Genomic DNA, 70,058 nt, shown 5'->3' with positions numbered 1-70,058 from the left:
TTCTAACGGAAAGCCTAAGCTCGTATCCCCTGAGGATTTTCCTAATATCTCTGTGCCAGGGAATGCTAGGGGTGATTGCAGGATATCCCAGTGTCAGAGGCTGCCTCCCCAAGTTCAGGGAAGGTATTTCTCGGACTTCCCCGAACAGGCAACCCCTGTGAATGAAGAGAGCAGCGTGGAGTTGTCTCTCGAGTTCCCCCACTCACTGACAATGTTTCCGGAATCCTGAGCGTGGGGAGGTTCCACCATCGGTCGGGAGCGCGTGGGTTCTAACGGAATGCCTAAGCTCGTCTCCCCTGAGGGTTTTCCTAATGTCTCTGTGCCAGGAAATGCTAGGAGTGATTGCAGGATAACCCAGTGTCAGAGGCTGCCTCCCCAAAGTCAGGGAAGATATTTCTCGGACTTCCCAGAACACGGAACATCTTTGACTGAAGAGAGCTGCGTGGAGTTGTCTCTCGATCTCGCCCACGCACTGACAATGGTTCCAGAATCCTGAGCGTGGGGAGGTTCCACCAACGGTCGGCAGCGCGTGGGTTCTAACGGAATGCCTAAGCTCGTCTCCCCTGAGTGTTTTCCTAATGTCTCTGTGCCAGGGAATGCTAGGGGTGATTGCAGGATACCCCAGTGTCAGAGGCTGCCTCCCCAAGGTCAGGGAAGGTATTTCTCGGACTTCCCCGAACAGGGAACACCTGTGACTGAAGAGAGCTGCGTGGAGTTTTCTATCGAGCTCCCCCACGCACTGACAATTTTTCCGGAATCCTGAGCGTGGGGAGGTTCCACTAACGGTCGGCAGAGCGTGGGTTCTAACGGAATGCCTAAGCTCGTCTCCCCTGAGTGTTTTCCTAATGTCTCTGTGCCAGTTAATGCTAGGGGGGTTTGCAGGATATCCCAGTGACAGAGACTTCCTCCTAAAGTTCAGAGAATGTATTTCTCGGACTTCCCCGAACAGGGAACCCCTGTGACTGAAGAGAGCTTCGTGGAGTTTTCTATCGAGGTCCCCCACGCACTGACAATGGTTCCGGATTCCTGAACGTGGGGATGTTCCACCAACGGTCGGCAGCGCGTGGGTTATAACGGAATGCCTAAGCTCTTCTCCCCTGAGTGTTTTCCTAATGTCTCTGTGCCAGGGAATGCTAGGGGGGTTTGCAGGATATCCCAGTGACAGAGGCTGCCTCCCCAAGTTCTGGGAAGGTATTTCTCGGGCTTCCCCGAACAGGGAACACCTGTGACTGAAGAGAGCTGCGTGGAGTTGTCTCTCGAGCTCCCCCACGCACTGACAATGGTTCCGGAATCCTGAGCGTGGGGAGGTTCCACCAAAGGTCGGCAGGGCGTGGGTTCTAACAGAATGCCTAAGCTCGTCTCCCCTGAGGGTTTTCCTAATGTCTCTCTGCCAGGGAATGCTAGAGGGGTTTGCAGGATATCCCAGTGACAGAGGCTGCCTCCCCAAGGTCAGGGAAGGTATTTCTCGGACTTCCCCGAACTGGGAACACCTGTGACTGAAGAGAGCTGCGTGGAGTTGTCTCTCGAGCTCCCCCACGCACGGACAATATTTCCGGAATCCTGAACGTGGGGAGGTTCCACCAACGGTCGGCAGCGCGTGGGTTCAAATGGAATGCCTAAGCTCGTCTCCCCTGAGGGTTTTCCTAATGTCTCTCTGCCAGGGAATGCTAGGGGTGTTTGCAGGATATCCCAGTGACAGAGGCTGCGTCCCCAAGGTCAGGGAAAGTTTTTCTCGGACTTCCCTGAACAGGGAACACCTGTGACTGAAGAGGGCTTCGTGGAGTTGTCTCTCGAGCTCCCCCACACACTGACAATGGTTCCGGAATCCTGAGCGTGGGGAGGTTCCACCAACGGTCGGCAGCTCGTGCGTTCTAACGGAATGCCTAAACTCGTCTCCCCTGAGCTTTTTCCTAATGTCAATGTGCCAGGGAATGCTAGGGGGTTTGCATGATATCCCAGTGACAGAGGCTGCCTCCCCAAGTTCAAGGAAGTTATTTCTCGGACTTCCACGAACAGGAAACACCTGTGAATGAAGAGAGCTGAGTGGAGTTGTCTCTAGAGCTCCCCCACACCCTGAGAATGGTTTCGGAATCCTGAGCGTGGGGAGGTTCCTCCAACGGTCGGCAGCGCGTGGGTTCTAACGGAAAGCTTAAGCTGGTCTCCCCTGAGTATTTTCCTAATTTCTCTGTGCCAGGGAATGCTAGGGGGTTTTGCAGGATATCCCATTGACAGAGGCTGCCTCCCCAAGATCAGGGAAGTTAATTCTCGGACTTCCACGAACAGGGAACACCTGTGACTGAAGAGAGCTTCGTGGAGTTGTCTCACGAGCTCCCCCACGCACTGACAATGGTTCCGGAATCCTGAGCGTGGGGAGGTTCCACCAACGGTCGGCAGAGCGTGGGTTCTAACAGAATGCTTAAGCTCGCCTCCCCTAAGGGTTTTCCTAATGTCTCTGTGCCAGGGAATGCTAGGGGCATTTGTAGGATATCCCAGTGACAGAGGCTGCCTCCCCATGGTCAGGGAAGCTATTTCTCGGACTTCCCCGAACAGGGAACACCTGTGACTGAAGAGAGCTGCGTGGAGTTGTCTCTCGAGCTCCCCCACGTAATGACAATGCTTCCGGAATCCTGAGCGTGGGGAGGTTCCACCAACGGTCGGCAGCGCGTGGGTTCTAACGGAATGCCTTAGCTCTTCTCCCCTGAGTGTTTTCCTAATGTCTCTGTGCCAGGGAATGCTAGGGGGGTTTGCAGGATATCCCAGTGACAGAGGCTGCCTCCCCAAGTTCTGGGAAGGTATTTCTCGGACTTCCCCGAACAGGGAACACCTGTGACTGAAGAGAGCTGCGTGGAGTTGTCTCTCGAGCTCCCCCACGCACTGACAAAGGTTTCGGAATCCTGAAAGTGGGGAGGTTCCTCCAACGGTCGGCAGCGCGTGGGTAATAATGGAATGCCTAAGCTCGTCTCCCCTGAGGGTTTTCCTAATGTCTCTGTGTCAGGGAATGCTAGGGGGGTTTGCAGGATATCCCAGTGACAGAGGCTGCCTCCCCAAGGTCAGGGAAGGGATTTCTCGGACTTCCCCAAACAGGGAACACCTGTGACTGAAGAGAGCTGAGTGGAGTTGTCTCTCGTGTTCCCCCACGCACTGACAATATTTCCGGAATCCTGAGAGTGGGGAGGTTCCTCCAACGGTCGGCAGCGCGTGGGTTCTAATGGACTGCCTAAGCTCGTTTCCCCTGAGGGTTTTCCTAATATCTCTGTGGCAGGGAATGCTAGGGTGGTTTGCAAGATATCACAGTGATAGAGGCTGACTCCCCAAGGTCAGGGAAGGTATTGCTCGGAATTTCCCGAACACGGAACACCTGTGACTGAAGAGAGATGCCTGGAGTTGTCTCTCGATCTCCCCCACGCACTGACAATGGATCCGGATTCCTGAGCGTGGGGAGGTTCCCAAACGGTCGGCAGCGCATGGGTTCTAACGGAAAGCCTAAGCTCATCTCCCCTGAGGGTGTTCCTAATGTCTCTGTGCCAGGGAATGCTAGGGGGGTTTTCAGGATATCCCAGTGACAGAGGCGGCCTCCCCAAGGTCAGGGAAGGTATTTCTCGGACTTCCCCGAACAGGGAACACCTGTGACTGAAGAGAGCTATGTGGAATTGTCTCTCGAGCTCCCCCACGCACTGACAATGTTTCCGGATTCCTGAGCGTGGGGAGGTTCCACCAACGGTCGGCAGCGCGTGGGTTCTATCGGAATGCCTAAGCTCGTCTCCCCTGAGGGTTTTCCTAATGTCTCTGTGCCAGGGAATGCTAGGGGAATTTGCATGATATCCCAGTGACAGAGGCTGCCTCCACAAGGTCAGGGAAGGTATTTCTCGGACTTCCCTTAACAGGGAACACCTGGGAATGAAGAGAGCTGCGTGGAGTTGTCTCTCGTGCTCCCCCACGCACTGACAATTGTTCCGGATTCCTGAGTGTGGGGAGGTTCCACCAACGGTCGGCAGCGCGTGGGTTCTAACGGAATGCCTAAGCTCGTCTCCCCTGAGAGTTTTCCTAATGTCTCTGTGCCAGGGAATGCTAGGGGGGTTTGCATGATATCCCAGTGACAGAGGCTGCCTCCCCAGTGTCAGGGAAGTTATTTCTCGGACTTCCCCGAAGAGGGAACACCTGTGACTGAAGAGAGCTTCGTGGAATAGTCTCTCGAGCTCCCCCACGCACGGACAATGGTTCCGGAATCCTGACCGTGGGGAGGTTCCACCAACGGTCGGCAGCGCGTGGGTTCTAACGGAATGCCTAAGCTCGTCTCCCCTGAGGGTTTTCCTAATGTCTCTGTGCCAGGGAATGCTAGGGGGGTTTGCAGGATATCCCAGTGACAGAGGCTGCCTCCCCAAGGTCACGGAAGGTATTTCTCGGTCTTCCCCGAACTGAGAACTCCTGTGACTGAAGAGAGCTGCGTGGAGTTCTCTCTCGAGCTCCCCCACGCACGGACAGTGGTTCCGGAATCCTGAGCGTGGGGAGGTTCCACCAACGGTCGGCAGCGCGTGGGTTCTAACGGAAAGCCTAAGCTGGTCTCCCCTGAGTATTTTCCTAATGTCTCTGTGCCAGGGAATGCTAGGGGGGTTTGCAGGATATCCCATTGACAGAGGCTGCCTCCCCAAAATCAGCGAAGGTAATTCTCGGACTTCCCCGAACAGGGAACACCTGTGACTGAAGAGAGCTGCGTGGAGTTGTCTCTCGAGCTCCCCCACGCACTGACAATGGTTCCGGAATCCTGAGCGTGGGGAGGTTCCACCAACGGTCGGCAGAGCGTGGGTTCTAACAGAATGCCTAAGCTCATCTCCCCTAAGGGTTTTCCTAATGTCTCTGTGCCAGGGAATGCTAGGGGGATTTGCAGGATATCCCAGTGTCAGAGGATGCCTCCCCAGGTTCAGGGAAGCTATTTCTCGGACTTCCCCGAACAGGGAACACCTGTGACTGAAGAGAGCTTCGTGGAGTTGTCTATCGTGGTCCCCCACGCACTGACAATGGTTCCGGATTCCTGAGCGTGGGGAGGTTCCACCAACGGTCGGCAGCGCGTGGGTTCTAACGGAATGCCTAAGCTCTTCTCCCCTGAGGGTTTTCCTAATGTCTCTGTGCCAGGGAATGATAGGGGGGTTTGCAGGATATCCCAGGGACAGAGGCTGCCTCCCCAAGGCCTGGGAAGTTATTTCTCGGGCTTCCCCGAACAGGGAACACCTGTGACTGAAGAGAGCTGCGTGGAGTTGTCTCTCGAGCTCCCCCACGCACTGAAAATGGTTCCGGACTCCTGAGCGTGGGGAGGTTCCACCAACGGTCGGCAGCGCGTGGGTTCTAACGGAATGCCTAAGCTCGTCTCCCCTGAGGGTTTTCCTAATGTCTCTCTGCCAGGGAATGCTAGGGGGGTTTGCAGGATATCCCAGTGACAGAGGCTGCCTCCCCAAGTTCAGGGAAGGTATTTCTCGGACTTCCCCGAATAGGGAACACCTGTGACTGAAGAGAGCTGCGTGGAATTGTCTCTAGAGCTCCCCCACGCCCTGACAATGGTTTCGGAATCCTGAGAGAGGGGAGGTTCCTCCAAAGGTCGGCAGCGCGTGGGTACAAATGGAATGCCTAAGCTCGTCTCCCCTGAGTGTTTTCCTAATGTCTCTGTGCCAGGGAATGCTAGGGGGGTTTGCAGGATATCCCAGTGACAGAGTCTGCCTCCCCAAGGTCAGGGAATGTATTCTCGGACTTCCCCAGACAGGGAACACCTGTGACTGAAGAGAGCTGCGTGGAGATTTCTCTCGAGCTCCCCCACGCACTGAAAATGGTTCCGGAATCATGAGCGTGGGGAGGTTCCACCAAAGGTCGGCAGCGCGTGGGTTCTAACGGAATGCCTAAGCTCGTCTCCCCTGAGGGTTTTCCTAATATCTCTCTGCCAGGGCATGCTAGGTGTGTTTGGAGGATATCCCAGTGAAAGAGGCTGCCTCCACAAGGTCAGGGAAGGTATTTCTCGGACTTCCCAGAATAGGGAACACCTGTGACTGAAGAGAGCTGCGTGGAGTTGTCTCTCGAGCTCCCCCACGCACTGACAAAGGTTTCGGAATCCTGAGAGTGGGGAGGTTCCTCCAACGGTCGGCAGCGCGTGGGTAATAATGGAATGCCTAAGCTCGTCTCCCCTGAGGGTTTTCCTAATGTCTCTGTGTCAGGGAATGCTAGGGGGGTTTGCAGGATATCCCAGTGACAGAGGCTGCCTCCCCAAGGTCAGGGAAGGTATTTCTCGGACTTCCCCAAACAGGGAACACCTGTGACTGAAGAGAGCTGAGTGGAGTTGTCTCTCGTGTTCCCCCACGCACTGACAATATTTCCGGAATCCTGAGAGTGGGGAGGTTCCTCCAACGGTCGGCAGCGCGTGGGTTCTAATGGACTGCCTAAGCTCGTTTCCCCTGAGGGTTTTCCTAATATCTCTGTGGCAGGGAATGCTAGGGTGGTTTGCAAGATATCACAGTGATAGAGGCTGACTCCCCAAGGTCAGGGAAGGTATTGCTCGGAATTTCCCGAACACGGAACACCTGTGACTGAAGAGAGATGCCTGGAGTTGTCTCTCGATCTCCCCCACGCACTGACAATGGATCCGGATTCCTGAGCGTGGGGAGGTTCCCAAACGGTCGGCAGCGCATGGGTTCTAACGGAAAGCCTAAGCTCATCTCCCCTGAGGGTGTTCCTAATGTCTCTGTGCCAGGGAATGCTGGGGGGGTTTTCAGGATATCCCAGTGACAGAGGCGGCCTCCCCAAGGTCAGGGAAGGTATTTCTCGGACTTCCCCGAACAGGGAACACCTGTGACTGAAGAGAGCTATGTGGAATTGTCTCTCGAGCTCCCCCACGCACTGACAATGTTTCCGGATTCCTGAGCGTGGGGAGGTTCCACCAACGGTCGGCAGCGCGTGGGTTCTATCGGAATGCCTAAGCTCGTCTCCCCTGAGGGTTTTCCTAATGTCTCTGTGCCAGGGAATGCTAGGGGAATTTGCATGATATCCCAGTGACAGAGGCTGCCTCCACAAGGTCAGGGAAGGTATTTCTCGGACTTCCCTTAACAGGGAACACCTGGGAATGAAGAGAGCTGCGTGGAGTTGTCTCTCGTGCTCCCCCACGCACTGACAATTGTTCCGGATTCCTGAGTGTGGGGAGGTTCCACCAACGGTCGGCAGCGCGTGGGTTCTAACGGAATGCCTAAGCTCGTCTCCCCTGAGAGTTTTCCTAATGTCTCTGTGCCAGGGAATGCTAGGGGGGTTTGCAGGATATCCCAGTGAGAGAGGCTGCCTCCCCAAGGTCAGGGAAGGTATTTCACGGACTTCCCTGTACAGGGAACACCTGTGACTGAAGAGAGCTGCGTGGAGTTGTCTCTCGAGCTCCCCCACGCACTGACAATGGTTCCGGAATCCTGAGCGTGGGGAGGTTCCACCAACGTTCTGCAGCGTGTGGGTTCTAACGGAAAGCCTAAGCTCGTCTCCCCTGAGGGTTTTCCTAATATCTCTGTGCCAGGGAATGCTAGGGGGGTTTGCAGGATATCCCTGTGTCAGAGGCAGCATCCCCAAAGTCAGGGAAGGTATTTCTCGGAATTCCCCGAGCAGGGAACACCTGTGACTGAAGAGAGCTGAGTGGAGTTGTCTCTCGTGTTCCCCCACTCACTGACAATGGTTCCGTAATCCTGAGCGTGGGGAGGTTCCACCAACAGTCGGCAGTGCGTGGGTTCTAACGGAATGCCTAAGCTCGTCTCCCCTGGGGGTTTTCCTAATATCTCTTTGCCAGGGAATGCTAGGGGGGTTTGCAGGATATCCCAGTGAGAGCGGCTGCCTCCCCTTGGTCACGGAATGCATTTCTCGGACTTCCCCGAACAGGGAACACCTGTGACTGAAGAGAGCTGCGTGGAGTTGTCTCTCGAGCTCCCCCACGACCTGACAATGGTTCCGGAATCCTGAGCGTGGGGAGGTTCCACCAACGGTCGGCAGCGCGTGGGTTCTAACGGAAAGCCTAAGCTCGTCTCCAATGAGTATTTTCCTAATGTCTCTGTGCAAGGGAATGCTAGGGGGGTTTGCATGATATCCCAGTGACAGAGGCTGCCTCCCCAGTGTCAGGGAAGTTATTTCTCGGACTTCCCCGAAGAGGGAACACCTGTGACTGAAGAGAGCTTCGTGGAATAGTCTCTCGAGCTCCCCCACGCACGGACAATGGTTCCGGAATCCTGACCGTGGGGAGGTTCCACCAACGGTCGGCAGCGCGTGGGTTCTAACGGAATGCCTAAGCTCGTCTCCCCTGAGGGTTTTCCTAATGTCTCTGTGCCAGGGAATGCTAGGGGGGTTTGCAGGATATCCCAGTGACAGAGGCTGCCTCCCCAAGGTCACGGAAGGTATTTCTCGGTCTTCCCCGAACTGAGAACTCCTGTGACTGAAGAGAGCTGCGTGGAGTTCTCTCTCGAGCTCCCCCACGCACGGACAATGGTTCCGGAATCCTGAGCGTGGGGAGGTTCCACCAACGGTCGGCAGCGCGTGGGTTCTAACGGAAAGCCTAAGCTGGTCTCCCCTGAGTATTTTCCTAATGTCTCTGTGCCAGGGAATGCTAGGGGGGTTTGCAGGATATCCCATTGACAGAGGCTGCCTCCCCAAAATCAGCGAAGGTAATTCTCGGACTTCCCCGAACAGGGAACACCTGTGACTGAAGAGAGCTTCGTGGAGTTGTCTATCGTGGTCCCCCACGCACTGACAATGGTTCCGGATTCCTGAGCGTGGGGAGGTTCCACCAACGGTCGGCAGCGCGTGGGTTCTAACGGAATGCCTAAGCTCTTCTCCCCTGAGTGTTTTCCTAATGTCTCTGTGCCAGGGAATGCTAGGGGGGTTTGCAGGATATCCCAGTGACAGAGGCTGCCTCCCCAAGGCCTGGGAAGTTATTTCTCGGGCTTCCCCGAACAGGGAACACCTGTGACTGAAGAGAGCTGCGTGGAGTTGTCTCTCGAGCTCCCCCACGCACTGAAAATGGTTCCGGACTCCTGAGCGTGGGGAGGTTCCACCAACGGTCGGCAGCGCGTGGGTTCTAACGGAATGCCTAAGCTCGTCTCCCCTGAGGGTTTTCCTAATGTCTCTCTGCCAGGGAATGCTAGGGGGGTTTGCAGGATATCCCAGTGACAGAGGCTGCCTCCCCAAGTTCAGGGAAGGTATTTCTCGGACTTCCCCGTATAGGGAACACCTGTGACTGAAAAGAGCTGCGTGGAATTGTCTCTAGAGCTCCCCCACGCCCTGACAATGGTTTCGGAATCCTGAGAGAGGGGAGGTTCCTCCAAAGGTCGGCAGCGCGTGGGTACAAATGGAATGCCTAAGCTCGTCTCCCCTGAGTGTTTTCCTAATGTCTCTGTGCCAGGGAATGCTAGGGGGGTTTGCAGGATATCCCAGTGACAGAGGCTGCCTCCACAAGGTCAGGGAAGGTATTTCTCGGACTTCCCTTAACAGGGAACACCTGGGAATGAAGAGAGCTGCGTGGAGTTGTCTCTCGTGCTCCCCCACGCACTGACAATTGTTCCGGATTCCTGAGTGTGGGGAGGTTCCACCAACGGTCGGCAGCGCGTGGGTTCTAACGGAATGCCTAAGCTCGTCTCCCCTGAGGGTTTTCCTAATGTCTCTGTGCCAGGGAATGCTAGGGGGGTTTGCAGGATATCCCAGTGACAGAGGCTGCCTCCCCAGTGTCAGGGAAGTTATTTCTCGGACTTCCCCGAAGAGGGAACACCTGTGACTGAAGAGAGCTGCGTGGAATAGTCTCTCGAGCTCCCCCACGCACGGACAATGGTTCCGGAATCCTGACCGTGGGGAGGTTCCACCAACGGTCGGCAGCGCGTGGGTTCTAACGGAATGCCTAAGCTCGTCTCCCCTGAGGGTTTTCCTAATGTCTCTGTGCCAGGGAATGCTAGGGGGGTTTGCAGGATATCCCAGTGACAGAGGCTGCCTCCCCAAGGTCACGGAAGGTATTTCTCGGTCTTCCCCGAACTGAGAACTCCTGTGACTGAAGAGAGCTGCGTGGAGTTCTCTCTCGAGCTCCCCCACGCACGGACAATGGTTCCGGAATCCTGAGCGTGGGGAGGTTCCACCAACGGTCGGCAGCGCGTGGGTTCTAACGGAAAGCCTAAGCTGGTCTCCCCTGAGTATTTTCCTAATGTCTCTGTGCCAGGGAATGCTAGGGGGGTTTGCAGGATATCCCATTGACAGAGGCTGCCTCCCCAAAATCAGCGAAGGTAATTCTCGGACTTCCCCGAACAGGGAACACCTGTGACTGAAGAGAGCTTCGTGGAGTTGTCTATCGTGGTCCACCACGCACTGACAATGGTTCCGGATTCCTGAGCGTGGGGAGGTTCCACCAACGGTTGGCAGCGCGTGGGTTCTAACGGAATGCCTAAGCTCTTCTCCCCTGAGTGTTTTCCTAATATCTCTGTGCCAGGGAATGCTAGGGGGGTTTGCAGGATATCCCAGTGACAGAGGCTGCCTCCCCAAGGCCTGGGAAGTTATTTCTCGGGCTTCCCCGAACAGGGAACACCTGTGACTGAAGAGAGCTGCGTGGAGTTGTCTCTCGAGCTCCCCCACGCACTGAAAATGGTTCCGGAATCCTAAGCGTGGGGAGGTTCCACCAACGGTCGGCAGCGCGTGGGTTCTAACGGAATGCCTAAGCTCGTCTCCCCTGAGGGTTTTCCTAATGTCTCTCTGCCAGGGAATGCTAGGGGGGTTTGCAGGATATCCCAGTGACAGAGGCTGCCTCCCCAAGGTCAGGGAAGTTATTTCTCGGTCTTCCCCGAACTGGGAACACCTGTGACTGAAGAGAGCTGCGTGGAGTTGTCTCTCGAGCTCCCCCACGCACGGACAATGTTTCCGGAATCCTGAGCGTGGGGAGGTTCCACCAACGGTCGGCAGCGCGTTGGTTCAAACGGAATGCCTAAGCTCGTCTCCCCTGAGGGTTTTCCTAATGTCTCTGTGCCAGGGAATGGTAGGGGTGTTTACAGGATATCCCAGTGACAGAGGCTGCGTCCCCAAGGTCAGGGAAAGTATTTCTCGGACTTCCCTGAAAAGGGAACACTTGTGACTGAAGAGAGCTGCATGGAGTTGTCTCTCGAGATCCCCCACGCAATGACAATGGTTCCGGAATCCTGAGCGTGGGGAGGTTCCACCAACGGTCGGCAGCGCGTGCGTTCTAACGGAATGCCTAAACTCGTCTCCCCTGAAGTTTTTCCTAATGTCAATGTGCCAGGGAATGCTAGGGGGTTTGCAGGATATCCCAGTGACAGAGGCTGCCTCCCCAAGGTCAAGGAAGTTATTTCTCGGACTTCCCCGAACAGGGAACACCTGTGAATGAAGAGAGCGGAGTGGAGTTGTCTCTCGAGCTCCCCCACGCACTGACAATATTTCCGGAATCCTGAGCGTGGGGAGGTTCCACCAACGGTCGGCGGCGCATGGGTTCTAACGGTAAGCCTAAGCTCGACTCCCCTGAGTTTTTTCCTAATGTCTTTGTGCCAGAGAATGCTAGGGGGGTTTGCAGGATATCCCAGTGACAGAGGCTGCCTCCCCAAGATCAGGGAAGGTATTTCTCGGACTTCCCCGTACAGGGAACACCTGTGACTGAAGAGAGCTGCGTGGAGTTGTCTCTCGAGCTCCCCCACGCACTGACAATGGTTCCGGAATCCTGAGCGTGGGGAGGTTCCACCAACGGTCGGCAGCGCGTGGGTTCTAACGGAAAGCCTAAGCTCGTCTCCAATGAGTATTTTCCTAATGTCTCTGTACAAGGGAATGCTAGGGGGGTTTGCAGGATATCCCAGTGACAGAGGCTGCCTCCCCAGTGTCAGGGAAGTTATTTCTCGGACTTCCCCGAAGAGGGAACACCTGTGACTGAAGAGAGCTTTGTGGAATTGTCTCTCGAGCTCCCCCACGCACGGACAATGGTTCCGGAATCCTGACCGTGGGGAGGTTCCACCAACGGTCGGCAGCGCGTGGGTTCTAACGGAATGCCTAAGCTCGTCTCCCCTGAGGGTTTTCCTAATGTCTCTGTGCCAGGGAATGCTAGGGGTTTTGCAGGATATCCCAGTGACAGAGGCTGCCTCCCCAAGGTCACGGAAGGTATTTCTCGGTCTTCCCCGAACTGAGAACTCCTGTGACTGAAGAGAGCTGCGTGGAGTTCTCTCTCGAGCTCCCCCACGCACGGACAATGGTTCCGGAATCCTGAGCGTGGGGAGGTTCCACCAACGGTCGGCAGCGCGTGGGTTCTAACGGAAAGCCTAAGCTGGTCTCCCCTGAGTATTTTCCTAATGTCTCTGTGCCAGGGAATGCTAGGGGGGTTTGCAGGATATCCCATTGACAGAGGCTGCCTCCCCAAAATCAGGGAAGGTAATTCTCGGTCTTCCCCGAACAGGGAACACCTGTGACTGAAGAGAGCTGCGTGGAGTTGTCTCTCGAGCTCCCCCACGCACTGACAATGGTTCCGGAATCCTGAGCGTGGGAAGGTTCCACCAACGGTCGGCAGAGCGTGGGTTCTAACAGAATGCCTAAGCTCATCTCCCCAAAGTGTTTTCCTAATGTCTCTGTGCCAGGGAATGCTAGGGGGATTTGCAGGATATCCCAGTGACAGAGGATGCCTCCCCAGGTTCAGGGAAGCTATTTCTCGGACATCCCCGATCAGGGCACACCTGTGACTGAAGAGAGCTGCGTGGAGTTGTCTCTCGAGCTCCCCCACGCACTGACAATGTTTCCGGAATCCTGAGCGTGGGGAGGTTCCACCAACGGTCGGCAGCGCGTGGGTTCAAACGGAATGCCTAAGCTCGTCTCCCCTGAGGGTTTTCCTAATGTCTCTGTGCCAGGGAATGCTAGGTCGGTTTGCAGGATATCCCAGTGACAGAGGATGCCTCCCCAAGGACAGGGAAGATATTTCTCGGACTTCCCCAAACAGGGAACACCTGTGACTGAAGAGAGCTGCGTGGAGTTGTCTATCGAGGTCCCCCACGCACTGACAATGGTTCCGGATTCCTGAGCGTGGGGAGGTTCCACCAACGGTCGGCAGCGCGTGGGTTCTAACGGAATGCCTAAGCTCTTCTCCCCTGAGTGTTTTCCTAATATCTCTGTGCCAGGGAATGCTAGGGGGGTTTGCAGGATATCCCAGTGACAGAGGCTGCCTCCCCAAGGCCTGGGAAGTTATTTCTCGGGCTTCCCCGAACAGGGAACACCTGTGACTGAAGAGAGCTGCGTGGAGTTGTCTCTCGAGCTCCCCCACGCACTGAAAATGGTTCCGGAATCCTGAGCGTGGGGAGGTTCCACCAACGGTCGGCAGCGCGTGGGTTCTAACGGAATGCCTAAGCTCGTCTCCCCTGAGGGTTTTCCTAATGTCTCTCTGCCAGGGAATGCTAGGGGGGTTTGCAGGATATCCCAGTGACAGAGGCTGCCTCCCCAAGGTCAGGGAAGTTATTTCTCGGTCTTCCCCGAACTGGGAACACCTGTGACTGAAGAGAGCTGCGTGGAGTTGTCTCTCGAGCTCCCCCACGCACGGACAATGTTTCCGGAATCCTGAGCGTGGGGAGGTTCCACCAACGGTCGGCAGCGCGTTGGTTCAAACGGAATGCCTAAGCTCGTCTCCCCTGAGGGTTTTCCTAATGTATCTGTGCCAGGGAATGGTAGGGGTGTTTGCAGGATATCCCAGTGACAGAGGCCGCGTCCCCAAGGTCAGGGAAAGTATTTCTCGGACTTCCCTGAAAAGGGAACACTTGTGACTGAAGAGAGCTGCATGGAGTTGTCTCTCGAGCTCCCCCACGCAATGAAAATGGTTCCGGAATCCTGAGCGTGGGGAGGTTCCACCAACGGTCGGCAGCGCGTGCGTTCTAACGGAATGCCTAAACTCGTCTCCCCTGAAGTTTTTCCTAATGTCAATGTGCCAGGGGATGCTAGGGGGTTTGCAGGATATCCCAGTGACAGAGGCTGCCTCCCCAAGGTCAAGGAAGTTATTTCTCGGACTTCCCCGAACAGGGAACACCTGTGAATGAAGAGAGCGGAGTGGAGTTGTCTCTCGAGTTCCCCACGCACTGACAATATTTCCGGAATCCTGAGCGTGGGGAGGTTCCACCAACGGTCGGCGGCGCATGGGTTCTAACGGTAAGCCTAAGCTCGACTCCCCTGAGTGTTTTCCTAATGTCTTTGTGCCAGAGAATGCTAGGGGGGTTTGCAGGATATCCCAGTGACAGAGGCTGCCTCCCCAAGGTCAGGGAAGGTATTTCTCGGACTTCCCCGAACAGGGAACACCTGTGACTGAAGAGAGCTGCGTGGGGTTGTCTCTCGGGCTCATCCACGCACGGACAATGTTTCCGGAATCCTGAGCGTGGGGAGGTTCCACCAACGGTCGGCAGCGCGTGGGTTCTAACGGAAAGCTTAAGCTCGTCTCCCCTGAGGGTTTTCCTAATGTCTCTGTGCCAGGGATTGCTAGGGGGGATTGCAGGATATCCCAGTGACAGAGGCTGCCTCCCCAAGTTCAGGGAAGGTATTTCTCGGACTTCCCCGAACAGGGAACACCTGTGATTGAAGAGAGCTGCGTGGAGTTGTCTCTAGAGCTCCCCCACGCCCTGACAATGGTTTCGGAATCCTGAGAGAGGGGAGGTTCCTCCAAAGGTCGGCAGCGCGTGGGTACAAATGGAATGCCTAAGCTCGTCTCCCCTGAGGGTTTTCCTAATGTCTCTTTGTCAGGGAATGCTAGGGGGGTTTGCAGGATATCCCAGTGACAGAGGCTGCCTCCCCAAGGTCAGGGAAGGTATTTCTCGGACTTCCCCAAACAGGGAACACCTGTGACTAAAGACAGCTGCGTGGAGTTGTCTCTCGAGCTCCCCCACGCACTGAAAATGGTTCGGGAATCCTGAGCGTGGGGAGGTTCCACCAACGGTCGGCAGCGCGTGGGTTCTAACGGAATGCCTAATTTCGTCTCCCCTGAGGATTTTCCTTATTTGTCTGTGCCAGGGAATGCTAGGTCGGTTTGCAGGATATCCCAGTGACAGAGGCTGACTCCCCAAGTTCAGGGAAGGTATTTCTCGGACTTCCCTGTATAGGGAACACCTGTGACTGAAGAGAGCTGCGTGGAGTTGTCTCTCGAGCTCCCCCACGCACTGACAATGGTTCCGGAATCCTGAGCGTGGGGAGGTTCCACCAACGCTCTTCAGCGCGTGGGTTCTAACGGAAAGCCTAAGCTCGTCTCCCCTGAGGGTTTTCCTAATATCTCTGTGCCAGGGAATGGTAGGGGGGTTTGCAGGATATCCCAGTGTCAGAGGCTGCCTCCCCAAGGTCAGGGAAGGTATTTCTCGGACTTCCCCGAACAGGGAACACCTGTGACTGAAGAGAGCTGAGTGGAGTTGTCTCTCGTGTTCCCACACGCACTGACCATGGTTCTGTAATCCTGAACGTGGGGAGGTTCCACCAACGGTCGGCAGCGCGTGGGTTCTAACGGAATGCCTAAGCTCGTCTCCCCTGGGGATTTTCCTAATATCTCTGTGCCAGGGAATGCTAGGGGGGTTTGCAGGATATCCCAGTGAGAGCGGCTGCCTCCCCTAGGTCACGGAATGCATTTCTCGGACATCCCCGAACAGGGAACACCTGTGACTGAAGAGAGCTTCGTGGAGTTGTCTCTCGAGCTCCCCCACGCACTGACAATGTTTCCGGAATCCTGAGAGTGGGGAGGTTCCTCCAACGGTCGGCAGCGCGTGGGTTCTAACGGAATGCCTAAGCTCGTCTCCCCTGAGGGTTTTCCTAATATCACTGTGGCAGGGAATGCTAGGGGGGTTTGCAAGATATCACAGTGAAAGAGGCTGCCTCCCCAAGGTCAGGGAAGGTATTGCTCGGAATTTCCCGAACACGGAACACCTGTGACTGAAGAGAGATGCCTGGAGTTGTCTCTCGAGCTCCCCCACGCACTGACAATTGTTCCGGATTCCTGAGCGTGGGGAGGTTCCCAAACGGTCGGCAGCGCATGGGTTCTAACGGAAAGCCTAAGCTCATCTCCCCTGAGGGTGTTCCTAATGTCTCTGTGCCAGGGAATGCTAGGGGGGTTTTCAGGATATCCCAGTGACAGAGGCTGCCTCCCCAAGGTCAGGGAAGGTATTTCTCGGACTTCCCTAAACAGGGAACACCTGTGACTGAAGAGAGCTGCGTGGAGTTGTCTCTCGAGCTTTCCCACGCACTGACAATTGTTCCGGATTCCTGTGTGTGGGGAGGTTCCACCAACGGTCGGCAGCGCGTTGGTTCTAACGGAATGCCTAAGCTCGTCTCCCCTGAGAGTTTTAATAATGTCTCTGTGCCAGGGAATGCTAGGGGGGTTTGCAGGATATCCCAGTGACAGAGGCTGCCTCCCCAAGGTCAGGGAAGGTATTTCTCGGACTTCCCTGTACAGGGAACACCTGTGACTGAAGAGAGCTGCGTGGAGTTATCTCTCGAGCTCCCCCACGCACTGACAATGGTTCCGGAATCCTGAGCGTGGGGAGGTTCCACCAACGGTCGGCAGCTCATGGGTTCTAACGGAATGCCTAAGCTCGTCTCCCCTGAGGATTTTCCTAATATCTCAGAGGCAGGGAATGCTAGGGGGGTTTGCAAGATATCACAGTGGTAGAGGCTGCCTCCCCAATGTCAGGGAAAGTATTGCTCGGAATTTCCCGAACACGGAACACCTGTGACTGAAGAGAGCTGCCTGTAGTTGTCTCTCGAGCTCCCCCACGCACTGACAATGGTTCTGGATTCCTGAGCGTGCGGAGGTTCCCAAACGGTCGGCAGAGCGTGGGTTCTAACGGAAAGCCTAAGCTCGTCTCACCTGAGGGTTTTCCTAATGTCTCTGTGCCAGGGAATGCTAGGGGGGTTTGCAGGATATCCCAGTGACAGAGGCTGCCTCCCCAAGTCAGGGAAGGTATTTCTCGGACTTCCCCGAACAGGGAACACCTGTGACTGAAGAGAGCTGCGTGGAGTTGTCTCTAGAGCTCCCCCACGCACTGACAATGTTTCCGGAATCCTGAGCGTGGGGAGGTTCCACCAACGGTCGGCAGCGCGTGGGTTCTAACGGAATGCCTAAGCTCGTCTCCCCTGAGGGTTTTCCTAATGTCTCTGTGCCAGGGAATGCTAGGGGGGTTTGCAGGTTATCCCAGTGTCAGAGGCTTCTTCCCCAATGTCAGGGAAGATATTTCTCGAACTTCCCCGAACACGAACACCTGTGACTGAAGAGAGCTGCGTGGAGTTGTCTCTCGATCTCCCCCACGCACTGACAATGTTTCCGGAATCCTGCGCATGGGGAGGTTCCACCAACGGTCGGCAACGCGTGGGTTCTAACGGTAAACCTATGCTCGTCCCCCCTGAGATTTTTCCTAGTTTCTCTGTGCCAGGGAATGCTAGGGGAGTTTACAGGATATCCCAGTGCCAGAGGATGCCTCCCCAAGTTCAGGGAAGGTATTTCACGGACTTCCCCGAACAGGGAACACCTGTGACTGAAGAGAGCTGAGTGGAGTTGTCTCTCGTGTTCCCACACGCACTGACCATGGTTCTGTAATCCTGAACGTGGGGAGGTTCCACCAACGGTCGGCAGCGCGTGGGTTCTAACGGAATGCCTAAGCTCGTCTCCCCTGAGGATTTTCCTAATATCTCTGTTCCAGGGAATGCTAGGGGGGTTTGCAGGATATCCCAGTGAGAGCGGCTGCCTCCCCTAGGTCACGGAATGCATTTCTCGGACATCCCCGAACAGGGAACACCTGTGACTGAAGAGAGCTTCGTGGAGTTGTCTCTCGAGCTCCCCCACGAACTGACAATGTTTCCGGAATCCTGAGAGTGGGGAGGTTCCTCCAACGGTCGGCAGCGCGTGGGTTCTAACGGAATGCCTAAGCTCGTCTCCCCTGAGGGTTTTCCTAATATCACTGTGGCAGGGAATGCTAGGGGGGTTTGCAAGATATCACAGTGAAAGAGGCTGCCTCCCCAAGGTCAGGGAAGGTATTGCTCGGAATTTCCCGAACACGGAACACCTGTGACTGAAGAGAGATGCCTGGAGTTGTCTCTCGAGCTCCCCCACGCACTGACAATTGTTCCGGATTCCTGAGCGTGGGGAGGTTCCCAAACGGTCGGCAGCGCATGGGTTCTAACGGAAAGCCTAAGCTCATCTCCCCTGAGGGTGTTCCTAATGTCTCTGTGCCAGGGAATGCTAGGGGGGTTTTCAGGATATCCCAGTGACAGAGGCTGCCTCCCCAAGGTCAGGGAAGGTATTTCTCGGACTTCCCTAAACAGGGAACACCTGTGACTGAAGAGAGCTGCGTGGAGTTGTCTCTCGAGCATTCCCACGCACTGACAATTGTTCCGGATTCCTGTGTGTGGGGAGGTTCCACCAACGGTCGGCAGCGCGTTGGTTCTAACGGAATGCCTAAGCTCGTCTCCCCTGAGAGTTTTAATAATGTCTCTGTGCCAGGGAATGCTAGGGGGGTTTGCAGGATATCCCAGTGACAGAGGCTGCCTCCCCAAGGTCAGGGAAGGTATTTCTCGGACTTCCCTGTACAGGGAACACCTGTGACTGAAGAGAGCTGCGTGGAGTTGTCTCTCGAGCTCCCCCACGCACTGACAATGGTTCCGGAATCCTGAGCGTGGGGAGGTTCCACCAACGGTCGGCAGCTCATGGGTTCTAACGGAATGCCTAAGCTCGTCTCCCCTGAGGATTTTCCTAATATCTCAGAGGCAGGGAATGCTAGGGGGGTTTGCAAGATATCACAGTGGTAGAGGCTGCCTCCCCAATGTCAGGGAAAGTATTGCTCGGAATTTCCCGAACACGGAACACCTGTGACTGAAGAGAGCTGCCTGTAGTTGTCTCTCGAGCTCCCCCAAGCACTGACAATGGTTCCGGATTCCTGAGCGTGCGGAGGTTCCCAAACGGTCGGCAGAGCGTGGGTTCTAACGGAAAGCCTAAGCTCGTCTCACCTGAGGGTTTTCCTAATGTCTCTGTGCCAGGGAATGCTAGGGGGGTTTGCAGGATATCCCAGTGACAGAGGCTGCCTCCCCAAGTCAGGGAAGGTATTTCTCGGACTTCCCCGAACAGGGAACACCTGTGACTGAAAAGAGCTGCGTGGAGTTGTCTCTAGAGCTCCCTCACGCACTGACAATGGTTCCGGAATCCTGAGCGTGGGGAGGTTCCACCAACGGTCGGCAGCGCGTGGGTTCTAACGGAATGCCTAAGCTCGTCTCCCCTGAGGGTTTTCCTAATGTCTCTGTGCCAGGGAATGATAGGGGGGTTTGCAGGATATCCCAGTGACAGAGGCTGCCCCCCCAAGGTCAGGGAAGGTATTTCTCGGACTTCGCCGAACAGGGAACCCCTGTGACTGAAGAGAGCTGCGTGGATTTGTTTCTCGAGATCCCCCACGCAATGACAATGGTTCCGGAATCCTGAGCGTGGGCACGTTCCACCAACGGTCAGCAGCGCGTGGGTACTAACGGAATGCCTAAGCTCGTCTCCCCTGAGGGTTTTCCTAATATCTCTGTGGCAGGGAATGCTAGGGGGGTTTGTAAGGTATCACAGTGAAAGAGGCTGCCTCCCCAAGGTCAGGGAAGGTATTGCTCGGAATTTCCCGAACACGGAACACCTGTGACTGAAGAGAGATGCCTGGAGTTGTCTCTCGAGCTCCCCCACGCACTGACAATGGTTCCGGATTCCTGAGCATGGGGAGGTTCCCAAACGGTTGGCAACGCATGGGTTCTAACGGAAAGCCTAAGCTCATCTCCCCTGAGGGTTTTCCTAAATTCTCTGTGCCAGGGAATGCTAGGGGGGTTTGCAGGATATCCCAGTGACAGAGGCTGCCTCCCCAAGTTCAGGGAAGGTATTTCTCGGATTTCCCCGAACAGGGAACACCTGTGACTGAAGAGAGCTACGTGGAATTGTCTCTCGAGCTCCTCCACGCACTGACAATGGTTCCGGATTCCTGAGCGTGGGGAGGTTCCACCAACGGTCGGCAGCGCGTGGGTTCTATCGGAATGCCTAAGCTCGTCTACCCTGAGTGTTTTCCTAATGTCTCTGTGCCAGGGAATTCTAGGGGAGTTTGCATGATATCCCAGTGACAGAGGCTTCCTCCCCAAAGTCAGGGAAGGTATTTCACGGACTTCCCTAAACAGGGAACACCTGTGACTGAAGAGAGCTGCGTGGAGTTGTCTCTCGTGCTCCCCCACGCACTGACAATTGTTCCGGATTCCTGAGCGTGGGGAGGTTCCACCAACGGTCGGCAGCGCGTGGGTTCTAACGGAATGCCTAAGCTCGTCTCCCCTGAGAGTTTTCCTAAAGTCTCTGTGCCAGGGAATGCTAGGGGGGTTTGCAGGATATCCCAGTGACAGAGGCTGCCTCCCCAAGGTCAGGGAAGTTATTTCTCGGACTTCCCTGTACAGGGAACACCTGTGACTGAAGAGAGCTGCGTGGAGTTGTCTCTCGAGCTCCCCCACGCACTGACAATGGTTCCGGAATCCTGAGCGTGGGGAGGTTCCACCAACGCTCTGCAGAGCGTGGGTTCTAACGGAAAGCCTAAGCTCGTCTCCCCTGAGGGTTTTCCTAATTTCTCTGTGCCAGGGAATGCTAGGGGGGTTTTCAGGATATCCCAGTGTCAGAGGCTGCCTCCCCAAGGTCAGGGAAGGTATTTCTCGGACTTCCCCGAACAGGGAACACCTGTTACTGAAGAGAGCTGAGTGGAGTTGTCTCTCGTTTTCCCCCACGCACTGACAATGGTTCCGTAATCCTGAGCGTGTGGAGGTTCCACCAACGGTCGGCAGCGCGTGGGTTCTAACGGAATGCCTAAGCTCGTCTCCCCTGAGGGTTTTCCTAATATCTCTGTGGCAGGGAATGCTAGGGGGGTTTGCAAGATATCACAGTGATAGAGGCTGCCTCCCCAAGGTCAGGGAAGGTATTGCTCGGAATTTCCCGAACACGGAACACCTGTGACTGAATAGAGCTGCCTGGAGTTGTCTCTCGAGCTCCCCCACGCACTGACAATGGTTCCGGATTCCAGAGCGTGCGGAGGTTCCCAAACGGTCGGCAGCGCGTGGGTTCTAACGGAAAGCCTAAGCTCGTCTCCCCTGAGGGTTTTCCTAATGTCTCTGTGCCAGGGAATGCTAGGGGGGTTTTCAGGATATCCCAGTGACAGAGGCTGCCTCCCCAAGGTCAGGGAAGGTATTTCTCGGACTTCCCCGAACAGGGAACACCTGTGACTGAAGAGAGCTGCGTGGAGTTGTCTCTCGATCTCCCCCACGCACTGACAATGGTTCCGGAATCCTGCGCATGGGGAGGTTCCACCAACGGTCGGCAACGCGTGGGTTCTAACGGTAAAACTATGCTCGTCTCCCCTGAGATTTTTCCTAGTTTCTCTGTGCCAGGGAATGCTAGGGGAGTTTACAGGATATCCCAGTGCAAGAGGATGCCTCTCCAAGGTCAGGGAAGATATTTTTCGGACTTCCCCGAACAGGGAACACCTGTGACTGAAGTGAGCTGCGTGGAGTTGTCTCTCCAGCTCCCCCACGCACTGAAAATATTTCCGGAATCCTGAGCGTGGGGAGGTTCCACCAACGGTCGGCAGCGCGTGGGTTCTAACGGAATGCCTAAGCTCGTCTCCCGGGAGGATTTTATTAATTTCTCTGTGCCAGGGAATGCTAGGGGGGCTTGCAGGATATCCCAGTGACAGAGGCTGCCTGCCCAAGTTCAGGGAAGGTTTTTCTCGGACTTCCCCGTACAGGGAACACCTGTGAATGAAGAGAGCTGCGTGGAGTTATCTCTCGAGGTCCCCCACGCACTGACAATGGTTCTGGAATCCTGAGCGTGGGGAGGTTCCACCAACGGTCGGCAGCGCGTGGGTTCTAACGGAATGCCTAAGCTCGTCTCCCCTGATGGTTTTCCTAGTATTTCTGTGCCAGGGAATGCTTGGGGGGTTTGCAGGATATCCCAGTGACAGAGGCTGCCTCCCCAAGTTCAGGGAAGGTATTTCTCGGATTTCCCCGAACAGGGAACACCAGTGATTGAAGAGAGCTGCGTGAAGTTGTCTCTCGAGCTCCCCCACGCACTGACAATTCTTCCGGAATCCTGAGCGTGGGGAGGTTCCACCAACGGTCGGCAGCGCGTGGGTTCTAACGGAATGCCTAAGCCGTCTCCCCTGAGGGTTTCCCTACTGTCTCTGTGCCAGGGAATGCTAGGGGGGTTTGCAGGATATCCCAGTGACAGAGGCTGCCTACCCAAGGTCAGGGAAGTTATTTCTCGGACTTCCCCGAACACGGAACACCTGTGACTGAAGAGAGCTGCGTGGAGTTTTCTCACGTGCTCCCTCACGCACTGACAATGGTTCCGGAATCCTGAGCGTGGGGAGGTTCCACCAACGGTCGGCAGCGCGTGGGTTCTAACGGAATGCCTAAGCTCGTCTCCCCTGAGGCTTTTCCTAATGTCTCTGTGCCAGGGAATGCTAGGGGGGTTTTCAGGATATCCCATTGAAAGAGCCTGCCTCCCCAAGTTCAGGGAAGTTATTTCTCGGACTTCCCCGAACAGGGAACACCTGTGAATGAAAAGAGCTGCGTGGAGTTGTCTCTCGAGCTCCCTCACGCACTGACAATGGTTCCGGAATCCTGAGCGTGGGGAGGTTCCACCAACGGTCGACAGCGCGTGGGTTCTAACGGAAAGCCTAAGATCAACTCCCCTGAGGGTTTTCCTAATGTTTCTGTGCCAGGGAATGCTAGGGGGGTTTTCAGGATATCCCAGTGACAGAGGCTGCCTCCCCAAGGTCAGGGAAGGTATTTCTCGGACTTCCCCGAACAGGGAACACCTGCGACTGAAGAGAGATGCGTGGAGTTGTCTCTCGAGCTCCCCCACGCACTGACAATGGTTCCGGAATACTGAGCGTGGGGAGGTTCCTCCAACGGTCGGCAGCGCGTGGGTTCTAACAGAATGCCTAAGCTCGTCTCCCCTGAGGGTTTTCATAATATCCCTGTGGCAGGGAATGCTAGGGGGGTTTGCAAGATATCACAGTGATAGAGGCTGCCTCCCCAAGGTCAGGGAAGGTATTGCTCGGAATTTCCCGAACACGGAACACCTGTGACTGAAGAGAGCTGCCTGGAGTTGTCTCTGGAGCTCCCCCACGCACTGACAATGGTTCCGAATTCCTGAGCGTGCGGAGGTTCCCAAACGGTCGGCAGCGCGTGGGTTCTAACGGAAAGTCTAAGCTCGTCTCCCCTGAGGGTTTTCCTAATGTCTCTGTGCCAGGGAATGCTTGGGGGGTTTTCAGGATATCCCAGTGCTAGAGGATGCCTCTCCAAGTTCAGGGAATTTATTTCTCGGACTTCACCGAACAGGGAACACCTGTGACTGAAGTGAGCTGTGTGGAGTTGTCTCCCCAGCTCCCCCACGCACTGACAATAGTTCCGGAATCCTGAGCGTGTGGAGGTTCCACCAACGGTGAGCAGCGCGTGGGTTCTAACGGAATGCCTAAGCTCGTCTCCCCTGAGGATTTTCCTAATTTCTCTCTGCCAGGGAATGCTAGGGGGGCTTGCAGGATATCCCAGTGACAGAGGCTGCCTCACCAAGTTCAGGGAAGGTATTTCTCAGACTTCCCCGTACAGGGAACATCTGTGACTGAAGAGAGCTGCGTGGAGATGTCGCTCGAGCTCCCCCAAGCATAGACTATGGTTGCGGAATCCTGAGCGTGGGGAGGTTCCACCAACGGTCGGCAGCGCGTGGGTTCTAACGAAATGCCTAAGCTCGTCTCCCCTCAGGCTTTTCATAATTTCTCTGTGCCAGGGAATGCTAGGGGGGTTTGCAGGATATCCCAGTGACAGAGGCTGCCTCCCCAAGTTCAGGGAAGCTTTTTCTCGGACTTCCCCGAACAGGGAACACCTGTGACTGAAGAGAGCTGCGTGGAGTTGTCACTCGAGCTCCCCCACGCACTGACAATGTTTCCGGAATCCTGAGCGAGGGGAGGTTCCACCAACGATCGGCAGCGCGTGGGTTCTAACGGAAAGCCTAAGCTCGTCTCCCCTGAGGGTTTTCCTAATGTCTCTGTGCCAGTGAATGCTAGGGGGGTTTGCAGGATATCCCAGTGTCAGAGGCTGCCTCCCCAAGGTCAGGGAAGGTATTTCTCGGACTTCCCCAAACAGGGAACACCTGTGACTGAAGAGAGCTTCGTGGAGATGTCTCTCGAGCTGCCCCACGCACTGACAATGTTTCCGGAATCCTGAGCGTGGGGAGGTTCCACCAACGGTCGACAGCGCGTGGGTTCTAACCGAATGCCTAAACTCGTCTCCCCTGAGGATTTTCCTAATGTCTCTGTGCCAGGGAATGCTAGGGGGGTTTGCAGGATCTCCCAGTGAAAAGGCTGCCTCCCCAAGGTCAGGGAATGTATTTCTTGGACTTCCCCGTACAGGGAACACCTGTGACTGAAGAGAGCTGCGTGGATTTGTCTCTCGAGCCCCGCCACGCACTGACAATGGTTCTGGAATACTGAGCGTGGGGAGGTTACACCAACGGTCGGCAGCACGTGGGTTCTAACGGAATGCCTAAGCTCATCTCCCCTGAGGGTTTTCCTAATATCTCTGTGCCAGGGAATGCTTGGGGGGTTTGCAGGATATCCCAGTGAAAGAGGCTGCCTCTAGAAGGTCAGGGAAGTTATTTCTCGGACTTCCCCGAACAGGGAACACCTGTGACTGAAGAGAGCTGCGTGGAGTCGTCTCTCGAGCTCCCCCACGCAAGGACAATGGTTCCGGAATCCTGAGCGTGGGGAGGTTCCACCAACGGTCGGCAGCGCGTTGGTTCTAACGGAAAGCATATGCTCGTCTCCCCTGAGGGTTTCCCTACTGTCTCTGTGCCAAGGAATGCTAGGGGGGTTTGCAGGATATCCCAGTGACAGAGGCTGCCTCCCCAAGGTCAGGGAAGGTTTTTCTCGGACTTCCCCGAACAGGAAACACCTGTGACTGAAGAGAGCTGCGTGGAGTTTTCTCACGTGCTCCCTCACGCACTGACAATGGTTCCGGAATCCTGAGCGTGGGGAGGTTCCACCAACGGTCGGCAGCGCGTGGGTTCTAACGAAATGCCTAAGCTCGTCTCCCCTGAGGGTTTTCCTAATGTCTCTGTGCCAGGGAATGCTAGGGGGGTTTGCAGGATATCCCATTGAACGAGGCTGCCTCCCCAAGGTCAGGGAAGATATTTCTCGGACTTCCCCGATCAGGGAACACCTGTGACTGAAAAGAGCTGCGTGGAGTTGTCTCTCGAGCTCCCTCGCGCACTGACAATGGTTCCGGAATCCTGAGCGTGGGGAGGTTCCACTAACGGTCGACAGCGCGTGGGTTCTAACGGAATGCCTAAGCTCGACTCCCCTGAGGATTTCCCTACTGTTTCTGTGCCAGGGAATGCTAGGGGGGTTTGCAGGATATCCCAGTGACAGAGGCTGCCTCCCCAAGGTCAGGGAAGGTAATTCTCGGACTTGCCCGAACAGGGAACATCTGTGCCTGAAGAGAGCTGCGTGGAGTTTTTCTCGAGCTCCCCCACGCACTGACAATGGGTCCGGAATCCTGAGCGTGGGGAGGTTCCACCAACGGTAGGCAGCGCGTGGCGTCTAACGGAATGCATATGCTCGTCTCCCCTGAGGGTTTTCCTTATGTCTCTTTGCCAGGGAATGCTAGGGGGGTTTGCAGGATATCCCAGTGACAGAGGCTGCCTCCCCAAAGTCAGGGAAGTTATTTCTCGGACTTCCCCGAACAGGGAACACCTGTGACTGAAGAGAGCTGCGTGGAGTTGTCTCTCGAGCTCCCCCACGCACTGAAAATGTTTCCGGAATCCTGGTGGTGGGGAGGTTCCACCAACGGTCGGCAGCGCGTGAGTTCTAACGGAATGCATAAGCTCGTCTCCCCTGAGGGTTTTCCTAATGTCTCTGTGCCAGGGAATGCTAGGGGTGTTTGCAGGCTATCCCAGTGACAGAGGATGCCTCCCCAAGGTCAGGGAAGGTATTTCTCTGACTTCCCCGAACAGGAAACACCAGTGACTGAAGAGAGCTGCGTGGAGTATTCTCTCGAGCTCCCCCACGCACTGACAATGGTTCCGGAATCCGGAGCGTGGGGAGGGTCCAACAACGATCGGCAGCGCGTGGGTTCTAACGGAAAGCCTAAGCTCGTCTCCCCTGAGTGTTTTCCTAATCTCTCTGTGCCAGGGAATGCTAGGGGGGTTTGCAGGATAACACAGTGACAGAGGCTGCCTCCCCAAGGTAAAGGAAGTTATTTCTCGGACTTCCCCGAACAGGGAACACCTGTGACTGAAGAGAGCTGCGTGGAGTTGTCTCTCGAGCTCCCCCACGCACTGACAATGGTTCCGGAATCCTGAGCGTGGGGAGGTTCCACCAACGGTCGGCAGAGCGTGGATTATAACAGAATGCCTAAGCTCGTCTCCCATGAGTATTTTCCTATTGTCTCTATGCCAGGGAATGCTAGGGCGGTTTGCAGGATATCCCAGTGTCAGAGACTGCATCCCCAAGGTCAGGGAAGGTATTTCTCGGACTTCCCCGAACAGGGAACACCTGTGACTGAAGAGAGCTGCGTGGAGTTGTCTCTCGAGCTCCCCCACGCACTGACAATGGTTCCGGAATCCTGAGCTTGGGGAGGTTCCACCAACGGTCGTCCGCGCGTGGGTTCTAACGGAATGACTAAGCTCGTCTCCCCTGAGGGTTTTCCTAATTTCTCTGTGCCAGGGAATGCTAGGGGGGTTTGCAGGATATTCCAGTGACAGAGGATGCCTCCCCAAGGTCAGGGAAGTTATTTCTCGGACTTCGCCGAACAGGGAACACCTGTGACTGAAGAGAACTGCGTGGAGTTGTCTCTCGAGGTCCCCCACGCACTGACAATGTTTCCGGAATCCTGAGCGTGGGGAGGTTCCACCAACGGTCGGCAGCACGAGGGTTCTAACCGAATGCCTCAGCTCGTCTCCCCTGAGGGTTTTCCTAATGTCTCTGTGCCAGTGAATGCTAGGGGGGTTTGCAGGATATCCCAGTGTCAGAGGCTGCCTCCCCAAGGTCAGGGAAGGTATTTCTCGGACTTCCCCAAACAGGGAACACCTGTGACTGAAGAGAGCTTCGTGGAAATGTCTCTCGAGCTGCCCCACGCACTGACAATGGTTCCGGAATCCTGAGCGTGGGGAGGTTCCACCAACGGTCGACAGCGCGTGGGTTCTAACCGAATGCCTAAACTCGTCTCCCCTGAGGATTTTCCTAATGTCTCTGTGCCAGGGAATGCTAGGGGGGTTTGCAGGATCTCCCAGTGAAAAGGCTGCCTCCCCAATGTCAGGGAATATATTTCTTGGACTTCCCCGTACAGGGAACACCTGTGACTGAAGTGAGCTGCGTGGATTTGTCTCTCGAGCTCCGCCACGCACTGACAATGGTTCTGGAATACTGAGCGTGGGGAGTTTACACCAACGGTCGGCAGCACGTGGGTTCTAACGGAATGCCTAAGCTCATCTCCCCTGAGGGTTTTCCTAATGTCTCTGTGCCAGGGAATGCTAGGGATTTTTGCAGGATATCTCAGTGACAGAGGCTGACCCCCAAATTCAGGGAAAGTATTTCTCGGACTTGCCCGATCAGGGAAAACCTGTGACTGAAAAGAGCTGCGTGGAGTTGTCTCTCGGACTCACCCATGCACTGACAGTGATTCCGGAATCCTGAGCGTGGGGAGGTTCCACAAAAAGTTGGCAGTGCGTGGGTTCTATCGGAAGCCTAAGATCGTCTCCCCTGAGGTTTTTCCTAATGTCTCTGTGCCAGGGAATGCTAGGGGGGTTTGCAGGATATCCCAGTGACAGAGGCTGCCTCCCCAAGGTCAGGGAAGTTATTTCTCGGACTTCCCCGAACAGGGAACACCTGTGACTGAAGAGAGCTGCGTGGAGTTGTCTATCGAGCTCCCCCACGCACTGAGAATGCTTCCGGAATCCTGAGCGTGGGGAGGTTCCACCAACGGTCGGCAGCGCCTGGGTTCTAACGGAATGCCTAAGCTCGTCTCCCCTGAGGGTTTTCCTAATGTCTCTGTGCCAGGGAATGCTAGGGTGGTTTGCAGTATATCCCAGGGACAGATGCTGCCTCCCCAAAATCCGGGAAGGTTTTTCTCGGATTTCCCCGAATATGGAACACCTGTGAATGAAGAGAGCTGCGTGGAGTTGTCTCTCGAGCTCCCCCATGCACTGACAATGGTTCCGGAATACTGAGAGTGGGGAGGTTCCACCAACGGTCGGCAGCGCGTGAGTTCTAACGGAATGCTTAAGCTCGTCTCCCCTGAGGGTTTTCCTAATGTCTCTGTGCCAGAGAATGCTAGGGGGGTTTGCAGGATATCCCAGTGACAGAGGCTGCCTCCCCAAGGTCAGGGAAGATATTTCTCGGACTTCCCCGAACTGGGAACACTTGTGACTGAAGAGAGCTGCTTGGAGTTGTCTCTCGAGCTCCCCCACGCACTGACAATGGTTCCGGAATCCTGAGCGTGGGGAGGTTCCACCAACGGTCGGCAGCACGTGGGTTCAAACGGAATGCCTAAGCTCGTCTCCCCTAAGGGTTTTCCTAATATCTCTGTGCCAGGGAATGCTAGGGGGATTTGCAGGATATCCCAGTGACAGAGGCTGCCTCCCCAAGGTCTGGGAAGGTATTTCTCGGACTTCCCCGAACAGGGAACACCTGTGACTGAAGAGAGCTGCGTGGAGTTGTCTCTCGAGCTCCCCCACGGACTGACAATGGTTCCGGAATCCTGAGTTTGGGAGGTTCCACCAATGGTCGGTAGAGTGTGGGTTATTAAAGTATGCCTAAGCTCGTCTCCCCTGAGTGTTTTCCTAATGTCTCTGTGCCAGGGAATGCTAGGGGGGATTGCAGGATATCCCAGTGACAGAGGCTGCCTCCCCAAGGTCAGGGAAGTTATTTCTCAGACTTCCCCGAACAGGGAACACGTGTGACTGAAGAGAGCTGCGTGGAGTTGTCTCTCGAGCTCCCCCACGCACTGACAATGTTTCCGGAATCCTGAGCGTGGGGAGGTTCCACCAACGGTCGGCAGCGCGTGAGTTATAACGGAATGCCTAAGCTCGTCTCCCCTGAGGGTTTTCCTAATGTCTCTGTGCCAGGGAATGCAAGGGGGTTTTGCAGGATATCCCAGTGACAGAGGCTGCCTCCCCAAGGTCAGGGAAGGTATTTCTCTGACTTCCCCGAACAGGGAACAACTGTGACTGTAGAGAGCTGCGTGGAGATGTCTATCGAGATCCCCCACGCACTGACATTGTTTCCGGAATCCTGAGCGTGGGGAGGTTCCACCAATGGTCGTCAGCGCGTGGGTTCTAAAGGAATACCTAAGCTCGACTCCCCTGAGGGTTTTCCTAATGTCTCTGGGCCATGGAATGCTAAGGTTTTTTGCTTAATATCCCAGTGACAGAGGCTGACCCACAAATTCAGGGGAGGTTTTTCTCGGACTTCCCCGAACTGGGAAAACCTGTGACTGAAGAGAGCTGCGTAGAGTTGTCTCTCGAGCTCCCCCACGCACTGACAGTGATTCCGGAATCCGGAGCGTGGGGAGGTTCCACCAACGGTCGGCAGCGCGTGTTTTCTAACGGAAAGCATAATCTCATCTCCCCTGAGGGTTTTCCTAATGTCTCTGTGCCAGGGAATGCTAGGGGGGTTTGCAGGATATCCCAGTGACAGAGTCTGCCTCCCCAAAGTCAGTTAATGTATTTCTCGGTCTTCCCCGATCAGGGAACACCTGTGACTGAAGAGAGCTGCGTGGAGTTGTCTCTCGAGCTCCCCCACGCACTGACAATTGTTCCAGAATCCTGAGCGTGGGGAGGTTCCACCAACGGTCGGCAGCGCGTGGGGTCTAATGGAATGCCTAAGCTCGTCTCCCCTGAGGGTTTTCCTAATATCTCTGTGCCAGGGAAAGCTAGGGGTGTTTGCAGGATATCCCAGTGACAGAGGCTGCCTCCCCAAGGTCAGGGAAGGTTTTTCTCGAACTTCCCCGAACAGGGAACACATGTGACTGAAGAGAGCTGCGTGGAGTTGTCTCTCGAGGTCCCCCACGCACTGACAATGGTTCCGGAATCCTGAGCGTGGGGAGGTTCCACCAACGGTCGGCAGCGCGTGGGGTCTAACGGAATGCCTAAGCTCGTCTCCCCTGAGGGTTTTCCTAATATTTCTGTGCCAGGGAATGCTAGGGGTGTTTGCAGGATATCCCAGTGACAGAGGCTGCCTCCCCAAGGTCAGGGAAGTTATTTCTCGAACTTCCCCGAACAGGGAACACCTGTGACTGAAGAGAGCTGCGTGGAGTTGTCTCTCGAGCTCCCCCACGCACTGACAATGGTTCCGGAATCCTGAGCGTGGGGAGGTTCCACCAACGGTCGGCAGCGCGTGCGTTCTAACAGAAAGCCTCAGCTCGTCTCCCATGAGGGTTTTCCTAATGTCTCTGTGCCATGGAATGCTAGGGGGATTTGCAGGATATCCCAGTGACAGAGGCTGCCTCCCCAAGGTCAGGGAAGTTATTTCTCGGACTTCTCCGAACAGGGAACACCTGTGACTGAAGAGAGCTGCGTGGAGTTGTCTCTCGAGGTCCCCCACGCACTGACAGTTTTTCCGGAATCCTGAGAGTGGGGAGGTTCCACCAACGGTCGTCAGCGCGTGGGTTCTAACGGAAAGCCTAAGCTCGTCTCCCCTGAGTGTTTTCCTAATGTCTCTGTGCCAGGGAATGCTAGGGTTGTTTGCAGGATATCCCAGTGACAGAGGCTGACCCCCAAATTCAGGGAAGGTATTTCTCGGACTTCCCCGATCAGGGAAAACCTGTGACTGAAGAGAGCTGCGTGGAGTTGTCTCTCGAACTCCCCCATGCACTGACAGTGATTCTGGAATCCTGAGCGTGGGGAGGTTCCACCAAAAGTAGGCAGCGCGTGGGTTCTAACGGAAGCCTAAGCTCGTCTCCCCTGAGGGTTTTCCTAATGTCTCTGTGCCAGGGAATGCTATGGGTGTTTGCAGGATATCCCAGTGACAGAGCCTGCCTCCCCAAGGTCAGGGAAGTTATTCCTCGGACTTCCCCGAACAGGGAACACCTGGGAGTGAAGAGAGATGCGTGGAGTTGTCTCTCGATCTCCCCCACGCACTGAGAATGCTTCCGGAATCCTGAGCGTGGGGAGGTTCCACCAACGGTCGGCAGCGCCTGGGTTCTAACGGAATGCATAAGCTCGTCTCCCCTGAGGGTTTTCCTAATGTCTCTGTGCCAGGGAATGCAAGGGGGGTTTGCAGGGTATCCCAGGGACAGATGCTGCCTCCCCAAAATCCGGGAAGGTTTTTCTCGGATTTCCCCGAATATGGAACACCTGTGAATGAAGAGAGCTGCGTGGAGTTGTCTCTCGTGCTCCCCCATGCACTGACAATGGTTCCGGAATACTGAGAGTGGGGAGGTTCCACCAACGGTCGGCAGCGCATGAGTTCTAACGTAATGCCTAAGCTCGTCTCCCCTGAGGGTTTTCCTAATGTCTCTGTGCCAGGGAATGCTAGGGGGGTTTGCAGGATATCCCAGTGACAGAGACTGCCTCCCCAAGGTCAGGGAAGGTATTTCTCGGACTTCCCCGAACAGGGAACACTTGTGACTGAAGAGAGCTGCGTGGAGTTGTCTCTCGAGCTCCCCCACGCACTGACAATGGTTCCGGAATCCTGAGCGTGGGGAGGTTCCACCAACGGTCGGCAGCACGTGGGTTCAAACGGAATGCCTAAGCTCGTCTCCCCTGAGGGTTTTCCTAATATCTCTGTGCCAGGGAATGCTAGTGGGATTTGCAGGATATCCCAGTGACAGAGGCTGCCTCCCCAAGGTCTGGGAAGGTATTTCTCGGACTTCCCCGAACAGGGAACACCTGTGACTGAAGAGAGCTGCGTGGAGTTGTCTCTCGAGCTCCCCCACGGACTGACAATGGTTCCGGAATCCTGAGTGTTGGGAGGTTCCACCAATGGTCGGTAGAGTGTGGGTTATAAAGGTATGCCTAAGCTCTTCCCCCTGAGTGTTTTCCTAATGTCTCTGTGCCAGGGAATGCTAGGGGGGATTGCAGGATATCCCAGTGACAGAGGCTGCCTCCCCAAGATCAGGGAAGTTATTTCTCAGACTTCCCCGAACAGGGAACACGTGTGACTGTAGAGAGCTGCGTGGAGTTGTCTCTCGGGATCCCCCACGCACTGACATTGTTTCCGGAATCCTGAGCGTGGGGAGGTTCCACCAATGGTCGTCAGCGCGTGGGTTCTAAAGGAATACCTAAGCTCGACTCCCCTGAGTGTTTTCCTAATGTCTCTGGGCCATGGAATGCTAGGGTTTTTTGCTTAATATCCCAGTGACAGAGGCTGACCCCCAAATTCAGGGGAGGTTTTTCTCGGACTTCCCCGAACTGGGAAAACCTGTGACTGAAGAGAGCTGCGTGGAGTTGTCTCTCGAGCTCCCCCACGCACTGACAGTGATTCCGGAATCCTGAGCGTGGGGAGGTTCCACCAACGGTCGGCAGCGCGTGTTTTCTAACGGAAAGCATAAGCTCATCTCCCCTGAGGGTTTTCCTAATGTCTCTGTGCCAGGGAATGCTAGGGGGGTTTGCAGGATATCCCAGTGACAGAGTCTGCCTCCCCAAAGTCAGTAATGTATTTCTCGGTCTTCCCCGATCAGGGAACACCTGTGACTGAAGAGAGCTGCGTGGACTTGTCTCTCGAGCTCCCCCACGCACTGACAATGGTTCCGAAATCCTGAGAGTAGGGAGGTTCCACCAACGGTCGGCAGCGCGTGAGTTCTAACGGAATGCCTAAGCTCGTCTCCCCTGAGGGTTTTCCTAATGTCTCTGTGCCAGGGAATGCTCGGGGGGTTTGCAGGTTATCCCAGTGACAGAGGCTGCCTCCCCAAGTTCAGGGAAGGTATTTCTCGGACTTCCCCGAACAGGGAACACCTGTGACTGAAGAGAGCTGCGTGGAGTTGTCTCTCGAGGTCCCCCACGCACTGACAATGGTTCCGGAATCCTGAGCGTGGGGAGGTTCCACCAACGGTCGGCAGCGCGTTGGGTCTAACGGAATGCCTAAGCTCGTCTCCCCTGAGGGTTTTCCTAATATCTCTGTGCCAGGGAATGCTAGGGGTGTTTGCAGGATATCCCAGTGACAGAGGCTGCCTCCCCAAGGTCAGGGAAGGTATTTCTCGAACTTCCCCGAACAGGGAACACCTGTGACTGAAGAGAGCTGCGTGGAGTTGTCTCTCGAGCTCCCCCACGCACTGACAATGGTTCCGGAATCCTGAGCGTGGGGAGGTTCCACCAACGGTCGGCAGCGCGTGGGGTCTAACGGAATGCCTAAGCTCGTCTCCCCTGAGGGTTTTCCTAATATCTCTGTGCCAGGGAATGCTAGGGGTGTTTGCAGGATATCCCAGTGACAGAGGCTGCCTCCCCAAGGTCAGGGAAGGTATTTCTCGGACTTCCCCTATCAGGGAACACCTGTGACTGAAGAGAGCTGCGTGGAGTTGTCTCTCGAGCTCCCCCACGCACTGACAATGGTTCCGGAATCCTGAGCGTGGGGAGGTTCCACCAACGGTCGGCAGCGCGTGCGTTCTAACAGAAAGCCTCAGCTCGTCTCCCATGAGGGTTTTCCTAATGTCTCTGTGCCATGGAATGCTAGGGGGGTTTGCAGGATATCCCAGTGACAGAGGCTGCCTCCCCAAAGTCAGGGAAGTTATTTCTCGGACTTCTCCGAACACGGAACACCTGTGACTGAAGAGAGCTGCGTGGAGTTGTCTCTCGAAGTCCCCCACGCACTGACAATGTTTCCGGAATCCTGAGAGTGGGGAGGTTCCACCAACGGTCGTCAGCGCGTGGGTTCTAACGGAAAGCCTAAGCTCGTCTCCCCTGAGTGTTTTCCTAATGTCTCTGTGCCAGGGAATGCTAGGGTTGTTTGCAGGATATCCCAGTGACAGAGGCTGACCCCCAAATTCAGGGAAGGTATTTCTCGGACTTCCCCGATCAGGGAAAACCTGTGACTGAAGAGAGCTGCGTGGAGTTGTCTCTCGAACTCCCCCATGCACTGACAGTGATTCTGGAATCCTGAGCGTGGGGAGGTTCCACCAAAAGTAGGCAGCACGTGGGTTCTAACGGAAGCCTAAGCTCGTCTCCCCTGAGGGTTTTCCTAATGTCTCTGAGCCATGGAATGCTAGGGGGGTTTGCAGGATATCCCAGTGACAGAGGCTGCCTCCCCAAGGTCAGGGAAGGTATTTCTCGGACTTCCCCTAACAGGGAACACCTGTGACTGAAGAGAGGGGCGTGGAGTTGTCTCTCGAGCTCCCCCACGCACTGACAATAGTTCCGGAATCCTGAGCGTGGGGAGGTTCCAACAATGTTCGGCAGCGCGTGGGTTCTAACGGAAAGCTTAAGCTCGTCTCCCCTGAGGGTTTTCCTAATTTCTCTGTGCCAGGGAATGCTAGGGGTGTTTGCAGGATATCCCAGTGACAGAGGCTGCCTCCCCAAGGTCAGGGAAGTTATTTCTCGGACTTCCCCGAACAGGGAACACCTGTGACTGAAGAGAGCTGCGTGGATTTGTCTCTCGATCTCCCCCACGCACTGAGAATGCTTCCGGAATCCTGAGCGTGGGGAGGTTCCACCAACGGTCGGCAGCGCGTGGGTTCTAACGGAATGCCTAAGCTCGTCTCCCCTGAGTGTTTTCCTAATGTCTCTGTGCCAGGGAATGCTAGGGTGGTTTGCAGGATATCCCAGTGACAGAGGCTGCCTCCCCAAGGTCAGGGAAGTTATTTCCCGGACTTCCCCGAACAGGGAACACCTGTGACTGCAGAGAGCTACGTGGAGTTGTCTCTCGAGCTCCCCCACGCACTGACAATGATTCCGGAATCCTGAGCGTGGGGAGGTTCCACCAACGGTCGGCAGCGCGTGGGTTCAAACGGAATGCCTTAGCTCGTCTCCCCTGAGTGTTTTCCTAAAGTCTCTGTGCCAGGGAATGCTAGGGTTGTTTGCAGGATATCCCAGTGACAGAGGCTGACCCCCAAATTCAGGGAAGGTATTTCTCGGACTTCCCCGATCAGGGAAAACCTGTGACTGAAGAGAGCTGCGTGGAGTTGTCTCTCGAAATCCCCCATGAACTGACAGTGATTCCGGAATCCTGAGCGTGGGGAGGTTCCATAAATGTAGGCAGTGCGTGGGTTCTATCGGAAGCCTAAGCTCGTCTCCCCTGAGGGTTTTCCTAATATCTCTGTGCCAGGGAATGCTAGGGGGGTTTGCAGGATATCCCAGTGAAAGAGGCTGCCTCCCCAACGTCAGGGAAGGTACTTCTCGGACTTCCCCGTACAGGGAACACCTGTGACTGAAGAGAGCTGCGTGGAGTTGTCTCTCGAGCTCCCCCACGCACTGACAATGGTTCCGGAATCCTGAGCGTGGGGAGGTTCCACCAACGGTCGGCAGCGCGTGGGTTCTAACGGAAAGCCTAAGCTCGTCTCCCCTGAGGGTTTTCCTAATGTCTCTGTGCCAGGGAATGCTAGGGGGTTTTGCAGGATATCCCAGTGACAGAGGCTGCCTCCCCAAGGTCAGGGAAGGTATTTCTCGGACTTCCCCGAACAGGGAACACCTGTGACTGAAGAGAGCTCTGTGGAGTTGTCTCACGAACTCCCCCACGCACTGAGAATGCTTCCGGAATTCTGAGCGTGGGGAGGATCCACCAACGGTCGGCAGCGCCTGGGTTCTAACGGAATGCCTAAGCTCGTCTCCCCTGAGGGTTTTCCTAATGTCTCTGTGCCAGGGAATGCTAGGGTGGTTTGCAGGATATCCCAGTGTCAGAGGCTGCCTCCCCAAGGTCAGGGAAGGTATTTCTCGGACTTCCCCGAACAGGGAACACCTGTGACTGAAGAGAGCTGCGTGGAGTTGTCTCTCGAGCTCCCCACGCACTGACAATGTTTCCGAAATCCTGAGAGTAGGGAGGTTCCACCAACGGTCGGCAGCGCGTGAGTTCTAACGGAATGCCTAAGCTCGTCTCCCCTGAGGGTTTTCCTAATGTCTCTGTGCCAGGGAATGCTCGGGGGGTTTGCAGGTTATCCCAGTGACAGAGGCTGCCTCCCCAAGTTCAGGGAAGGTATTTCTCGGACTTCCCCGAACAGGGAACACCTGTGACTGAAGAGAGCTGCGTGGAGTTGTCTCTCGAGGTCCCCCACGCACTGACAATGGTTCCGGAATCCTGAGCGTGGGGAGGTTCCACCAACGGTCGGCAGCGCGTTGGGTCTAACGGAATGCCTAAGCTCGTCTCCCCTGAGGGTTTTCCTAATATCTCTGTGCCAGGGAATGCTAGGGGTGTTTGCAGGATATCCCAGTGACAGAGGCTGCCTCCCCAAGGTCAGGGAAGGTATTTCTCGAACTTCCCCGAACAGGGAACACCTGTGACTGAAGAGAGCTGCGTGGAGTTGTCTCTCGAGCTCCCCCACGCACTGACAATGGTTCCGGAATCCTGAGCGTGGGGAGGTTCCACCAACGGTCGGCAGCGCGTGGGGTCTAACGGAATGCCTAAGCTCGTCTCCCCTGAGGGTTTTCCTAATATCTCTGTGCCAGGGAATGCTAGGGGTGTTTGCAGGATATCCCAGTGACAGAGGCTGCCTCCCCAAGGTCAGGGAAGGTATTTCTCGGACTTCCCCGGACAGGGAACACCTGTGACTGAAGAGAGCTGCGTGGAGTTGTCTCTCGAGCTCCCCCACGCACTGACAATGGTTCCGGAATCCTGAGCGTGGGGAGGTTCCACCAACGGTCGGCAGCGCGTGCGTTCTAACAGAAAGCCTCAGCTCGTCTCCCATGAGGGTTTTCCTAATGTCTCTGTGCCATGGAATGCTAGGGGGGTTTGCAGGATATCCCAGTGACAGAGGCTGCCTCCCCAAGGTCAGGGAAGTTATTTCTCGGACTTCTCCGAACACGGAACACCTGTGACTGAAGAGAGCTGCGTGGAGTTGTCTCTCGAGGTCCCCCACGCACTGACAATGTTTCCGGAATCCTGAGAGTGGGGAGGTTCCACCAACGGTCGTCAGCGCGTGGGTTCTAACGGAAAGCCTAAGCTCGTCTCCCCTGAGTGTTTTCCTAATGTCTCTGTGCCAGGGAATGCTAGGGTTGTTTGCAGGATATCCCAGTGACAGAGGCTGACCCCCAAATTCAGGGAAGGTATTTCTCGGACTTCCCCGATCAGGGAAAACCTGTGACTGAAGAGAGCTGCGTGGAGTTTTCTCTCGAACTCCCCCATGCACTGACAGTGATTCTGGAATCCTGAGCGTGGGGAGGTTCCACCAAAAGTAGGCAGCACGTGGGTTCTAACGGAAGCCTAAGCTCGTCTCCCCTGAGGGTTTTCCTAATGTCTCTGAGCCATGGAATGCTAGGGGGGTTTGCAGGATATCCCAGTGACAGAGGCTGCCTCCCCAAGGTCAGGGAAGGTATTTCTCGGACTTCCCCTAACAGGGAACACCTGTGACTGAAGAGAGGGGCGTGGAGTTGTCTCTCGAGCTCCCCCACGCACTGACAATAGTTCCGGAATCCTGAGCGTGGGGAGGTTCCAACAATGTTCGGCAGCGCGTGGGTTCTAACGGAAAGCTTAAGCTCGTCTCCCCTGAGGGTTTTCCTAATTTCTCTGTGCCAGGGAATGCTAGGGGTGTTTGCAGGATATCCCAGTGACAGAGGCGGCCTCCCCAAGGTCAGGGAAGTTATTTCTCGGACTTCCCCGAACAGGGAACACCTGTGACTGAAGAGAGCTGCGTGGAGTTGTCTCTCGATCTCCCCCACGCACTGAGAATGCTTCCGGAATCCTGAGCGTGGGGAGGTTCCACCAACGGTCGGCAGCGCGTGGGTTCTAACGGAATGCCTAAGCTCGTCTCCCCTGAGGGTTTTCCTAATGTCTCTGTGCCAGGGAATGCTAGGGTGGTTTGCAGGATATCCCAGTGACAGAGGCTGCCTCCCCAAGGTCAGGGAAGTTATTTCCCGGACTTCCCCGAACAGGGAACACCTGTGACTGCAGAGAGCTACGTGGAGTTGTCTCTCGAGCTCCCCCACGCACTGACAATGATTCCGGAATCCTGAGCGTGGGGAGGTTCCACCAACGGTCGGCAGCGCGTGGGTTCAAACGGAATGCCTTAGCTCGTCTCCCCTGAGTGTTTTCCTAAAGTCTCTGTGCCAGGGAATGCTAGGGTTGTTTGCAGGATATCCCAGTGACAGAGGCTGACCCCCAAATTCAGGGAAGGTATTTCTCGGACTTCCCCGATCAGGGAAAACCTGTGACTGAAGAGAGCTGCGTGGAGTTGTCTCTCGAAATCCCCCATGAACTGACAGTGATTCCGGAATCCTGAGCGTGGGGAGGTTCCATAAATGTAGGCAGTGCGTGGGTTCTATCGGAAGCCTAAGCTCGTCTCCCCTGAGGGTTTTCCTAATATCTCTGTGCCAGGGAATGCTAGGGGGGTTTGCAGGATATCCCAGTGAAAGAGGCTGCCTCCCCAACGTCAGGGAAGGTACTTCTCGGACTTCCCCGTACAGGGAACACCTGTGACTGAAGAGAGCTGCGTGGAGTTGTCTCTCGAGCTCCCCCACGCACTGACAATGGTTCCGGAATCCTGAGCGTGGGGAGGTTCCACCAACGGTCGGCAGCGCGTGGGTTCTAACGGAAAGCCTAAGCTCGTCTCCCCTGAGGGTTTTCCTAATGTCTCTGTGCCAGGGAATGCTAGGGGGGTTTGCAGGATATCCCAGTGACAGAGGCTGCCTCCCCAAGGTCAGGGAAGGTATTTCTCGGACTTCCCCGAACAGGGAACACCTGTGACTGAAGAGAGCTCCGTGGAGTTGTCTCACGAACTCCCCCACGCACTGAGAATGCTTCCGGAATTCTGAGCGTGGGGAGGATCCACCAACGGTCGGCAGCGCCTGGGTTCTAACGGAATGCCTAAGCTCGTCTCCCCTGAGGGTTTTCCTAATGTCTCTGTGCCAGGGAATGCTAGGGTGGTTTGCAGGATATCCCAGTGTCAGAGGCTGCCTCCCCAAGGTCAGGGAAGGTATTTCTCGGACTTCCCCGAACAGGGAACACCTGTGACTGAAGAGAGCTGCGTGGAGTTGTCTCTCGAGCTCCCCACGCACTGACAATTTTTCCGGAATCCTGAGCGTGGAGAGGTTTCACCAACGGTCGCAGCGCGTGGGGTGTAACGGAATGCCTAAGCTAGACTCCCCTGATGGTTTTCCTAATTTCTCTGTGCCAGGGAATGCTAGGGTGGTTTGCAGGATATCCCAGTGACAGAGGCTGCCTCCCCAAGGTCAGGGAAGGTATTTCTCGGACTTCCCCGAACAGGGAACACCTGTGACTGAAGAGAGCTGCGTGGAGTTGTCTCTCGAGCTCCCCCACGCACTGACAATGATTCCGGAATCCTGAGCGTGGGGAGGTTCCACCAACGGTCGGCAGCGCGTGGGTTCAAACGGAATGCCTTAGCTCGTCTCCCCTGGAGGGTTTTCGTAATGTCTCTGTGCCAGGGAATGCTAGGGATTTTTGCAGGATATCTCAGTGACAGAGGCTGACCCCCAAATTCAGGGAAAGTATTTCTCGGACTTGCCCGATCAGGGAAAACCTGTGACTGAAAAGAGCTGCGTGGAGTTGTCTCTCGAACTCACCCATGCACTGACAGTGATTCCGGAATCCTGAGCGTGGGGAGGTTCCACAAAAAGTTGGCAGTGCGTGGGTTCTATCGGAAGCCTAAGATCGTCTCCCCTGAGGGTTTTCCTAATGTCTCTGTGCCAGGGAATGCTAGGGGGGTTTGCAGGATATCCCAGTGAAAGAGGCTGCCTCCCCAACGTCAGGGAAGGTACTTCTCGGTCTTCCCCGTACAGGGAACAACTGTGACTGAAGAGAGCTGCGTGGAGTTGTCTCTCGGGCACCCCCACGCACTGACAATGGTTCAGGAATCCTGAGCGTGGGGAGGTTCCACCAACGGTCGGCAGCGCGTGGGTTCTAACGGAAAGCCTAAGCTCGTCTCCCCTGAGGGTTTTCCTGATGTCTCTGTGCAAGGGATTGCTAGGGGGGTTTGCAGGATATCCCAGTGCCAGAGGCTGCCTCCCCAAGGTCAGGGAAGCTATTTCTCGGACTTCCCCGAACAGGGAACACCTGTGACTGAAGAGAGCTGCGTGGAGTTGTCTCTCGAGCTCCCCCACGCACTGACAATGTTTCTGGAATCCTGAGCGTGGGGAGGTTCCACCAACGGTCGGCAGCGCTGGGTTCTAACGGAAAGCCTAAGCTCGTCTCCCCTGAGGGTTTTCCTAATGTCTCTGTGCCAGGGAATGCTAGGGGGGTTTGCAGGCTATCCCAGTGATAGAGGCTGCCTCCCCAAAGTCAGGGAAGTTATTTCTCGGCCTTCCCCGAACAGGGAACACCTGTGACTGAAGAGAGCTTCGTGGAGTTGTCTCTCGAGCTCCCCCACGCACTGACAATGTTTCCGGAATCCTGAGCGTGGGGAGGTTCCACCAAAGGTCGGCAGCGCGTGGGGTGTAACGGAATGCCTAAGCTAGTCTCCCCTGAGGGTTTTCCTAATGTCTCTGTGCCAGGGAATGCTAGGGGGGTTTGCAGTATATCCCAGTGACAAAGGCTGCCTCCCCAAGGTCAGGGAAGGTATTTCTCGGACTTCCCCTAACAGGGAACACCTGTGACTGAAGAGAGCTGCGTGGAGTTGTCTCTCGAGCTCCCCCACGCACTGACAATGGTTCCGGAATCCTGAGCGTGGGGAGGTTCCACCAACGGTCGGCAGCGCGTGGGTTCTAACGGAAAGCCTAAGCTCGTCTCCCCTGAGGGTTTTCCTAATGTCTCTGTGCCAGGGAATGCTAGGGTGGTTTGCAGGATATCCCAGTGACAGAGGCTGCCTCCCCAAGGTCAGGGAAGGTATTTCTCGGACTTCCCCGAACAGGGAACACCTGTGACTGAAGAGAGCTCCGTGGAGTTGTCTCACGAACTCCCCCACGCAATGAGAATGCTTCCGGAATTCTGAGCGTGGGGAGGATCCACCAACGGTCGGCAGCGCCTGGGTTCTAACGGAATGCCTAAGCTCGTCTCCCCTGAGGGTTTTCCTAATGTCTCTGTGCCAGGGAATGCTAGGGTGGTTTGCAGGTTATCCCAGTGTCAGAGGCTGCCTCCCCAAGGTCAGGGAAGGTATTTCTCGGACTTCCCCGAACAGGGAACACCTGTGACTGAAGAGAGCTGCGTGGAGTTGTCTCTCGAGCTCCCCCACGCACTGACAATTTTTCCGGAATCCTGAGCGTGGAGAGGTTTCACCAACGGTCGCAGCGCGTGGGGTGTAACGGAATGCCTAAGCTAGTCTCCCCTGAGGGTTTTCCTAATTTCTCTGTGCCAGGGAATGCTAGGGTGGTTTGCAGGATATCCCAGTGACAGAGGCTGCCTCCCCAAGGTCAGGGAAGGTATTTCTCGTACTTCCCCGAACAGGGAACACCTGTGACTGAAGAGAGCTGCGTGGAGTTGTCTCTCGAGCTCCCCCACGCACTGACAATGATTCCGGAATCCTGAGCGTGGGGAGGTTCCACCAACGGTCGGCAGCGCGTGGGTTCAAACGGAATGCCTTAGCTCGTCTCCCCTGGAGGGTTTTCCTAATGTCTCTGTGCCAGGGAATGCTAGGGATTTTTGCAGGATATCTCAGTGACAGAGGCTGACCCACAAATTCATGGAAAGTATTTCTCGGACTTGCCCGATCAGGGAAAACCTGTGACTGAAAAGAGCTGCGTGGAGTTGTCTCTCGGACTCACCCATGCACTGACAGTGATTCCGGAATCCTGAGCGTGGGGAGGTTCTACAAAAAGTTGGCAGTGCGTGGGTTCTATCGGAAGCCTAAGATCATCTCCCCTGAGGGTTTTCCTAATGTCTCTGTGCCAGGGAATGCTAGGGGGGTTTGCAGGATATCCCAGTGAAAGAGGCTGCCTCCCCAACGTCAGGGAAGGTACTTCTCGGTCTTCCCCGTACAGGGAACAACTGTGACTGAAGAGAGCTGCGTGGAGTTGTCTCTCGGGCACACCCACGCACTGACAATGGTTCAGGAATCCTGAGCGTGGGGAGGTTCCACCAACGGTCGGCAGCGCGTGGGTTCTAACGGAAAGCCTAAGCTCGTCTCCCCTGAGGGTTTTTCTGATGTCTCTGTGCCAGGGAATGCTAGGGGGGTTTGCAGTATATCCCAGGGCCAGAGGCTGCCTCCCCAAGGTCAGGGAAGCTATTTCTCGGACTTCCTCGAACAGGGAACACCTGTGACTGAAGAGAGCTGCGTGGAGTTGTCTCTCGAGCTCCCCCACGCACTGACAATGTTTCTGGAATCCTGAGCGTGGGGAGGTTCCACCAACGGTCGGCAGCGCGTGGGTTCTAACGGAAAGCCTAAGCTCGTCTCCCCTGAGGGTTTTCCTAATGTCTCTGTGCCAGGGAATGCTAGGGGGGTTTGCAGGCTATCCCAGTGATAGAGGCTGCCTCCCCAAAGTCAGGGAAGTTATTTCTCGGCCTTCCCCGAACAGGGAACACCTGTGACTGAAGAGAGCTTCGTGGAGTTGTCTCTCGAGCTCTCCCACGCACTGACAATGGTTCCGGAATCCTGAGCGTGGGGAGGTTCCACCAAAGGTCGGCAGCGCGTGGGGTGTAACGGAATGCCTAAGCTAGTCTCCCCTGAGGGTTTTCCTAATGTCTCTGTGCCAGGGAATGCTAGGGGGGTTTGCAGTATATCCCAGTGACAAAGGCTGCCTCCCCAAGGTCAGGGAAGGTATTTCTCGGACTTCCCCTAACAGGGAACACCTGTGACTGAAGAGAGCTGCGTGGAGTTGTCTCTCGAGCTCCCCCACGCACTGAAAATGGTTCCGGAATCCTGAGCGTGGGGAGGTTCCACCAACGGTCGGCAGCGCGTGGGTTCTAACGGAAAGCCTAAGCTCGTCTCCCCTGAGGGTTTTCCTAATGTCTCTGTGCCAGGGAATGCTAGGGTGGTTTGCAGGATATCCCAGTGACAGAGGCTGCCTCCCCAAGGTCAGGGAAGTTATTTCTCGGACTTCCCCGAACAGGGAACACCTGTGACTGAAGAGAGCTGCGTGGAGTTGTCTATCGAGCTCCCCCACGCACTGACAATGGTTCCGGAATCCTGAGCGTGGGGAGGTTCCACCAACGGTCGGCAGCGCGTGGGTTCTAACGGAAAGCCTAAGCTCGTCTCCCCTGAGGGTTTTCCTAATGTATCTGTGCCAGGGAATGCTAGGGTGGTTTGCAGGATATCCCAGTGACAGAGGCTGCCTCCCCAAGGTCAGGGAAGTTATTTCTCGGACTTCCCCGAACAGGGAACACCTGTGACTGAAGAGAGCTGCGTGGAGTTGTCTATCGAGCTCCCCCACGCACTGAGAATGCTTCCGGAATCCTGAGCGTGGGGAGGTTCCACCAACGGTCGGCAGCGCCTGGGTTCTAACGGAATGCCTAAGCTCGTCTCCCCTGAGGTTTTTCCTAATGTCTCTGTGCCAGGGAATGCTAGGGTGGTTTGCAGGATATCCCAGGGACAGATGCTGCCTCCCCAAAATCCGGGAAGGTATTTCTCGGATTTCCCCGAATATGGAACACCTGTGAATGAAGAGAGCTGCGTGGAGTTGTCTCTCGAGCTCCCGCATGCACTGACAATGGTTGCGGAATACTGAGAGTGGGGAGGTTCCACCAACGGTCGGCAGCGCGTGAGTTCTAACGGAATGCCTAAGCTCGTCTCCCCTGAGGGTTTTCCTAATGTCTCTGTGCCAGAGAATGCTAGGGGGGTTTGCAGGATATCCCAGTGACAGAGGCTGCCTCCCCAAGGTCAGGGAAGATATTTCTCGGACTTCCCCGAACTGGGAACACTTGTGACTGAAGAGAGCTGCTTGGAGTTGTCTCTCGAGCTCCCCCACGCACTGACAATGGTTCCGGAATCCTGAGCGTGGGGAGGTTCCACCAACGGTCGGCAGCACGTGGGTTCAAACGGAATGCCTAAGCTCGTCTCCCCTGAGGTTTTTCCTAATATCTCTGTGCCAGGGAATGCTAGGGGGATTTGCAGGATATCCCAGTGACAGAGGCTGCCTCCCCAAGGTCTGGGAAGGTATTTCTCGGACTTCCCCGAACAGGGAACACCTGTGACTGAAGAGAGCTGCGTGGAGTTGTCTCTCGAGCTCCCCCACGGACTGACAATGGTTCCGGAATCCTGAGTTTGGGAGGTTCCACCAATGGTCGGTAGAGTGTGGGTTATTAAAGTATGCCTAAGCTCGTCTCCCCTGAGTGTTTTCCTAATGTCTCTGTGCCAGGGAATGCTAGGGGGGATTGCAGGATATCCCAGTGACAGAGGCTGCCTCCCCAAGGTCAGGGAAGTTATTTCTCAGACTTCCCCGAACAGGGAACACGTGTGACTGAAGAGAGCTGCGTGGAGTTGTCTCTCGAGCTCCCCCACGCACTGACAATGGTTCCGGAATCCTGAGCGTGGGGAGGTTCCACCAACGGTCGTCAGCGCGTGAGTTATAACGGAATGCCTAAGCTCGTCTCCCCTGAGGGTTTTCCTAATGTCTCTCTGCCAGGGAATGCAAGGGGGTTTTGCAGGATATCCCAGTGACAGAGGCTGCCTCCCCAAGGTCAGGGAAGGTATTTCTCTGACTTCCCCGAACAGGGAACAACTGTGACTGTAGAGAGCTGCGTGGAGATGTCTATCGAGATCCCCCACGCACTGACATTGTTTCCGGAATCCTGAGCGTGGGGAGGTTCCACCAATGGTCGTCAGCGCGTGGGTTCTAAAGGAATACCTAAGCTCGACTCCCCTGAGGGTTTTCCTAATGTCTCTGGGCCATGGAATGCTAGGGTTTTTTGCTTAATATCCCAGTGACAGAGGCTGACCCACAAATTCAGGGGAGGTTTTTCTCGGACTTCCCCGAACTGGGAAAACCTGTGACTGAAGAGAGCTGCGTGGAGTTGTCTCTCGAGCTCCCCCACGCACTGACAGTGATTTCGGAATCCTGAGCGTGGGGAGGTTCCACCAAAGGTCGGCAGCGCGTGTTTTCTAACGAAAAGCATAATCTCATCTCCCCTGAGGGTTTTCCTAATGTCTCTGTGCCAGGGAATGCTAGGGGGGTTTGCAGGATATCCCAGTGACAGAGTCTGCCTCCCCAAAGTCAGTTAATGTATTTCTCGGTCTTCCCCGATCAGGGAACACCTGTGACAGAAGAGAGCTGCGTGGAGTTGTCTCTCGAGCTCCCCCACGCACTGACATTTGTTCCAGAATCCTGAGCGTGGGGAGGTTCCACCAACGGTCGGCAGCGCGTGGGGTCTAATGGAATGCCTAAGCTCGTCTCCCCTGAGGGTTTTCCTAATATCTCTGTGCCAGGGAAAGCTAGGGGTGTTTGCAGGATATCCCAGTGACAGAGGCTGCCTCCCCAAGGTCAGGGAAGGTTTTTCTCGAACTTCCCCGAACAGGGAACACATGTGACTGAAGAGAGCTGCGTGGAGTTGTCTCTCGAGGTCCCCCACGCACTGACAATGGTTCCGGAATCCTGAGCGTGGGGAGGTTCCACCAACGGTCGTCAGCGCGTGGGGTCTAACGGAATGCCTAAGCTCGTCTCCCCTGAGGGTTTTCCTAATATTTCTGTGCCAGGGAATGCTAGGGGTGTTTGCAGGATATCCCAGTGACAGAGGCTGCCTCCCCAAGGTCAGGGAAGTTATTTCTCGAACTTCCCCGAACAGGGAACACCTGTGACTGAAGAGAGCTGCGTGGAGTTGTCTCTCGAGCTCCCCCACGCACTGACAATGGTTCCGGAATCCTGAGCGTGGGGAGGTTCCACCAACGGTCGGCAGCGCGTGCGTTCTAACAGAAAGCCTCAGCTCGTCTCCCATGAGGGTTTTCCTAATGTCTCTGTGCCATGGAATGCTAGGGGGGTTTGCAGGATATCCCAGTGACAGAGGCTGCCTCCCCAAAGTCAGGGAAGTTATTTCTCGGACTTCTCCGAACAGGGAACACCTGTGACTGAAGAGAGCTGCGTGGAGTTGTCTCTCGAGGTCCCCCACGCACTGACAATGTTTCCGGAATCCTGAGAGTGGGGAGGTTCCACCAACGGTCGTCAGCGCGTGGGTTCTAACGGAAAGCCTAAGCTCGTCTCCCCTGAGTGTTTTCCTAATGTCTCTGTGCCAGGGAATGCTAGGGTTGTTTGCAGGATATCCCAGTGACAGAGGCTGACCCCCAAATTCAGGGAAGGTATTTCTCGGACTTCCCCGATCAGGGAAAACCTGTGACTGAAGAGAGCTGCGTGAAGTTGTCTCTCGAACTCCCCCATGCACTGACAGTGATTCTGGAATCCTGAGCGTGGGGAGGTTCCACCAAAAGTAGGCAGCGCGTGGGTTCTAACGGAAGCCTAAGCTCGTCTCCCCTGAGGGTTTTCCTAATGTCTCTGTGCCAGGGAATGCTATGGGTGTTTGCAGAATATCCCAGTGACAGAGCCTGCCTCCCCAAGGTCAGGGAAGTTATTCCTCGGACTTCCCCGAACAGGGAACACCTGGGAGTGAAGAGAGATGCGTGGAGTTGTCTCTCGATCTCCCCCACGCACTGAGAATGCTTCCGGAATCCTGAGCGTGGGGAGGTTCCACCAACGGTCGGCAGCGCCTGGGTTCTAACGGAATGCATAAGCTCGTCTCCCCTTAGGGTTTTCCTAATGTCTCTGTGCCAGGGAATGCTAGGGGGGTTTGCAGGGTATCCCAGGGACAGATGCTGCCTCCCCAAAATCCGGGAAGGTTTTTCTCGGATTTCCCCGAATATGGAACACCTGTGAATGAAGAGAGCTGCGTGGAGTTGTCTCTCGTGCTCCCCCATGCACTGACAATGGTTCCGGAATACTGAGAGTGGGGAGGTTCCACCAACGGTCGGCAGCGCATGAGTTCTAACGGAATGCCTAAGCTCGTCTCCCCTGAGGGTTTTCCTAATGTCTCTGTGCCAGGGAATGCTAGGGGGGTTTGCAGGATATCCCAGTGACAGAGACTGCCTCCCCAAGGTCAGGGAAGGTATTTCTCGGACTTCCCCGAACAGGGAACACTTGTAACTGAAGAGAGCTGCGTGGAGTTGTCTCTCGAGCTCCCCCACGCACTGACAATGGTTCCGGAATCCTGAGCGTGGGGAGGTTCCACCAACGGTCGGTAGCACGTGGGTTCAAACGGAATGCCTAAGCTCGTCTCCCCTGAGGGTTTTCCTAATATCTCTGTGCCAGGGAATGCTAGTGGGATTTGCAGGATATCCCAGTGACAGAGGCTGCCTCCCCAAGGTCTGGGAAGGTATTTCTCGGACTTCCCCGAACAGGGAACACCTGTGACTGAAGAGAGCTGCGTGGAGTTGTCTCTCGAGCTCCCCCACGGACTGACAATGGTTCCGGAATCCTGAGTGTTGGGAGGTTCCACCAATGGTCGGTAGAGTGTGGGTTATAAAGGTATGCCTAAGCTCGTCCCCCTGAGTGTTTTCCTAATGTCTCTGTGCCAGGGAATGCTAGGGGGGATTGCAGGATATCCCAGTGACAGAGGCTGCCTCCCCAAGATCAGGGAAGTTATTTCTCAGACTTCCCCGAACAGGGAACACGTGTGACTGAAGAGAGCTGCGTGGAGTTGTCTCTCGAGCTCCATCACGCACTGACAATGGTTCCGGAATCCTGAGCGTGGGGAGGTTCCACCAACGGTCGGCAGCGCGTGAGTTATAACGGAATGCCTAAGCTCGTCTCCCCTGAGGGTTTTCCTAATGTCTCTGTGCCAGGGAATGCAAGGGGGTTTTGCAGGATATCCCAGTGACAGAGGCTGCCTCCCCAAGGTCAGGGAAGGTATTTCTCGGACTTCCCCGAACAGGGAACAACTGTGACTGTAGAGAGCTGCGTGGAGTTGTCTCTCGGGATCCCCCACGCACTGACATTGTTTCCGGAATCCTGAGCGTGGGGAGGTTCCACCAATGGTCGTCAGCGCGTGGGTTCTAAAGGAATACCTAAGCTCGACTCCCCTGAGTGTTTTCCTAATGTCTCTGGGCCATGGAATGCTAGGGTTTTTTGCTTAATATCCCAGTGACAGAGGCTGACCCCCAAATTCAGGGGAGGTTTTTCTCGGACTTCCCCGAACTGGGAAAACCTGTGACTGAAGAGAGCTGCGTGGAGTTGTCTCTCGAGCTCCCCCACGCACTGACAGTGATTCCGGAATCCTGAGCGTGGGGAGGTTCCACCAACGGTCGGCAGCGCGTGTTTTCTAACGGAAAGCATAAGCTCATCTCCCCTGAGGGTTTTCCTAATGTCTCTGTGCCAGGGAATGCTAGGGGGGTTTGCAGGATATCCCAGTGACAGAGTCTGCCTCCCCAAAGTCAGTAATGTATTTCTCGGTCTTCCCCGATCAGGGAACACCTGTGAATGAAGAGAGCTGCGTGGACTTGTCTCTCGAGCTCCCCCACGCACTGACAATGGTTCCGAAATCCTGAGAGTAGGGAGGTTCCACCAACGGTCGGCAGCGCGTGAGTTCTAACGGAATGCCTAAGCTCGTCTCCCCTGAGGGTTTTCCTAATGTCTCTGTGCCAGAGAATGCTAGGGGGGTTTGCAGGATATCCCAGTGACAGAGGCTGCCTCCCCAAGGTCAGGGAAGATATTTCTCGGACTTCCCCGAACTGGGAACACCTGTGACTGAAGAGAGCTGCTTGGAGTTGTCTCTCGAGCTCCCCCACGCACTGACAATGGTTCCGGAATCCTGAGCGTGGGGAGGTTCCACCAACGGTCGGCAGCACGTGGGTTCAAACGGAATGCCTAAGCTCGTCTCCCCTGAGGGTTTTCCTAATATCTCTGTGCCAGGGAATGCTAGGGGGATTTGCAGGATATCCCAGTGACAGAGGCTGCCTCCCCAAGGTCTGGGAAGGTATTTCTCGGACTTCCCCGAACAGGGAACACCTGTGACTGAAGAGAGCTGCGTGGAGTTGTCTCTCGAGCTCCCCCACGGACTGACAATGGTTCCGGAATCCTGAGTTTGGGAGGTTCCACCAATGGTCGGTAGAGTGTGGGTTATTAAAGTATGCCTAAGCTCGTCTCCCCTGAGTGTTTTCCTAATGTCTCTGTGCCAGGGAATGCTAGGGGGGATTGCAGGATATCCCAGTGACAGAGGCTGCCTCCCCAAGTTCAGGGAAGTTATTTCTCAGACTTCCCCGAACAGGGAACACGTGTGACTGAAGAGAGCTGCGTGGAGTTGTCTCTCGAGCTCCCCCACGCACTGACAATGGTTCCGGAATCCTCAGCATGGGGAGGTTCCACCAACGGTCGGCAGCGCGTGAGTTATAACGGAATGCCTAAGCTCGTCTCCCTTGAGGGTTTTCCTAATGTCTCTGTGCCAGGGAATGCAAGGGGGTTTTGCAGGATATCCCAGTGACAGAGGCTGCCTCCCCAAGGTCAGGGAAGGTATTTCTCGGACTTCCCCGAACAGGGAACAACTGTGACTGTAGAGAGCTGCGTGGAGATGTCTATCGAGATCCCCCACGCACTGACATTGTTTCCGGAATCCTGAGCGTGGGGAGGTTCCACCAATGGTCGTCAGCGCGTGGGTTCTAAAGGAATACCTAAGCTCGACTCCCCTGAGGGTTTTCCTAATGTCTCTGGGCCATGGAATGCTAGGGTTTTTTGCTTAATATCCCAGTGACAGAGGCTGACCCACAAATTCAGGGGAGGTTTTTCTCGGACTTCCCCGAACTGGGAAAACCTGTGACTGAAGAGAGCTGCGTGGAGTTGTCTCTCGAGCTCCCCCACGCACTGACAGTGATTCCGGAATCCTGAGCGTGGGGAGGTTCCACGAACGGTCGGCAGCGCGTGTTTTCTAACGGAAAGCATAATCTCATCTCCCCTGAGGGTTTTCCTAATGTCTCTGTGCCAGGGAATGCTAGGGGGGTTTGCAGGATATCCCAGTGACAGAGTCTGCCTCCCCAAAGTCAGTTAATGTATTTCTCGGTCTTCCCCGATCAGGGAACACCTGTGAATGAAGAGAGCTGCGTGGAGTTGTCTCTCGAGCTCCCCCACGCACTGACATTTGTTCCAGAATCCTGAGCGTGGGGAGGTTCCACCAACGGTCGGCAGCGCGTGGGGTCTAATGGAATGCCTAAGCTCGTCTCCCCTGAGGGTTTTCCTAATATCTCTGTGCCAGGGAAAGCTAGGGGTGTTTGCAGGATATCCCAGTGACAGAGGCTGCCTCCCCAAGGTCAGGGAAGGTTTTTCTCGAACTTCCCCGAACAGGGAACACATGTGACTGAAGAGAGCTGCGTGGAGTTGTCTCTCGAGGTCCCCCACGCACTGACAATGGTTCCGGAATCCTGAGCGTGGGGAGGTTCCACCAACGGTCGGCAGCGCGTGGGGTCTAACGGAATGCCTAAGCTCGTCTCCCCTGAGGGTTTTCCTAATATTTCTGTGCCAGGGAATGCTAGGGGGGTTTGCAGGATATCCCAGTGACAGAGACTGCCTCCCCAAGGTCAGGGAAGGTATTTCTCGGACTTCCCCGAACAGGGAACACTTGTGACTGAAGAGAGCTGCGTGGAGTTGTCTCTCGAGCTCCCCCACGCACTGACAATGGTTCCGGAATCCTGAGCGTGGGGAGGTTCCACCAACGGTCGGCAGCGCGTGCGTTCTAACAGAAAGCCTCAGCTCGTCTCCCATGAGGGTTTTCCTAATGTCTCTGTGCCATGGAATGCTAGGGGGGTTTGCAGGATATCCCAGTGACAGAGGCTGCCTCCCCAAGGTCAGGGAAGTTATTTCTCGGACTTCTCCGAACAGGGAACACCTGTGACTGAAGAGAGCTGCGTGGAGTTGTCTCTCGAGGTCCCCCACGCACTGACAATGTTTCCGGAATCCTGAGAGTGGGGAGGTTCCACCAACGGTCGTCAGCGCGTGGGTTCTAACGGAAAGCCTAAGCTCGTCTCCCCTGAGTGTTTTCCTAATGTCTCTGTGCCAGGGAATGCTAGGGTTGTTTGCAGGATATCCCAGTGACAGAGGCTGACCCCCAAATTCAGGGAAGGTATTTCTCGGACTTCCCCGATCAGGGAAAACCTGTGACTGAAGAGAGCTGCGTGAAGTTGTCTCTCGAACTCCCCCATGCACTGTCAGTGATTCTGGAATCCTGAGCGTGGGGAGGTTCCACCAAAAGTAGGCAGCGCGTGGGTTCTAACGGAAGCCTAAGCTCGTCTCCCCTGAGGGTTTTCCTAATGTCTCTGTTCCAGGGAATGCTAGGGGGGTTTGCAGGGTATCCCAGGGACAGATGCTGCCTCCCCAAAATCCGGGAAGGTTTTTCTCGGATTTCCCCGAATATGGAACACCTGTGAATGAAGAGAGCTGCGTGGAGTTGTCTCTCGTGCTCCCCCATGCACTGACAATGGTTCCGGAATACTGAGAGTGGGGAGGTTCCACCAACGGTCGGCAGCGCATGAGTTCTAACGGAATGCCTAAGCTCGTCTCCCCTGAGGGTTTTCCTAATGTCTCTGTGCCAGGGAATGCTAGGGGGTTTGCAGGATATCCCAGTGACAGAGACTGCCTCCCCAAGGTCAGGGAAGGTATTTCTCGGACTTCCCCGAACAGGGAACACTTGTAACTGAAGAGAGCTGCGTGGAGTTGTCTCTCGAGCTCCCCCACGCACTGACAATGGTTCCGGAATCCTGAGCGTGGGGAGGTTCCACCAACGGTCGGCAGCACGTGGGTTCAAACGGAATGCCTAAGCTCGTCTCCCCTGAGGGTTTTCCTAATATCTCTGTGCCAGGGAATGCTAGTGGGATTTGCAGGATATCCCAGTGACAGAGGCTGCCTCCCCAAGGTCTGGGAAGGTATTTCTCGGACTTCCCCGAACAGGGAACACCTGTGACTGAAGAGAGCTGCGTGGAGTTGTCTCTCGAGCTCCCCCACGGACTGACAATGGTTCCGGAATCCTGAGTGTTGGGAGGTTCCACCAATGGTCGGTAGAGTGTGGGTTATAAAGGTATGCCTAAGCTCGTCCCCCTGAGTGTTTTCCTAATGTCTCTGTGCCAGGGAATGCTAGGGGGGATTGCAGGATATCCCAGTGACAGAGGCTGCCTCCCCAAGATCAGGGAAGTTATTTCTCAGACTTCCCCGAACAGGGAACACGTGTGACTGAAGAGAGCTGCGTGGAGTTGTCTCTCGAGCTCCATCACGCACTGACAATGGTTCCGGAATCCTGAGCGTGGGGAGGTTCCACCAACGGTCGGCAGCGCGTGAGTTATAACGGAATGCCTAAGCTCGTCTCCCCTGAGGGTTTTCCTAATGTCTCTGTGCCAGGGAATGCAAGGGGGTTTTGCAGGATATCCCAGTGACAGAGGCTGCCTCCCCAAGGTCAGGGAAGGTATTTCTCGGACTTCCCCGAACAGGGAACAACTGTGACTGTAGAGAGCTGCGTGGAGTTGTCTCTCGGGATCCCCCACGCACTGACATTGTTTCCGGAATCCTGAGCGTGGGGAGGTTCCACCAATGGTCGTCAGCGCGTGGGTTCTAAAGGAATACCTAAGCTCGACTCCCCTGAGTGTTTTCCTAATGTCTCTGGGCCATGGAATGCTAGGGTTTTTTGCTTAATATCCCAGTGACAGAGGCTGACCCCCAAATTCAGGGGAGGTTTTTCTCGGACTTCCCCGAACTGGGAAAACCTGTGACTGAAGAGAGCTGCGTGGAGTTGTCTCTCGAGCTCCCCCACGCACTGACAGTGATTCCGGAATCCTGAGCGTGGGGAGGTTCCACCAACGGTCGGCAGCGCGTGTTTTCTAACGGAAAGCATAAGCTCATCTCCCCTGAGGGTTTTCCTAATGTCTCTGTGCCAGGGAATGCTAGGGGGGTTTGCAGGATATCCCAGTGACAGAGTCTGCCTCCCCAAAGACAGTAATGTATTTCTCGGTCTTCCCCGGTCAGGGAACACCTGTGACTGAAGAGAGCTGCGTGGACTTGTCTCTCGAGCTCCCCCACGCACTGACAATGGTTCCGAAATCCTGAGAGTAGGGAGGTTCCACCAACGGTCGGCAGCGCGTGAGTTCTAACGGAATGCCTAAGCTCGTCTCCCCTGAGGGTTTTCCTAATGTCTCTGTGCCAGGGAATGCTCGGGGGGTTTGCAGGTTATCCCAGTGACAGAGGCTGCCTCCCCAAGTTCAGGGAAGTTATTTCTCGGACTTCCCCGAACAGGGAACACCTGTGACTGAAGAGAGATGCGTGGAGTTGTCTCTCGAGGTCCCCCACGCACTGACAATGGTTCCGGAATCCTGAGCGTGGGGAGGTTCCACCAACGGTCGGCAGCGCGTTGGGTCTAACGGAATGCCTAAGCTCGTCTCCCCTGAGGGTTTTCCTAATATCTCTGTGCCAGGGAATGCTAGGGGTGTTTGCAGGATATCCCAGTGACAGAGGCTGCATCCCCAAGGTCAGGGAAGGTATTTCTCGAACTTCCCCGAACAGGGAACACCTGTGAATGAAGAGAGCTGCGTGGAGTTGTCTCTCGAGCTCCCCCACGCACTGACAATGGTTACGGAATCCTGAGCGTGGGGAGGTTCCACCAACGGTCGGCAGCGCGTGGGGTCTAACGGAATGCCTAAGCTCGTCTCCCCTGAGGGTTTTCCTAATATCTCTGTGCCAGGGAATCCTAGGGGTGTTTGCAGCATATCCCAGTGACAGTGGCTGCCTCCCCAAGGTCAGGGAAGGTATTTCTCGGACTTCCCCGGACAGGGAACACCTGTGACTGAAGAGAGCTGCGTGGAGTTGTCTCTCGAGCTCCCCCACGCACTGACAATGGTTCCGGAATCCTGAGCGTGGGGAGGTTCCACCAACGGTCGGCAGCGCGTGCGTTCTAACAGAAAGCCTCAGCTCGTCTCCCATGAGGGTTTTCCTAATGTCTCTGAGCCATGGAATGCTAGGGGGGTTTGCAGGATATCCCAGTGACAGAGGCTGCCTCCCCAAGGTCAGGGAAGTTATTTCTCGGACTTCTCCGAACACGGAACACCTGTGACTGAAGAGAGCTGCGTGGAGTTGTCTCTCGAGGTCCCCCACGCACTGACAATGTTTCCGGAATACTGAGAGTGGGGAGGTTCCACCAACGGTCGTCAGCGCGTGGGTTCTAACGGAAAGCCTAAGCTCGTCTCCCCTGAGTGTTTTCCTAATGTCTCTGTGCCAGGGAATGCTAGGGTTGTTTGCAGGATATCCCAGTGACAGAGGCTGACCCCCAAATTCAGGGAAGGTATTTCTCGGACTTCCCCGATCAGGGAAAAACTGTGACTGAAGAGAGCTGCGTGGAGTTGTCTCTCGAACTCCCCCATGCACTGTCAGTGATTCTGGAATCCTGAGCGTGGGGAGGTTCCACCAAAAGTAGGCAGCGCGTGGGTTCTAACGGAAGCCTAAGCTCGTCTCCCCTGAGGGTTTTCCTAATGTCTCTGTGCCAGGGAATGCTAGGGGTGTTTGCAGGTTATCCCAGTGACAGAGGCTGCCTCCCCAAGGTCAGGGAATTTATTCCTCGGACTTCCCCGAACAGGGAACACCTGGAAGTGAAGAGAGATGCGTGGAGTTGTCTCTCGATCTCCCCCACGCACTGAGAATGCTTCCGGAATCCTGAGCGTGGGGAGGTTCCACCAACGGTCGGCAGCGCCTGGGTTCTAACGGAATGCCTAAGCTCGTCTCCCCTGAGGGTTTTCCTAATATCTCTGTGCCAGGGAATGCTAGGGGGGTTTGCAGGATATCCCAGTGAAAGAGGCTGCCTCCCCAACGTCAGGGAAGGTACTTCTCGGACTTCCCCGTACAGGGAACAACTGTGACTGAAGAGAGCTGCGTGCAGTTGTCTCTCGAGCTCCCCCACGCACTGACAATGGTTCCGGAATCCTGAGCGTGGGGAGGTTCCACCAACGGTCGGCAGCGCGTGGGTTCTTACGGAAAGCCTAAGCTTCTCTCCCCTGAGGATTTTCCTGATGTCTCTGTGCCAGGGAATGCTAGGGTGGTTTGCAGGATATCCCAGTGCCTGAGGCTGCCTCCCCAAGGTCAGGGAAGGTATTTCTCGGACTTCCCCGAACAGGGAACACCTGTGAATGAAGAGAGCTGCGTGGAGTTGTCTCTCGAGCTCCCCCACGCACTGACAATGGTTCCGGAATCCTGAGCGTGGGGAGGTTCCACCAACGGTCGGCAGCGCGTGGGGTCTAACGGAATGCCTAAGCTCGTCTCCCCTGAGGGTTTTCCTAATGTCTTTGTACCAGGGAATGCTAGGGGGGTTTGCAGGATATCCCAGAGACAGAGGCTGCCTCCCCAAGGTCAGGGAAGGTATTTCTCGGACTTCCCCGAACAGGGAACACCTGTGACTGAAGAGAGCTGCGTGGAGTTGTCTCTCGAGCTCCCCCACGCACTGACAATGGTTCCGGAATCCTGAGCGTGGGGAGGTTCCACCAACGGTCGGCAGCGCGTTGGTTCTAACGGAAAGCCAAAGTTCGTCTCCCCTGAGGATTTTCCTAATGTCTCTGTGCAAGGGAATGCTAGGGGGGTTTGCAGGATATCCCAGTGACAGAGGCTGCCTCCCCAAGGTCAGGGAAGGTATTCCTCGGACTTCCACGAACAGGGAACACCTGTGACTGAAGAGAGCTGTGTGGAGTTGTCTCTCGAGCTCCCCCACGCACTGACAATGTTTCAGGAATCCTGAGCGTGGGGAGGTTCCACCAACGGTCGGCAGCGCGTGGATTCTAACGGAAAGCCTAAGCTCGTCTCCCCTGAGGGTTTTCCTAATTTCTCTGTGCCAGGGAATGCTAGGGGTGTTTGCAGGATATCCCAGTGACAGAGGATGCCTCCCCAAGGTCAGGGAAGTTATTTCTCGGACTTCCCCGAACAGGGAACACCTGTGACTGAAGAGAGCTGCGTGGAGTTGTCTATCGAGCTCCCCCACGCACTGACAATGGTTCCGGACTCCTGAGCGTGGGGAGGTTCCACCAACGGTCGGCAGCTCGTGGGTTCAAACGGAATGCATAAGCTCGTCTCCCCTGAGGGTTTTCCTAATGTATCTTGCCAGGGAATTCTAGGGGGGTTTGCAGGATATCCCAGTGACAGAGGCTGCCTCCCCAAGGTCAGGGAAAGTATTTCTCGGGCTTCCCCGAACAGGGAACACCTATGACTGAAGAGAGCTGCGTGGAGTTGTCTCTCGAGCTCCCCCACGCCCTGACAATAGTTCCGGAATCCTGAGCGTGGGGAGGTTCCACCAATGGTCGTCAGCGCGTGGGTTCTAAAGGAATACCTAAGCTCGACTCCCCTGAGTGTTTTCCTAATGTCTCTGGGCCATGGAATGCTAGGGTTTTTTGCTTAATATCCCAGTGACAGAGGCTGACCCCCAAATTCAGGGGAGGTTTTTCTCGGACTTCCCCGAACTGGGAAAACCTGTGACTAAAGAGAGCTGCGTGGAGTTGTCTCTCGAGCTCCCCCACGCACTGACAGTGATTCCGGAATCCTGAGCGTGGGGAGGTTCCACCAACGGTCGGCAGCGCGTGTTTTCTAACGGAAAGCATAAGCTCATCTCCCCTAAGGGTTTTCCTAATGTCTCTGTGCCACGGAATGCTAGGGGGGTTTGCAGGATATCCCAGTGACAGAGTCTGCCTCCCCAAAGTCAGTTATGTATTTCTCGGTCTTCCCCGATCAGGAACACCTGTGACTGAAGAGAGCTGCGTGGAGTTGTCTCTCGAGCTCCCCCACGCACTGACAATGGTTCCGGAATCCTGAGCGTGGGGAGGATCCACCAACTGTCGGCAGCGCGTGGGGTCTAACGGAATGCCTAAGCTCGTCTCCCCTGAGGGTTTTCCTAATATCTCTGTGCCAGGGAATGCTAGGGGTGTTTGCAGGATATTCCAGTGACAGAGGCTGCCTCCCCAAGGTCAGGGAAGGTATTTCTCGTACTTCCCCGAACAGGGAACACCTGTGACTGAAGAGAGCTGCGTGGAGTTGTCTCTCGAGCTCCCCCACGCACTGACAATGGTTCCGGAATCCTGAGCGTGGGGAGGTTCCACCAACGGTCGGCAGCGCGTGGGGTGTAACGGAATGCCTAAGCTCGTCTCCCCTGAGGGTTTTCCTAATATCTCTGTGCCAGGGAATGCTAGGGGTGTTTGCAGGATATCCCAGTGACAGAGGCTGCCTCCCCAAGGTCAGGGAATGTATTTCTCGGACTTCCCCGGACAGGGAACACCTGTGACTGAAGAGAGCTGCGTGGAGTTGTCTCTCGAGCTCCCCCACGCACTGACAATGGTTCCGGAATCCTGAGCGTGGGGAGGTTCCACCAACGGTCGGCAGCGCGTGCGTTCTAACAGAAAGCCTCAGCTCGTCTCCCATGAGGGTTTTCCTAATGTCTCTGTGCCATGGAATGCTAGGGGGGTTTGCAGGATATCCCAGTGACAGAGGCTGCCTCCCCAAGGTCAGGGAAGTTATTTCTCGGACTTCTCTGAACAGGGAACACCTGTGACTGAAGAGAGCTGCGTGGAGTTGTCTCTCGAGGTCCCCCACGCACTGACAATGTTTCCGGAATCCTGAGAGTGGGGAGGTTCCACCAACGGTCGTCAGCGCGTGGGTTCTAACGGAAAGCCTAAGCTCGTCTCCCCTGAGTGTTTTCCTAATGTCTCTGTGCCAGGGAATGCTAGGGTTGTTTGCAGGATATCCCAGTGACAGAGGCTGACCCCCAAATTCAGGGAAGGTATTTCTCGGACTTCCCCGATCAGGGAAAACCTGTGACTGAAGAGAGCTGCGTGGAGTTGTCTCTCGAACTCCCCCATGCACTGACAGTGATTCTGGAATCCTGAGCGTGGGGAGGTTCCACCAAATGTAGGCAGCACGTGGGTTCTAACGGAAGCCTAAGCTCGTCTCCCCTGAGGGTTTTCCTAATGTCTCTGTGCCAGGGAATGCTAGGGGTGTTTGCAGGATATCCCAGTGACAGAGGCTGCCTCCCCAAGGTCAGGGAAGTTATTCCTCGGACTTCCCCGAACAGGGAACACCTGGGAGTGAAGAGAGATGCGTGGAGTTGTCTCTCGATCTACCCCACGCACTGAGAATGCTTCCGGAATCCTGAGCGTGGGGAGGTTCCACCAACGGTCGGCAGCGCGTGGGTTCTAACGGAATGCCTAAGCTCGTCTCCCCTGAGGGTTTTCCTAATATCTCTGTGCCAGGGAATGCTAGGGGGGTTTGCAGGATATCCCAGTGACTGAGGCTGCCTCCCCAACGTCAGGGAAGGTATTTCTCGGACTTCCCCGAACAGGGAACAACTGTGACTGAAGAGAGCTGCGTGGAGTTGTCTCTCGAGCTCCCACTCGCACTGACAATGTTTCCGGAATCATGAGCGTTGGGAGGTTCCACCAATGGTCGGTAGAGCGTGGGTTCTAAAGGAATGCCAAAGCTCGTCTCCCCTGAGGGTTTTCCTAATGTCTCTTTGCCAGGGAATGCTAGGGGGGTTTGCAGGTTATCCCAGTGACAGAGGCTGCCTCCCTAAGGACAGGGAAGGTCTTTCTCGGACTTCCTCGAACAGGGAACACCTGTGACTGAAGAGAGCTGCGTGGAGTTGTGTCTCGAGCTCCCCCACGCCCTGACAATGGTTCCGGAATCCTGAGCGTGGGGAGGTTCCACCAACGGTCGGCAGCGCGTGGGTTCTAACGGAAAGCCTAAGCTCGTCTCCCCTGAGGGTTTTCCTAATATCTCTGTACCAGGGAATGCTAGGGGGGTTTGCAGGATATCCCAGAGACAGAGGCTACCTCCCCAAGGTCAGGGAAGGTCTTTCTCGGACTTCCCCGAACAGGGAACACCTGTGACTGAAGAGAGCTGCGTGGAGTTGTCTCTCGAGCTCCCCCACGCACTGACAATGGTTCCGGAATCCTGAGCGTGGGGAGGTCCACCAACGGTCGGCAGCGCGTTGGTTCTAACGGAAAGCCAAAGTTCGTCTCCCCTGAGGATTTTCCTAATGTCTCTGTGCAAGGGAATGCTAGGGGGGTTTGCAGGATATCCCAGTGACAGAGGCTGCCTCCCCAAGGTCAGGGAAGGTATTCCTCGGACTTCCACGAACAGGGAACACCTGTGACTGAAGAGAGCTTTGTGGAGTTGTCTCTCGAGCTCCCCCACGCACTGACAATGTTTCAGGAATCCTGAGCGTGGGGAGGTTCCACCAACGGTCGGCAGCGCGTGGATTCTAACGGAAAGCCTATTCTCGTCTCCCCTGAGGTTTTTCCTAATGTCTCTGTGCCAGGGAATGCTAGGGGTGTTTGCAGGATATCCCAGTGACAGAGGATGCCTCCCCAAGGTCAGGGAAGGTATTTCTCGGACTTCCCCGAACAGGGAACACCTGTGACTGAAGAGAGCTGCGTGGAGTTGTCTCTCGAGCTCCCCCACGCACTGACAATGGTTCCGGACTCCTGAGCGTGGGGAGGTTCCACCAACGTTCGGCAGCTCGTGGGTTCAAACGGAATGCATAAGCTCGTCTCCCCTGAGGGTTTTCCTAATGTATCTTGCCAGGGAATACTAGGGGGTTTTGCAGGATATCCCAGTGACAGAGGCTGCCTCCCCAAGGTCAGGGAAAGTATTTCTCGGGCTTCCCCGAAAAGGGAACACCTGTGACTGAAGAGAGCTGCGTGGAGTTGTCTCTCGAGCTCCCCGACGCCCTGACAATAGTTCCGGAATCCTGAGCGTGGGGAGGTTCCACCAACGGTCGGCAGCGCGTGGGGTATAACGGAAAGCCTAAGCTCGTCTCCCCTGAGGGATTTCCTAATGTCTCTTTGCCAGGGAATGCTAGGGGTGTTTGCAGGATATCCCAGTGACAGAGGCTGACCCCCAAATTCAGGGGAGGTTTTTCTCGGACTTCCCCGAACTGGGAAAACCTGTGACTGAAGAGAGCTGCGTGGAGTTGTCTCTCGAGCTCCCCCACGCACTGACAGTGATTCCGGAATCCTGAGCGTGGGGAGGTTCCACCAACGGTCGGCAGCGCGTGTTTTCTAACGGAAAGCATAAGCTCATCTCCCCTAAGGGTTTTCCTAATGTCTCTGTGCCAGGGAATGCTAGGGGGGTTTGCAGGATATCCCAGTGACAGAGTCTGCCTCCCCAAAGTCAGTAATTTATTTCTCGGTCTTCCCCGATCAGGAACACCTGTGACTGAAGAGAGTTGCGTGGAGTTGTCTCTCGAGCTCCCCCACGCACTGACAATGGTTCCGGAATCCTGAGCGTGGGGAGGATCCACCAACTGTCGGCAGCGCGTGGGGTCTAACGGAATGCCTAAGCTCGTCTCCCCTGAGGGTTTTCCTAATATCTCTGTGCCAGGGAATGCTAGGGGTGTTTGCAGGATATTCCAGTGACAGAGGCTGCCTCCCCAAGGTCAGGGAAGGTATTTCTCGAACTTCCCCGAACAGGGAACACCTGTGACTGAAGAGAGCTGCGTGGAGTTGTCTCTCGAGCTCCCCCACGCACTGACAATGGTTCCGGAATCCTGAGCGTGGGGAGGTTCCACCAACGGTCGGCAGCGCGTGGGGTGTAACGGAATGCCTAAGCTCGTCTCCCCTGAGGGTTTTCCTAATATCTCTGTGCCAGGGAATGCTAGGGGTGTTTGCAGGATATCCCAGTGACAGAGGCTGCCTCCCCAAGGTCAGGGAATGTATTTCTCGGACTTCCCCGGACAGGGAACACCTGTGACTGAAGAGAGCTGCGTGGAGTTGTCTCTCGAGCTCCCCCACGCACTGACAATGGTTCCGGAATCCTGAGCGTGGGGAGGTTCCACCAACGGTCGGCAGCGCGTGCGTTCTAACAGAAAGCCTCAGCTCGTCTCCCATGAGGGTTTTCCTAATGTCTCTGTGCCATGGAATGCTAGGGGGGTTTGCAGGATATCCCAGTGACAGAGGCTGCCTCCCCAAGGTCAGGGAAGTTATTTCTCGGACTTCTCTGAACAGGGAACACCTGTGACTGAAGAGAGCTGCGTGGAGTTGTCTCTCGAGGTCCCCCACGCACTGACAATGGTTCCGGAATCCTGAGAGTGGGGAGGTTCCACCAACGGTCGTCAGCGCGTGGGTTCTAACGGAAAGCCTAAGCTCGTCTCCCCTGAGTGTTTTCCTAATGTCTCTGTGCCAGGGAATGCTAGGGTTGTTTGCAGGATATCCCAGTGACAGAGGCTGACCCCCAAATTCAGGGAAGGTATTTCTCGGACTTCCCCGATCAGGGAAAACCTGTGACTGAAGAGAGCTGCGTGGAGTTGTCTCTCGAACTCCCCCATGCACTGACAGTGATTCTGGAATCCTGAGCGTGGGGAGGTTCCACCAAATGTAGGCAGCACGTGGGTTCTAACGGAAGCCTAAGCTCGTCTCCCCTGAGGGTTTTCCTAATGTCTCTGTGCCAGGGAATGCTAGGGGTGTTTGCAGGATATCCCAGTGTCAGAGGCTGCCTCCCCAAGGTCAGGGAAGTTATTCCTCGGACTTCCCCGAACAGGGAACACCTGGGAGTGAAGAGAGATGCGTGGAGTTGTCTCTCGATCTACCCCACGCACTGAGAATGCTTCCGGAATCCTGAGCGTGGGGAGGTTCCACCAACGGTCGGCAGCGCGTGGGTTCTAACGGAATGCCTAAGCTCGTCTCCCCTGAGGGTTTTCCTAATATCTCTGTGCCAGGGAATGCTAGGGGGGTTTGCAGGATATCCCAGTGACTGAGGCTGCCTCCCCAACGTAAGGGAAGGTATTTCTCGGACTTCCCCGAACAGGGAACAACTGTGACTGAAGAGAGCTGCGTGGAGTTGTCTCTCGAGCTCCCACTCGCACTGACAATGTTTCCGGAATCATGAGCGTTGGGAGGTTCCACCAATGGTCGGTAGAGCGTGGGTTCTAAAGGAATGCCAAAGCTCGTCTCCCCTGAGGGTTTTCCTAATGTCTCTTTGCCAGGGAATGCTAGGGGGGTTTGCAGGTTATCCCAGTGACAGAGGCTGCCTCCCCAAGGACAGGGAAGGTCTTTCTCGGACTTCCTCGAACAGGGAACACCTGTGACTGAAGAGAGCTGCGTGGAGTTGTGTCTCGAGCTCCCCCACGCCCTGACAATGGTTCCGGAATCCTGAGCGTGGGGAGGTTCCACCAACGGTCGGCAGCGCGTGGGTTCTAACGGAAAGCCTAAGCTCGTCTCCCCTGAGGGTTTTCCTAATATCTCTGTACCAGGGAATGCTAGGGGGGTTTGCAGGATATCCCAGAGACAGAGGCTACCTCCCCAAGGTCAGGGAAGGTCTTTCTCGGACTTCCCCGAACAGGGAACACCTGTGACTGAAGAGAGCTGCGTGGAGTTGTCTCTCGAGCTCCCCCACGCACTGACAATGGTTCCGGAATCCTGAGCGTGGGGAGGTTCCACCAACGGTCGGCAGCGCGTTGGTTCTAACGGAAAGCCAAAGTTCGTCTCCCCTGAGGATTTTCCTAATGTCTCTGTGCAAGGGAATGCTAGGGGGGTTTGCAGGATATCCCAGTGACAGAGGCTGCCTCCCCAAGGTCAGGGAAGGTATTCCTCGGACTTCCACGAACAGGGAACACCTGTGACTGAAGAGAGCTGTGTGGAGTTGTCTCTCGAGCTCCCCCACGCACTGACAATGTTTCAGGAATCCTGAGCGTGGGGAGGTTCCACCAACGGTCGGCAGCGCGTGGATTCTAACGGAAAGCCTAATCTCGTCTCCCCTGAGGTTTTTCCTAATGTCTCTGTGCCAGGGAATGCTAGGGGTGTTTGCAGGATATCCCAGTGACAGAGGATGCCTCCCCAAGGTCAGGGAAGGTATTTCTCGGACTTCCCCGAACAGGGAACACCTGTGACTGAAGAGAGCTGCGTGGAGTTGTCTCTCGAGCTCCCCCACGCACTGACAATGGTTCCGGACTCCTGAGCGTGGGGAGGTTCCACCAACGTTCGGCAGCTCGTGGGTTCAAACGGAATGCATAAGCTCGTCTCCCCTGAGGGTTTTCCTAATGTATCTTGCCAGGGAATTCTAGGGGGGTTTGCAGGATATCCCAGTGACAGAGGCTGCCTCCCCAAGGTCAGGGAAAGTATTTCTCGGGCTTCCCCGAAAAGGGAACACCTGTGACTGAAGAGAGCTGCGTGGAGTTGTCTCTCGAGCTCCCCCACGCCCTGACAATAGTTCCGGAATCCTGAGCGTGGGGAGGTTCCACCAACGGTCGGCAGCGCGTGGGGTATAACGGAAAGCCTAAGCTCGTCTCCCCTGAGGGATTTCCTAATGTCTCTTTGCCAGGGAATGCTAGGGGTGTTTGCAGGATATCCCAGTGACAGAGGCTGCCTCCCCAAGGTCAGGGAAGTTATTTCTCGGACTTCCCCGAACAGGGAACACCTGTGACTGAAGAGAGCTGCGTGGAGTTGTCTCTCGTGCTCCCCCAAGCACTGACAATGGTTCCGGAATCCTGAGCGTGGGGAGGTTCCACCAAAGGTCGGCAGCGCGTGAGTTAAAACGGAATGCCTAAGCTCGTCTCCCCTGAGGGTTTTCCTAATGTCTCTGTGCCAGGGAATGCTAGGGGGGTTTGCAGGATATCCCAGTGACAGAGGCTGCTTCCCCAAGTTCCGGGAATTTATTTCTCGGACTTCCCCGAACAGGGAACACCTGTGACTGAAGAGAGCTGCGTGGAGTTGTCTTTCGAGGTCCCCCAAGCACTGACAATGTTTCCGGAATCCTGAGCGTGGGGAGGTTCCACCAACGGTCGGCAGTGCGTGGGTTCTAACGGAAAGCCAAAGCTCGTCTCCCCTGAGGGTTTTCCTAATGTCTCTGTGCCAGGGAATGCTAGGGGGGTTTGCAGGCTATCCCAGTGACAGAGGCTGCCTCCCCAAGGTCAGGGAAGGTATTTCTCGGACTTCCCCGAACAGGGAACACCTGGGACTGAAGAGAGCTGCGTGGAGTTGTCTCTCGATCTCCCCCACGCACTGAGAATGCTTCCGGAATCCTGAGCGTGGGGAGGTTCCACCAACGGTCGGCAGCGCCTGGGTTCTAACGGAATGCCTAAGCTCGTCTCCCCTGAGGATTTCCCTAATATCTCTGTGCCAGGGAATGCTAGGGGGGATTGCAGGATATCCCAGTTAAAGAGGCTGCCTCCCCAACGTCAGGGAAGGTACTTCTCGGACTTCCCCGTACAGGGAACACCTGTGACTGAAGAGAGCTGCGTGGAGTTGTCTCTCGAGGTCCCTCGCGCACTGACAATGGTTCCGGAATCCTGAGCGTGGGGAGGTCCCACCAACGGTCGGCAGCGCGTGGGGTCTAACGGAAAGCCTAAGCTCGTCTCCCCTGAGGGTTTTCCTAATGTCTCTGTGTCAGGGAATGCTAGGGGTGTTTGCAGGATATCCCAGTGACAGAGGCTGCCTCCCCAAGGCCAGGGAAGGTATTTCTCGGACTTCCCCGAACAGGGAACACCTGTGACTGAAGAGAGCTGCGTGGAGTTGTCTCTCGAGGTCCCCCACGCACTGACAATAGTTCCGGAATCCTGAGCGTGGGGAGGTTCCACCAACGGTCGGCAGCGCGTGGGGTATAACGGAATGCCTAAGCTCGTCTCCCCTGAGGGTTTTCCAAATGTCTCTTTGCCAGGGAATGCTAGGGGTGTTTGCAGGATATCCCAGTGACAGAAGCTGCCTCCCCAAGGTCACGGAAGGTATTTCTCGGACTTCCCCGAACAGGGAACACCTGTGAATGAAGAGAGCTGCGTGGAGTTGTCTCTCGAGCTCCCCCACGCACTGACAATGGTTCCGGAATCCTGAGCGTGGGGAGGTTCCACCAACGGTCGGCAGCGCGTAGGTTCTAACAGAAAGCCTAAGCTCGTCTCCCCTGAGGGTTTTCCTAATGTCTCTGTGCCAGGGAATGCTAGGGGTGTTTGCAGGATATCCCAGTGACAGAGGCTGCCTCCCGAAGGTCAGGGAAGGTATTTCTCGGACTTCCCCGAACAGGGAACACCTGTGAATGAAGAGAGCTGCGTGGAGTTGTCTCTCGAGCTCCCCCACGCACTGACAATGGTTCCGAAATCCTGAGCGTGGGGAGGTTCCACCAACGGTCGGCAGCGCGTGGGGTCTAACGGAATGCCTAAGCTCGTCTCCCCTGAGTGTTTTCCTAATGTCTCTGTGCCAGGGAATGCTAGGGGGGTTTGCAGGATATCCCCGTGACAGTGGATGCCTCCCCAAGGTCAGGGAAGGTATTTCTCGGACTTCCCCGAACAGGGAACAACTGTGACTGAAGAGAGCTGCGTGGAGTTGTCTCTCGAGCTCCCCCACGCACTGACAATGTTTCTGGAATCCTGAGCGTCGGGAGGTTCCACCAACGGTCGGCAGCGCGTGGGTTCTAACGGAAAGCCTAAGCTCGTCTCCCCTGAGGGTTTTCCTAATGTCTCTGTGCCAGGGAATGCTAGGGGGGTTTGCAGGATATCCCAGGGACAGAGGCTGCCACCCCAAGTTCAGGGAAGTTATTTCTCGGACTTCCCCGAACAGGGAACAACTGTGACTGAAGAGAGCTGCGTGGAGTTGTCTCTCGAGGCCCCCACGCACTGACAATTGTTCCGGAATCCTGAGCGTGGGGAGGTTCCACCAACGGTCGGCAGCGCGTGGGTTCTAACGGAAAGCCTAAGCTCGTCTCCCCTGAGGGTTTTCCTAATGTCTCTGTGCCAGGGAATGCTAGGGGGGTTTACAGGATATCCCAGTGGCAGAGGCTGCCTCCCCAAGGTCAGGGAAGTTATTTCTCGGACTTCCTCGAACAGGGAACACCTGTGACTGAAGAGAGCTGCGTGGAGTTGTCTCTCGAGATCCCCCACGCACTGACAATGATTCCGGAATCCTGAGCGTGGGGAGGTTCCACCAACGGTCTGCAGCGCGTGGGTTCTAACGGAATGCCTTAGCTCGTCTCCCCTGAGGGTTTTCCTAATTTCTCTGTGCCAGGGAATGCTAGGGTTGTTTGCAGGATATCCCAGTGACAGAGGCTGACCCCCAAATTCAGGGAAGGTATTTCTCGGACTTCCCCGATCAGGGAAAACCTGTGACTGAAGAGAGCTGCGTGGAGTTGTCTCTCGAGCTCCCCCCGCACTGACAGTGATTCCGGAATCCTGAGCGTGGGGAGGTTCCACCAAAGGAAGGCAGCGCGTGGGTTCTAACGGAAGCCTAAGCTCGTCTCCCCTGAGAGTTTTCCTAACGTCTCTGTGCCAGGGAATGCTAGGGGAGTTTGCAGGATATCCCAGAGACAGAGGCTGCCTCCCCAAGGTCAGGGAAGGTATTTCTCGGACTTCCCCGAACAGGGAACACCTGTGAATGAAGAGAGCTGCGTGGAGTTGTCTCTCGAGCTCCCCCATTCTCTGACAATGATTCCGGAATTCTGAGCGTGAGGAGGTTCCACCAACGGTCGGCAGCGCGTGGGTTCTATCGGAATGCCTAAGCTCGTCTCCCCTGAGGGTTTTCCAAATGTCTCTGTGCCAGGGAATTCTAGAGGGGTTTGCAGGATATCCCAGTGACAGAGGCTGCCTCCCCTAGTTCAGGGAAGGTTTTGCTCAGACTTCCCCGAACAGTGAACACCTGTGACTGAAGAGAGCTGCGTGAAGTTGTCTCTCGAGCTCCCCCACGGACTGACAATGGTTCCTGAATCCTGAGAGTGGGGAGGTTCCACCAACGGTCGGCAGCGCGTGAGTTATAACGGAGTGCCTAAGCTCGTCTCCCCTGAGTGTTTTCCTAATGTCTCTGTGCCAGGGAATGCTAGGGGGGTTTGCAGGATATCCCAGTGACAGAGGTTGCCTCCCCAAGGTCAGGGAAGATATTTCTCGGACTTCCCCGAACAGGGAACACTTGTGACTGAAGAGAGCTGCGTGGAGTTGTCTCTCGAGCTCCCCCAAGCACTGACAATGGTTCCGGAATCCTGAGCGTGGGGAGGTTCCACCAACCGTCGGCAGCGCCTGTGTTCTAACGGAATGCCTAAGCTCGTCTCCCCTGAGGGTTTTCCTAATGTCTCTGTGCCAGGGAATGCTAGGGGAGTTTGCAGGATATCCCAGTGACAGAGGCTGCCTCCCCAACGTCAGGGAAGGTACTTCTCTGACTTCCCCGTACAGGGAACAACTGTGACTGAAGAGAGCTGCGTGGAGTTGTCTCTCGGGCTCCCTCAAGCACTGAAAATGGTTCCGGAATCCTGAGCGTGGGGAGGTTCCACCAACGGTCGGCAGCGCGTGAGTTCTAACGGAAAGCCTAAGCTCGACTCCCCTGAGGGTTTTCCTGATGTCTCTGTGCCAGGGAAAGCTAGGGGGGTTTACATGATATTCCAGTGCCAGAGGCTGCCTCCCCAAGGTCAGGGAAGATATTTCTCGGACTTCCCCGAACAGGGAACACCTGTGACTGAAGAGAGCTGCGTGGAGTTGTCTCTCGAGATCCCCCACGCACTGACAATGATTCCGGAATCCTGAGCGTGGGGAGGTTCCACCAACGGTCTGCAGCGCGTGGGTTCTAACGGAATGCCTTAGCTCGTCTCCCCTGAGGGTTTTCCTAATTTCTCTGTGCCAGGGAATGCTAGGGTTGTTTGCAGGATATCCCAGTGACAGAGGCAGACCCCCAAATTCAGGGAAGGTATTTCTCGGACTTCCCCGATCAGGGAAAACCTGTGACTGAAGAGAGCTGCGTGGAGTTGTCTCTCGAGCTCCCCCCGCACTGACAGTGATTCCGGAATCCTGAGCGTGGGGAGGTTCCACCAAAGGAAGGCAGCGCGTGGGTTCTAACGGAAGCCTAAGCTCGTCTCCCCTGAGAGTTTTCCTAATGTCTCTGTGCCAGGGAATGCTAGGGGAGTTTGCAGGATATCCCAGAGACAGAGGCTGCCTCCCCAAGGTCAGGGAAGGTATTTCTCGGACTTCCCCGTACAGGGAACACCTGTGAATGAAGAGAGCTGCGTGGAGTTGTCTCTCGAGCTCCCCCAAGCACTGACAATGGTTCCGGAATCCTGAGCGTGGGGAGGTTCCACCAACGGTCGGCAGCGCGTGGGTTCTAACGGAATGCTTAAGCTCGTCTCCCCTGAGGGTTTTCCTAATTTCTCTGAGCCAGGGAATGCTAGGAGGATTTGCAGGATATCCCAGTGACAGAGACTGCCTCCCCAAGGTCTGGGAAGGTTTTTCTCGGACTTACCCGAACAGGGAACAACTGTGACTGAAGAGAGCTCCATGGAGTTGTCTCTCGATCTCCCCCACGCACTGACAATGTTTCCGGAATCCTGAGCGTTGGGAGGTTCCACCAATGGTCGGTAGAGCGTGGGTTCTAACGGAATGCCTAAGCTCGTCTCCCCTGAGGGTTTTCCTAATGTCTCTGTGCCAGGGAATGCTAGGGGGGTTTGCAGGTTATCCCAGTGACAGAGGCTGCCTCCCCAAGGACAGGGAAGGTATTTCTCGGACTTCCTGGAACAGGGAACACCTGTGACTGAAGAGAGCTGCGTGGAATTGTCTCTCGAGCTCCCCCACGCACTGACAATGATTCCGGAATCCTGAGCGTGGGGAGGTTCCACCAACGGTCGGCAGCGCGTGGGATCTAACGTAATGCCTAAGCTCGTCTCCCCTGAGGGTTTTCCTAATGTCTCTGTGCCAGGGAATGCTAGGGTTGTTTGCAGGATATCCCAGTGAAAGAGGATGACCCACTAATTCAGGGAAGGTATTTCTCGGACTTCCCCGAAAAGGGAAAAACTGTGACTGAAGAGAGCTGCGTGGAATTGTCTCTCGAACTCCCCCACGCACTGACAGTGATTCCGGAATACTGAGCGTGGGAAAGTTCCACCAACGGTAGGCAGGGCGTGGGTTCTAACGGAATGCCTAAGCTCTTCTCCCCTGAGGCTTTTCCTAATGTCTCTGTGCCAGGGAATGCTAGGGGGGTTTGCAGGATATCCCAGGGACAGAGGCTGCCTCCCCAAGATCAGGGAAGGTATTTCTCGGACTTCCCCGAACAGGGAACACCTGTGCCTGAAGAGAGATGCGTGGAGTTGTCTCTCGAGCTCCCCCACGCACTGACAATGGTTCCGGAATCCTGAGCGTGGGGAGGTTCCACCAACGGTCGGCAGCGCGTGGGATCTAATTGAAAGTCTAAGCTCGCCTCCCCTGAGGGTTTTCCTAATGTCTCTGTGCCAGGGAAAGCTAGGGGTGTTTGCAGGATATCCCAGTGACAGAGGCTGCCTTCCCAAGGTCAGGGAAGTTATTTCTCGGACTTCCCCGAACAGGGAACACCTGTGACTGAAGAGAGCTGCGTGGAGTTGTCTCTCGAGCTCCCCCACGCACTGACAATGGTTCTGGAATCCTGAGCGTGGGGAGGTTCCACCAACGGTCGGTAGAGCGTGGGTTCTAACGGAAAGACTAAGCTCGCCTCCCCTGAGGGTTTTCCTAATGTCTCTTTGCCAGGGAATGCTAGGTGGGTTTGCAGGGTATCCCAGTGACAGAGGCTGACTCCCCAAGGTCAGGGAAGGTATTTCTCGGACTTCCCCGAACAGGGAACACCTGTGACTGAAGAGATCTTCTAGGAGTTGTCTCTCGAGCTGCCCCACGCACTGACAATTGTTCCGGAATCCTGAGCGTGGGGAGGTTCCACCAACGGTCGGCAGCGCGTGGGTTCTCACGGAAAGCCTTAGCTCGTCTCCCCTGAGTGTTTTCCTAATGTCTCTGTGCCAGGGAATGCTAGGGGTGTTTGCAGGATATCCCAGTGACAGAGGCTGCCTCCCCATGGTCAGGGAATGTATTTCTCGGACTTCCCCGAACAGGGAACACCTGGGACTGAAGAGAGCTGCGTGGAGTTGTCTCTCGATCTCCCCCACGCACTGAGAATGCTTCCGGAATCCTGAGGGTGGGGAGGTTCCACCAACGGTCGGCAGCGCCTGTGTTCTAACGGAATGCCTAAGCTCGTCTCCCCTGAGGATTTTCCTAATGTCTCTGTGCCAGGGAATGCTAGGGGGGTTTGCAGGATATCCCAGTGAAAGAGGCTGCCTCCCCAACGTCAGGGAAGGTACTTCTCTGACTTCCCCGTACAGGGAACAACTGTGACTGAAGAGAGCTGCGTGGAGTTGTCTCTCG

Source organism: Vicugna pacos, unplaced genomic scaffold (genome assembly GCF_048564905.1).
Source record: "Vicugna pacos unplaced genomic scaffold, VicPac4 SAC-SAT, whole genome shotgun sequence".
Taxonomy (NCBI): domain Eukaryota; kingdom Metazoa; phylum Chordata; class Mammalia; order Artiodactyla; family Camelidae; genus Vicugna; species Vicugna pacos.
The sequence above is the reverse complement of the archived record's forward strand: the minus strand, read 5'-3'. Positions refer to the sequence as shown.